Below are 72,089 nucleotides of genomic sequence, written 5' to 3'. Positions count from 1 at the left end.
ACAGCAGTGATCCGGCGGCGGAGGTTCTGATGGTCGATGGACCGCCCAGTCCTCCAGGTTTTCCCCGCACCGACGGAGGTGCAGGTGGAGGCGACCCGTCGCATCCCCATGAGGAATATCTCCCCGAGCCTCTCACATCGCTGCAGAGAGAAGAACTTCGTCGCCGGAACATGGATGCACTGCACACTCCTATCGTTGGAGAAACCCCCGAGGCTCGTGCCTTGGAGGACGCGCGCCTGGCAAACTTGGCTGAGCGCACTCGACTGGAGAACCTCCAGCGAGCACTCGACGAGCGTGCGCGACAACGGGTTCCAGAATCCAGTCGACGTCAGCTCTTTCCGCCCCCGCAGATATATCGAACTCCGATTCAGAATTTAGCAGTTGCAACCCGTATAGCAGAGTCGATTCAGCCTTCCCAGTCAGAAGCTGGCAGAGGCTTGCTGCAGATCAGGGCGTTACTCCGGGCAGTAGGAGACCAGGATTCCACTGTTTCTCAGTCGCGGAACAGGATTCATAGCAGATCCATTGCTGCAGACACAGTCCAGTCGGCGCATAGCCCAAGATCGCCCCCGAGGCGTGAGGGACGTGGGGACCGGCGTGATCAGTACGGAAACCGTGAGCAGTATGATCACCGATTCGATCGCGGCGATCGACGTCGAGTGCCCCCCCAGGAGTGGATCATATGTGCCTCGACAGCAGGATGACAGGCGCCCTCGTAGTGTTGGGCGAAGGATTCCAGTCGACCACAGGGAACCAGGCTTTGATGCGAGATCCGTTCTCGTTCAAGGTTTGGTCGACAGGAACAGAGCTCACCGAGAAGGTCACGACAGAGATGCACCTACCAGTAGCAGAGTACATGTTTCGGGGCCAGAGTGCTTTAGTAGAGCCATCAGGGCCGCTGTGATTCCTCCGAACTTCAGGTTGGCGACTTGAGTCAGTAAGTTCACTGGTGAGTCCAAGCCCGATACTTGGCTTGAAGACTACCGAGTGGCTGTCCAGATTGGCGGTGGCAATGATGAAGTGGCCATGAAGCACCTGCCTCTCATGTTGGAGGGCTCGGCCAGGGCATGGCTGAATCAGTTAGCACCCAGCAGCATTTACACTTGGGAAGATCTCGTCCGAGTGTTTGTCACCACATTTGAAGGAACATGCAAGCGGCCGGCAGGGCTGACAGAACTGCGGTCTTGCGTGTAGAAGCCGAATGAAACTTTGAGAGATTACATCCAGAGATGGATCACGTTACATCACACGGTAGAGAATGTGCCTGATCACCAAGCAGTCTGTGCCTTCAAAGAAGGCGTCAAGTACAGAGAACTGAATCTGAAATTCGGTCGAACCGGAGACATGTCTCTGAATCGGATGATGAAGATTGTGAAGGAAATATGCCCTAGAGGCAATAATAAAGTTATTATTTATTTCCTTATTTCATGATAAATGTTTATTATTCATGCTAGAATTGTATTAACCGGAAACATAATACATGTGTGAATACATAGACAAACAGAGTGTCACTAGTATGCCTCTACTTGACTAGCTCGTTGATCAAAGATGGTTATGTTTCCTAACCATAGACATGAGTTGTCATTTGATTAACGGGATCACATCATTAGGAGAATGATGTGATTGACTTGACCCATTCCGTTAGCATAGCACTTGATCGTTTAGTTTGTTGCTATTGCTTTCTTCATGACTTATACATGTTCCTATGACTATGAGATTATGCAACTCCCGTTTGCCAGAGGAACACTTTGTGTGCTACCAAACGTCACAACGTAACTGGGTGATTATAAAGGTGCTCTACAGGTGTCTCCGAAGGTACTTGTTGGGTTGGCGTATTTCGAGATTAGGATTTGTCACTCCGATTTTCGGAGAGGTATCTCTGGGCCCTCTCGGTAATGCACATCACATAAGCCTTGCAAGCATTGCAACTAATGAGTTAGTTGCGAGATGATGTATTACGAAACGAGTAAAGAGACTTGCCGGTAACGAGATTGAACTAGGTATTGAGATACCAACGATCGAATCTCGGGCAAGTAACATACCGATGACAAAGGGAACAACGTATGTTGTTATGCGGTCTGACCGATAAAGATCTTCGTAGAATATGTGGGAGCCAATATGAGCATCCAGGTTTCGCTATTGGTTATTGACCGGAGACGTGTCTCGGTCATGTCTACATTGTTCTCGAACCCATAGGGTCCGCACGCTTAAGGTTTTGATGACAGTTATATTATGAGCTTATGCATTTTGATGTACCGAAGTTTGTTTGGAGTCCCGGATGTGATCACGGACATGACGAGGAGTCTCGAAATGGTCGAGACATAAAGATTGATATATTGGAAGCCTATATTTGGATATCGGAAGTGTTCCGGGTGAAATCAGGATTTTACCGGAGTACCGGGAGGTTACCGGAACCCCCCGGGAGGTATATGGGCCTTAGTGGGCTTTAGTGGAAGAGAGGAGAGGTGGCCAGGGCTGGGCCGCGTGCCCCTCCCCCCTAGTCCGAATAGGACAAGGAGAGGGGGCGGCGCCCCCCTTCCTTCTCTCTCTCCTTTTCCCCCCTCCCGAATCCTATTCCAACTAGGAAAGGGGGGAATCCTACTCCCGGTGGGAGTAGGACTCCTCCTGGCGCGCCCTCCTCCTGGCCGGCCGCACCTTCCCCTGCTCCTTTATATACAAGGGCAGGGGGCACCCCTAGACACAAGTTGATCCACGTGATCATATTCCTAACCGTGTGCGGTGCCCCCTTCCACCATAATCCTCGATAATATTGTAGCGGTGCTTAGGCGAAGCCCTGCGACGGTAGTACATCAAGATCGTCACCACACCATCGTGCTCACGAAACTCTTTCCTGACACTTTGCTGGATCGGAGTCCGGGGATCGTCATCGAGCTGAATGTGTGCTAGAACTCGGAGGTGTCGTAGTTTCGGTGCTTGATCGATCGGGCCGTGAAGACGTACGACTACATCAACCGCGTTGTGCTAACGCTTCCGTTGTCGATCTACGAGGGTACGTAGATCACACTCTCCCCTCTCGTTGCTATGCATCACCATGATCTTGCGTGTGCGTAGGAAATTTTTGAAATTACTCCGTTCCCCAACAGATTGCCACCAAGTACGCTAATGGTGAAGATGAGGATCGACTCCGGAGTGGCAAGCACAAGTCAGTCGCCCAAGAAACCGGAGGAGGAAATTCAATCGGAAACATAAGCGGAAAGCCGAGCCAGTTGCTCCTGGGGAAGCCTTGGCTGTAACTCAAGGAAAGTTTAAGGGGAAACCCAAAGGACCTTGGAACCCCAAGAAAGTTAAAGACCAAGACGGAAATGATGTGTTGGATTTGCCATGTCACATCCACACCAAGAATGTAACGCCCTCGATGCGGCTATATCTCCCACGTGTCGAAGCACGACTTAGAGGCATAACCGCATTGAAAGCAATGTCGCAAGTGAGGTAATCTTCACACAACCCATGTAATACATAAGGGAAAGAGATACATAGTTGGCTTACACTCACCACTTCACACAATTACATGAATAAATCATTACATCATCCAGATACAATCAAGGTCCGACTACGGAACCAAAATAAAAGAAGACTACCCCAAATGCTACACAGATCCCCGATCGTCCCGACTGGGCTCCACTACTGATCAACTAGAACGAAACAACACAAAGGACAAGATCTTCATCGAGCTCCTCCTTGAGCTTGTTTGCGTCACCTGCTTGGTAACATCGACACCTGCAAACTGGTTTTGGAAGTATCTGTGAGCCACAGGGACTCAGCAATCTCACACCCTCGCGACCAAGACTATTTAAGCTTATAGGTAGGGTAAAAGGTATGAGGTGGAGCTGCAGCAAGCGACTAGCATATATGGTGGCTAACATACGCAAAAGAGAGCGAGAAGAGAAGGCAAAGCACGGTCGAACAACTATGATCAAGAAGTGATCCTAGAACAACATAAGTCAAGCATTAGTCCAACACCGTGTTCACTTCCCGGACTCCGCCGAGAAGAGACCATCACGGTAACACACGCGGTTGATGTATTTTAAATTAAGATCGACTTCAGGTTTTCTACAACCGGACATTAATAAATTCCCATCTGCCCATAACCGCGGGCATGGCTTTCGAAAGTTCAAATCCCTGCAGGGGTGTCCCAACTTATCCCATCACAAGCTCTCACGGTCAACGAAGGATATTCCTTCTAGCGGGAAGACCCGATCAGACTCGGAATCCCGGTTACAAGACATTTCGACAATGGTAAAACAAGACCAGCAAAGCCACCCAGATGTGCCGACAAATCCCGATAGGAGCTGCACATATCTCGTTCTCAGGGCACACCGGATGAGCCAGACGTCGGGTAAGCCAGCCCAGAGTTGCCCCTGGTAGCCTCGGACATCGCTCAGTCGGACCAACACTTAGAGAAGCACTGGCCCGGAGGGGCTAAAATAAGATGACCCTTGAGCCGGCCGACTCAAGGGAAAGAAAAAGGCTAGGTGGCAAATGGTAAAACCAATGTTGGGCCTTGCTGGAGGAGTTTTATTCAAGGCGAACTGTCAAGGGGTTCCCATTATGACCCAACCGCGTAAGGAACGCAAAATCCGGGAACATAACACCGATATGACGGAAACTAGGGCGGCAATAGTGGAACAAAACACCAGGCATAAGGCCGAGCCTTCCACCCTTTACCAAGTATATAGATGCATTAGTTAAATAAGATATATTGTGATATCCCAACAAGTAAACATGTTCCAACAAGGAACAACATCTCCATGTTCCAACAAGGAACAAACTTCAATCTTCACCTGCAACTAACAATGCTATAAGAGGGGCTGGGCAAAGCGGTAACATAGCCAATCAACGGTTTGCTAGGACAAGGTGGGTTAGAGGCTTGGTTCAACAATATGGGAGACATTTTAAGCAAGTGGTAGGTATCGCAGCATAGGCATAGCAAAAGAGCGAGCAACTAGCAAGCAAATATAGAAGTGATTTCGAGGGTATGGTCATCTTGCCTAAAATCCCGCAAGGAAGAAGAACGAGTCCATGAAGAAGACAAACGGACGAAGTTGAACGGATCCTCACAAACGCGACGTTATCAGAACTAACCCGAAGAAGCAACACCGGAAAGAAGCAAACAGCATAGTAAACAACCACCACATGAACATGGCACGATGCACAAACAAGTATGATGCATGTCCGGTTTAATGAAGCATGGCATGGCAAAATGCACAAATAACCCTACGAATTAAGTGGAGCTCAACATGCAACTCCGTTGCATATTGACGAAACACCACATGACTTATTTAGTTCGTTCTCGTTTATGTACTCAATAATATTAAATGTTGATTAACATGGCAAGAGGTGAAACATAATGAAACTATCTAACTAGGCAAGTTTAAATGAGGCCGGAACCACAAAACAACAAGTCCGGAAACTCCTCATGTGCATTTAGTAATTTAAGCTAACAACACTTTTAATCATTTTAATTGTTGTTATTATGATGCGGATGACATGGGCAAGTTTTATGCAAGTTTTAAAGAAAATGTTGATAAGAGCATTATATGGAGCATATGTCATCGTGGCGGAAAGAAAGGATGCCATGGTGATGATAACGGAAACGGTACCACGACAACGTTCCGGTTCCATCAACTCATTGAGACGTCGGTGCAAAAGAAAGTGACGGGAGCGTGTCATGCGAAGAACGGTGGGGTGCTCCCAGTTACCGGGTTCCCACGTGTCGACGGCATGGCAACGAGGAGGAACAACTAAGGTTCACGAGCGAAAACAACAACCAACCATGCATCTCATACAACACAAGCATTCGGTCCACGAGCGTCGTCTCGGGGTTGTACCTTCGGAGCGTGCAAACGTGACGGATCAAGTTCGTAGAGGGAAGTAGGCGTTCTCGCGACGGCGGTAGTGGAAGTAGTCGTTCACATTCGTTCGGAGAGGTACTTGATGACTCCAACGTCTTTGTAGCGACGGTAGTTGTACACGGTCCACGAGACGTCGATCGTTCGGGGTCCGACTTGCGGTTCTTGCCGACATGAGTGGTACTTGGCATTTTCGTGTAGACGAACTTGGCGCATCCGAAGGGTCACACTCGTCATCGTGGGAACTCGGTGAATCCGAGGTCTTCGAGTGTCGTGGTACTTGGCGAATCCGCGTAGTCATGCACGTTCCAACATCACACTTGGAGGGACACCAACGGCGTGGTACTTGGCGAATCCTGGACTGTCTTGGCGGTCTCCGGTGGAGGCGTTCTTGGCAGGCAACGAGCGGCGACGCGGTGCACCGACGCAGCAACGCAGGCAGGTGCTCAAGCAGGACTTGGCGCTGGTCGTCTTCCTCACGTTCTCGCACGACAAAGGCATGGGCGAAAGGAAAGGCACGGGCAGGAGGAAGGAGGCTGGCGCTGGTCGGCGCTACGGTGGCGTCCTGTTGGTCTTGGATGGCGGCAACGCATAGGCGAAGGTGGAGGGCAGCAGCGGGCAACGACGGCCATGGGAGGCGCCCTTGGTGCGCCCGTGGTGACGCGGTGGGGCGGGCGAGCTCGACCCTCGTGCCCATGGCGGCAAGGAGGAAGAACATGGAGGAGGCGCACGGGTCGCGGGCTCCTGGAGGGCGGAGTAAACGCAGGGGAGGCGCCGGGACGACGACTTATCCCGCTGGATCGAGACGACGACTGCAGCGGGGGATGGCACTCGGCGAAGTAGGGGAGGCAGAGAAACGGGACTCTGGTGACGAGGTGCAGCGGCGGAGCTTCGAGCTCGGTTGGCAGCGGGCTTGCCGGCGTCGGGGATGGTGCAAGAGAGGAGAGGGCCCGCGAGCGAGACGGGGGCGCTGCGGAGGGAGGCGGAGATCGCGGCAGGAGGGAGTCGCCGCAGCGGCGCGGGAACGGGGTAGCAGAGGGGCGCGGCTGTACTGGAGAGGTCAGGGCGGCGGGTCCAGTGAGGATTGGGCGCGAGCTCCTCCCTGGCTCGAAGTGGAAGGGAGGAAAGGGAGACGAGGGGAGGAAGAGCGAGGGGAATCAATGGAGGTGGGGGTTTTCCCGTGGGTTCTCCTGGCGGCGGGGTGGAAACGAGAGAAGGCTGGGGGTTTCGGGAGAGGGTTAGGGTTAGGTGGGCAGATGGGCCTAAAGGGCCAGCCTAGCTAGGAGGCCCAAGTGGCCAGCTGGGCTCTGCTCTCCCTATAAAGAAAGAAACGAAAAAAATAGAGAAAAGAAAGAAAAGAAAGAGAGGTTAAGGGAAGAAGTTGGACACGCGAATAATTTTCCCGGACTCACAACAATGTGCTTGTTCCGAGAAAATAGGAATGACCATGATTGCAAGATTTAAATTCAAATGCATTTGAATTTAATTCAACTCGTTTGAAAGGAGTAGGAATCCGAAGTTTCCAAAAATGGTGAACATTTAGGAAGAGCCTCGATAAAACGATAAAAGAATATGAGGACAAGTCAGAGACCAAGAATTGAGATAACAAAGGCATTGGGATTAGTTTGCAAGTGTGTCAACAGTTAAATCCAAAAGAATGGAATATTTAATAATAGCTCCATAATTATTAGGAGGATATGTTATAAAGAGAAATCACCAGGTGAGTTCCCTCGGTTAAAATGGATCAAAGGTCCATGCCATTTATTTAGTTGAGTTAAGAAAAGAAATGACATGATGGCATGATGACATGGTGCAATGCACATGATCTAATGATGAATGCAAAGAACCAAACAAAACACACAACGAAACCCGGAAACCCTGGAAGGCATCTGAAGCTCCGGTCTTGGGGCGTCACAAAGAAAGATGAAGAGGGTAAGTTCATTTACCCGAAACATACCACTCGACAGTGTCAGCTCTTGATCCAGCAGTTCCAGGGCAAACAGCCCAAAGATAAGGAAAAGGAGTCGGACAAAGTTGAGGACAAAGAAGACAGTGATGATGGATACCCCCAGGTCAATTCCACCCTCATGATTTTTGCTGATGTTGAAAGCAAAAGTCGATTGAAAGTTATCAACCGTGAGGTGAATATGGTTGCTCCGGCGACACCCAGTTATCTGAAGTGGTCTCAGACTGCCATCACATTCGACCAGTCCGATCACCCAACGCACATTGCCACCCCTGGGAGGCAAGCTTTGGTGGTTGACCCAGTTGTTGAAGGCACTTGACTGACCAAAGTCTTGATGGATGGTGGAAGTGGTTTGAACATACTATATGCTGAGATGTTGAAGGGGATAGGCATTCCGATGTCCAGACTAAGTACCAGCAACATGAGTTTCCATGGAGTCAGTCCTGGGAAGAAGGCTGAGTCACTCGGCCAGATTGCTCTTGATGTGGTTTTCGGTGATTCCAAGAATTACCGCAAAGAAAAGTTGACGTTCGAAGTTGTGGATTTCCAGAGTGCTTACCACGCTATTTTGGGCAGGCCAGCTTATGCACGCTTCATGGCTCAACCATGTTATGTATATCTCAAATTGAAGATGCCTGGTCCCAAAGGTGTGATCACTGCTACGGGCAATCGGAAGAAAGGAGAAGAGTGTTTTCAGAAAGGCTAAAAAATCGCTGATGCTCAGATGGCAGCGGTGGAGCTGCAAGAGTACCAGAAGACTGCAGACCCGAGTGATTTGTTGCGAGCCAAGAAGCCCGCTACAGAATCAGCTTTTCAGTCGTCTGGTGAAACGAAGCCGGTTCACATTCACCCGACCGATCCCAGTGCTGCTCCGACTCATATCTCAACAACACTCGACTCCAAATAGGAAGAAGCGCTCATCCAGTTCCTCCGTGAGAACTGGGACATCTTCGCATGGAAGCCTTCTGACATGCCGGGTGTTCCCAAGGGGCTGGCTGAGCACCGCCTACAAGTCGACTCAAAAGTGAAACCTGTCAAAGAACATCTCCGACGGTCCGCCGTCCAGAAGAGAAAGGCTATTGGCGAGGAGGTGGCTTGGCTCTTAGCAGCGGAGTTTATCCGAGAGATTTTCCACTCCGAGTGGCTCGCCAACGTTGTCATGGTCCCCAAGAAGGACAAGTCACTTTGCATGTGCATTGACTTTAAACATATCAATCGGGCCTGCCCGAAAGATCATTTTACTCTCCCCCCTATCGACCAGATAGTCGACTCGACTGCGGGATGTGAGCGACTGTCTTTTTAGACGCCTATTCCGGGTACCATCAGATCTGTCTGTATGGACCTGACGAGAACAAAACAGCTTTCATCACTCCATTCGGGTGCTTCTGTTATGTTACCATGCCATTCGGCCTCAAGAATGCCGGAGCCACATTCATGAGGATGATTCAAAAGTGTTTGCTCACTCAAATCAGTCGGAATGTGGAAGCATACATGGATGATATTGTGGTCAAGTCACGGAAGGGTTCCGACCTGCTGACTGACCTTGCTAAAACCTTTGCCAACCTCAGTAGGTATGATATCAAGCTTAATCCATCAAAGTGCACATTCCGAGTTCCTGGCGGAAAGTTACTCGGTTTTCTCGTTTCCGAACGGGGAATCGACGCCAATCCAGAAAAAGTCGGTACTATACTCCGAATGAAAAGTCCTGTGTGAGTGCACGACGTCCAGAAGCTTACTGGTTGCTTGGCCGCTTTAAGTCGATTCATCTCTCATCTCGGTGAAAAGGCATTGTCTCTTTACCGATTGATGAAGAAGTCAGACAAGTTCGAGTGGACTCCTGAAGCTGATGCAGCGTTTGCAGAGCTCAAAGCTCTGCTCTCCATCCAGCCGGTGCTTGCTGCCCCAATCAGCAAAGAGCCTTTGCTGCTTTACATCGCAGCCACGGGACAAGTCGTCAGTACGGTACTTACGGTCGAGCGGGAAGAAGAAGGAAAAGCCTTCAAAGTTCAGCGCCCAGTATATTATATTTCTGAAGTTTTGACCCCGTTGAAGCAAAGATATCCTCATTATCAGAAGCTTGTATATGGGATTTATATGACCACAAAGAAGGTTGCTCACTACTTCTCTGATCATTCCATTACAGTCGTCAGCGATGCTCCATTGTCAGAGATCCTGCACAACAGAGATGCAACCGGTCGAGTGGCAAAATGGGCGATTGAACTCCTTCCTCTAGATATCAAGTTTGAGGCAAAGAAAGCTATCAAGTCCCAAGCAATACCAGATTTCGTCGCCGAGTGGATTGAGCAACAACTGCCGACTCAGGTTCACTCGGAGCATTGGACCATGTTCTTCGCCGGTTCCAAAATGCTGAATGGTTCCGGTGCCGGGGTAGTATTGGTCTCCCCCCGAGGAGATAAGCTCAGATATGTTCTTCAAATCCACTTTGATTCCTCCAATAACGAAGCAGAATATGAAGCACTTTTATATGGGTTGCGCATGGCCATTTCACTCGGCGTCCGTCGCCTCATGGTCTATGGCGACTCAGATTTGGTGGTTAATCAAGTGATGAAGGAGTGGGACGTCAGAAGTCCGGCCATGACTGGTTATTGCAATGCAGTGAGAAAGCTGGAGAAGAAATTCGAGGGGTTAGAACTTCATCACATACCCCGACTGAAAAATCAAGCAGCTGATGATTTGGCGAAAATAGGCTCCAAAAGAGAAGCCATTCCCAGCAATGTGTTTTTGGAACACATCCACACACCATCACTTCAGGAGGATCCCTTCACTGAAGAAGCCCCGCAGCCAAAAAGTGCCATGGATCTGATTGAAGTTGAAGTCCCAGCTGTGGTCGACCTGATCATGGAAGTTTTGGTCATCACTCCCGACTGGACAGTACCGTACATCGCGTACATCCTAAGGAAAGAACTCCCAGAGGACGAAGAAGAGGCTCGACAGATCGTTCGTCGATCCAAGGCCTTTACAGTCATAAAGGGACAGTTGTATAGAGAAAGCGCGACTGGAGTCAGTCAGAAGTGATAACACCAGAAGAAGGTCAGATAATCCTTGATGATATCCACTCGGGGACCTGTGGTCATCATGCGTCCTCTCGGACCATTGTGGCTAAAGCATACCGAGCAGGTTTCTACTGGCCAAGGGCGAATGAAATGGCGAAAAAGATAGTCGACAAATGTGAGGGATGTCAGTTTTACTCCAATATGTCGCACAAACCCGCGTCAGCCCTGAAAACCATTCCACTCGTCTGGCCCTTCGCTGTTTGGGGACTGGACATGGTTGGACCACTGAGAACGGGCAGGAGCGGCTTCACTCATGTGTTAGTAGCAGTCGACAAGTTCACCAAATGGATTGAAGCTAAGCCTATCAAGAATCTTGATGCTTGCACTGCTATCAGTTTCATCAGAGAGTTGATATTCAGATATGGAGTTCCGCACAGCATCATCACTGACAATGGGTCAAACTTCGATTCAGACAAATTCAGAGCCTTTTGCGCCTCTCAAGGCACACGAGTCGACTACGCTTCAGTCGCTCACCCCCAGTCGAATGGACAAGCGAAAAGAGCAAACGGCTTAATTCTCATAGGACTGAAACCCCGACTGATGCGTGATCTCAAGCACGCAGCAGGTGCATGGGTCGACGAGCTTCCATCAGTTCTTTGGGGATTGAGGACAACCCCGAACCGATCGACTGGAAGAACCCCATTCTTTCTGGTCTACAGAGCCGAAGCAGTTTTGCCGAGTGACCTGCTTCACAACGCACCCTGAGTCGAGCTCTACTCTGAAGATGAAGCAGAACAAGCCCGGCAGGACGCAGTCGACCTCCTGGAAGAAGAAAGAGAAATGGCCATGATCCGATCGACCATCTATCAGCAAGACTTGCGTCGATTCCACGCCAGAAATGTGAAGAGTCGAGCCTTCCAAGAAGGAGACTTGGTCCTCCGAGTGGATCAATAGAAACCACACAAACTCGCTCCTACTTGGGAAGGTCCCTTCATAGTCACCAGAGTCCTCCTCAATGGAGCGTACCACCTTTATAATGTCGATCGCCAGATTGATGAGCCACGAGCCTGGAATGCGGAGCTGCTCCGCCCCTTTTATACTTGAAATCTCACTTGGATGAGATGTAATAAGAAAAACTTCTGTAGTTTATTTATCAAAGACAAGACCGTTATAATTTTCCGAGTGATCGTTATTGTTTTTGAGAAATCCCCCAGTGGGTGGCTTAGCTGCGAATCCGTTTCGCCTAAGTTTGTAAAAATAATTTCCTACCGAGTGATGAGCCAACCTCCCACTCGGGGGCTTAGCTGCGAACCCGTTTCGCCTAAGTGTTTGAAAACCCTACCGAGTGGAGAGTCAGCCTCCCACTCGGGGGCTTAGCTGCAGTCCAGTACTCGCCTAAGTATTTGAAAATCCTACCGAGTGGTGAGCCAGCCTCCCACTCGGGGGCTTAGCTGCGTACTCGCCTAAGTTTGAAAAATCCTACCGAGTGGAGAGCGACCCTGCCACTCGGGGGCTTAGCTGCAGTCCAGTACTCGCCTAAGTTTTGAAAAATCCTACCGAGTGGAGAGCGACCCTGCCACTCGGGGGCTTAGCTGCAGTCCAGTACTCGCCTAAGTATTTGAAAATCCTACCGAGTGGTGAGCCAACATCCCACTCGGGGGCTTAGCTGTGGTCCAGTACTCGCCTAAGTTTGAAAAATCCTACCGAGTGGAGAGCGACCCTCCCACTTGGGGGCTTAGCTGCAGTCCAGTACTCGCCTAAGTACGAAACACATCCCAATCCGTAAGGACGGCGAGGTGCAGGTCGACTGCCACCTTCTCCTTCGAAGCTTCGCCACAAATACAACGTGCGCTCCATCCCAATCCGCAAGGACGACGAGGTGCAAGTCGTCCCCTATGCTTTTGTCATAGGCTCTATACGGTATGCCATGCTGAAGTACCGCACCTGATACATGCCTTGCCACATGTCTGGCAGGAGGGTACAAAGGTGATCTAGGAGTAGATCACCAGATAGCGGTCAAAATTATCCTTAGAGGAATAAGGAAATGTTTCTCGGTTATGGAGGTGATAAAGAGTTCGACGTAAAGAGTTACGTCGATGCAAGATTAACACCTATCCGGATAGCTCTGAGTAGAGATACCGGATACGTATAATGGAGCAACAATTTGGAATAGCTCCAAGTGGAATGTGGCAGTAGCATCTACGATATAAAGTTTTGCGAAATACATAGGGATCTGAATATGGCAAGACCCGTTGACTACAACCTCTCTCACAAGCATAACATGATCAAACCCATAACTCTTTGAGTGTTTATCACATAGTGATGTGAACTAGATCATTGAGTCTAGTAGACTCTTGGATGTTGGTCACATGGTGATGTGATCTGTGAGTGTTAATCACATGGTGATGTGAACTAAATTATTTACTCTAGTGCAAGTGGGAGACTGTTGGAAATATGCCCTAGAGGCAATAATAAATTAGTTATTATTATATTATATTTCATTGTTCATGATAATCGTTTATTATCCATGCTAGAATTGTATTGATAGGAAACTCAGATACATGTGTGGATACATAGACAACACCATGTCCCTAGTAAGCCTCTAGTTGACTAGCTCGTTGATCAATAGATGGTTACGGTTTCCTGACCATGGACATTAGATGTCGTTGATAACGGGATCACATCATTAGGAGAATGATCTGATGGACAAGACCCAATCCTAAGCCTAGCACAAAGATCGTGTAGTTCGTATGCTAAAGCTTTTCTAATGTCAAGTATCATTTCCTTAGACCATGGGATTGTGCAACTCCCGGATACCGTAGGAATGCTTTGGGTGTACCAAACGTCACAAGGTGGCTATAAAGGTTCACTACAGGTATCTCCGAAAGTGTCTGTTGGGTTGGCACGAATCGAGACTCGGATTTGTCACTCCGTGTAAACGGAGAGGTATCTCTGGGCCCACTCGGTAGGACATCACCATAATGTGCACAATGTGATCAAGGAGTTGATCACGGGATGATGTGTTACGGAACGAGTAAAGAGACTTGTCGGTAACGAGATTGAACAAGGTATCGGGGTACCGACGATCGAATCTCGGGCAAGTATCGTACCGATGGACAAAGGGAATTGTATACGGGATTGATTGAATCCTTGACATCGTGGTTCATCCGATGAGATCATCGTGGAGCATGTGGGAGCCAACATGGGTATCCAGATCCCGCTGTTGGTTATTGACCGCGGCCATGTCTGCATGACTCCCGAGCCCGTAGGGTCTACACACTTAAGGTTCGATAACGCTAGGGTTATAGGGAAAGTATGTACGCGGTTACCGAATGTTGTTCGGAGTCCCGGATGAGATCCCGGACATAACGAGGAGTTCCGGAATGGTCCGGAGGTAAAGATTGATATATAGGAAGTATGGTTTTGGCCACACGAAGTGTTCCGGGCATCACCGGTAGTGTACCGGGACCACCGGAGGGGTCCGGGGGTCCACCGGGAGGGGCCACGGGCCCCGAAGGCATACATGGGCCAAGTGTGAGAAGGGACCAGCCCCTAGATGGGCTGGGGCGCCTCCCCACCAAGGCCCATGCGCCTAAGGGGAAGAGGGGGCAAACCCTAAGGGCAGATGGGCCCTAAGGCCCATGCCTGGTGCACCTCCCTCTCCCCCCACTTGGCCGCCACCCCAGATGGGGATTGGGGCTGCCGCCACCCCTAGGGTGGTAACCCTAGGTGGGGGCGCAGCCCTCCCTCTCCCCCTATATATAGTGGAGGCAAAGGGGCAGCCCAACATATGAAGTCCTTCCCCTGTTGGCGCAGCCCTACCCCTCTTCCTCCTCGTCTCTCGTAGTGCTTGGCGAAGCCCTGCTGGAGTCCCGCGCTCCTCCACCACCACCACGCCGTCGTGCTGCTGCCGGATGGAGTCTTCCCCAACCTCTCCTTCTCCCCTTGCTGGATCAAGGCGTAGGAGACGTCACCGGGCTGTACGTGTGTTGAACGCGGAGGTGCCGTCCGTTCGGCACTAGGATCATCGGTGATTTGGATCACGACGAGTACGACTCCATCAACCCCGTTCACTTGAACGCTTCCGCTTAGCAATCTACAAGGGTATGTAGATGCACTCTCATTCCCCTCGTTGCTAGATTACTCCATAGATTGATCTTGGTGATGCGTAGAAAATTTTGAATTTCTGCTACGATCCCCAACAATTTCATCTTGGCGTTCTCTTCTTCCAATTGGCCGACTGAAGCCAGTTTCTGTTCAGCCTGAGCGGTTCTGTCATCAGCTTTCTTTTGAGAAGCAGCCAAATCCTGATTCTTCTTCGCCAGAGCTTCGTTCAGTTTTTCTGTAAAGAAATGGTGCTTGATTCAGAAAGAGCAGAAGGGTACTCAAGCCTAAGACAAACCAGTCGACAAGCTCGTCTTACCATTGGCGTCGTCCTTGGCCTTTTGCAGCTCTGTCTTGGCCAATTCCAAGTCAAGGTTTAGTTGGATCTGCTGTTTCTCCAAGTCAGCAAAGCGAGCTCCAAGATCACAAGATTTCTGCAATTAGGGAGGAGAAGATTATTTTACAACGAAAAATGACAAAGACAATAAATGCTAAGACTACGGTCCACTGCCTGCAGTCCACCATAGTCTCGGGGACTACACCCAGTGGGTGCACTTTGCGTGCCCCCACCGGTTCTGATCCCACTCGACCGGCCCGCCAGAGTCGAGTGCTGGGAGTAAAAAAGAGAGGGAGAAAGAACAATTGCACCATCAAGAAAGAAGTGGACAACAAGCTGTTCAGACCCACTACAAGAAATATGCTCAATTGTGACCTTCTGGCAGTGACCGTGGAAGAAATCGTCATAAATCTATGATCATTTCGATCTAATTGGTCGTGGCTTGTTTCTTGCTGACAAAAGGTCGTAATTGCCTTACACAAAATGGTCATAAGCAGACAAAAGTAGTCAACAGCCTTATTTCTTGCTGATTACGACCAATCCAGATGGTCATGGTGTTGTAACATGGATGACTGGACGTCCACATCATCACCACATCATCAATTTTACCTATGTGTCGTATCATTTTGGCTTATGTGTCGGTTGTAGTGTCAGTCCGTCCATAGATTGACTTGTTGACTAAACTGGGTCTACATTTACAGACGGGGCCAACTAACACAGTACAAATGACATGTGGGACCCGTCCCACAAAGGTGAATAAAGCAGAAAAAGGCGAAAATTCACTTTGGCTCATAGGTGTATATGCACGCATTATCTAAATACATATTTTAAAAAGTTAAAAAAATTGAGAAAAAATCCCACGTGTAAATCCGGACACTATATGTGTGTGCACCAAGTTTCAATGAAAAATGACATTTTTTGTGGCTTGTGTAAAAAAGACAATTTTCGATGCTTGATTGCAGCTATCACAAGCCATTTTTAATCTTTTTTACACATGCAAAAAAAAGCCCTTGTTCACCGAAATTTTGTGTGCAAACATAGGATGTCCTGATGTACACGCGGGAATTTTTCTATACATAGTTCAGTCTCCTCGTGAGAATCTTATATTGTAATTTTCTTCCTAGAACCAACCTGGGGAGTAACCAACCCACTAGACATGCCTAGGCTGCCCAGAACACAAGGCAACGCCATGGTCACGCGGTGACCACGTGGCGGGCATGCGAGTTTACGCGCTCTGGAGTTGGGGCCCTCGACCACCGTCCAAACTTCGATGTATCGTCGCCAAACCATGTATTTATGATAGCTCATTTCTGAGAACATGTTTTTTAAATAATTGTTGTATTACAAGTTTATTATTTTTCCTGGTAACTCGGTCACATATAATAATACAATCCGAAGGTTTCCGAATTTTTTTGATTTTTTTCGAATTTTTTATCCCCGTTTCAAAATGCGGTCAAAACGGCAAACTATAAGGCAACTGTAGTTTAAATTTGACCCACTTAAAGCTGGATCGGCAAAAATTTGTCTTTTTCACCAGAGGTGGATAAAATCTTTTGACACCCAACCATTTGGTAAATTGTGCATTAAATATGGCCTAATATATTATAAAAATGATCCGGTCCCATTTTGCAACAAATATATGATAGGTCCTTCACAAAAAAACTCATTTTGGGCACTCAAAAAATGGAAAATGAATTTTTTTGTCCAAACAAAATAAAAACTTTCTTAGGAAACATTGTTTTCCAATCCAAGATACACCCTTGTGCACAATATGAGATCATTTAAATAAACTATGCCATGAATGTGGCGATAAGATTGATCATTTGGCTTGAAAGCCATGAATCTTCGCACATAATAGCTCATTTCTGATAACACTTTTCTAAAAGAATTGCCGTATTACAGGTTTATTTTTTTTTTGTAACCTGGTCACATTTAGTGACACAATGCGAAGGTTTTCTATTTTTTGATTTTTTTGAATTTTTTATGACCGTTTCAAAATGCGGTCAAAACAACGGGAATGACCGTTCCTAGCTAGTGGTTGAATCCTGGAATTTTTTTGGTGTTTCTCTGATTAAATAGATACTTATGTACCTAGAAATGAATTTTGGAAAAATTAAAGAGCAAACTATAAGGCAGCCGCAGTTCAAATTTGACCCACTTCCAACTGAATCGGTGGAAATTTCTCTTTTTTACGAGAGGTGGATCAAAGCTTTTGACACCCAACCATTTGATCAATTGTATATTAAATATGACCTAGTATTTTAGAAAATTGATTTGGTCCAACTTTGCAACAAATATTTGGTAGGTTCTTCAAAAAAAACCGTTTTTGCAACTAGAAAAATGATTAAAAAGAGCTAGAAAGATAAAAAATGCATGCAAATTGGTGATCATTCGTAAAATGTGGTATAACTTGAGTGAAAAATTTAGATGTGCCGTTTTGCAAAATATTTTTGATACCTGCTTCACAAAATGCCTCTAGTTTTAGTACTTAGAACTATTTTATGTCATAAATTTTCTGAACCAATCAGGGCTTTTCCCATGGATCATCCCACTGTAGCCGATCTGGACCGTCCACACCCAATGGATCCAACGTCTCTCACTCATTCTCAAGTCTCAGCCACCCAACCCAAACCCTAGCAACCCAATCCGGATCTGTCTCTCCCTCTCCTCCTCTACTCGCCCTGTCGCCGCCCCTCCTCCCCCTCCTCCCCCTCCCAGTCACTCCCCTTTGCCCTCCCACAGCAGATCGAGCGTGCCGGCGCTGGTGTTCGCCGCCTCCTTCCTTAGGCTGCCATCCCGCATGTCCAAGCAGCAGAAGCACAACAGGGTGGACGCCATCACCACCTCCCCGTCCCGGGCCTCCTTCCGCGACGCATCCCGTAGCGGCGCCCACCGCGGCCCCTGCCGACCGCCCTCGCGGCTGGCTGCTTGCCCGGCGACGACGGCGGCCTCGTCTTCCCCGGAGGCCGTGGTGCCTCAAGGCCGACCTGGAGCCCCCTCCTCGCCCTTCCTCCACCTCTGAGTTGGGGTTCGGTTTGCGTGCAATGGTGGTGGCGTACGAGGCAAACAAGCTGCTGGTGGTCGAGGACGTGTAGGTGGCGCAGCCGCTGGCCGGCGAGTCTGCATCAAGGTCCTCTCCACTGTGCTCTGCCACACTGACTACTACACCTAGAGCGGCAAGGTCCGTCACCCTCCATCCTCCTCGCCCTGCGCTTCCTTGAATCTAGGTTTCAATGGCCGCGGTTGCCTAGGGCCTGTAGCCAGCGCTGGCACTGCTGCTAGTCACCACCTCCCCCAACCCCAGCAACTTATCTTGGATTTTCCCTACCGTCAGTGTTATTCCATTGTGTCAATGGTTGCGATGAGACTGAGTAATTGGGGATTAATTGACTTCCATGTAGCATTGTACGAGTTGTTCCTTATAGTGTCGGGTTGGGTGTAGAGTGAATTGACATGATGTATAGTAGAAAATGTTTGTGCAAATCTGAAAGCCTACTGCATGCCGTAGAGATTTACTAGAATTTGTGTTCGTGTCATGAAAGGGTTTCTTTTGCTATGCAGGATCCCGAGGGCCTCTTTCCTTGCATTCTCGGTGACAAGGATGCTGGGTAAGCCCACAAATTTGTGTGATTTCAGGTATTATCATCCATAGCTAAAGATAACTGTGCACTGATAAGTTTGCTTCCATAGCTTCTGATAGAATTGTTGAGAGTGTCGGCGAAGGAGTGACCGACGTGCAGCCAGGGGGACTGCAAGATGTGCACTAAGTAAGGATCCGATCTGATTGGGCTCTACTCGTGCTCGTGGTAGATCGTGTGGTTTGCCACATGCCTGGCAAGATGCTCTTGTTGATTCATCTTTTATAGGTTAGTTTATTTCCATATTTCTATGAATGCCACCTTGTTGTGATTAAATAGGTTAGTTTATTTCCAGATTTCTAAAATATACTCTACTTACTATTCGGAGTTGATTGCAAATTAGTTCTGGTGCCTCCGCAGTGGAGTAGAGTGTGGGAGCCAAGTAGAAAATAAGATTTATCTCTTTCAATTCATTTAATTTGCTTACTAAAATTAGGTGGCTGCCTTGATACAGTATTGTACAGTTGGTCTGCCCCAGCTCTGTTGAACTGAACCTTATAGATTGGGAGTTAGTTTTTAGCTACCATCTAGCTCTTTAAATTGAGTTAATTTGCTTAAGGAAATTAGGTTGATGCCTTGATGTACTGTTTTTCTTGATATGTTTGATGTTCATCCATCGTCCAGATTTACTAGCACACCAGCTAGAAATCGTGACCAATGCCACTCAACAGAATTTCCTAGACATTTTATTGGATCGTCAGATCGTTAGGGTGGCAGGGTGTGTTTGGCTAACATATTGCATTGGAATTATATTCTTCATCGCCTAATGTTCTTGTTGCTGATAATAGGGCATGTAGATAGCAATTTATTTTCCTAGTGGTTACTTATGCTTATTGTGTCTCACGCTTAAAGAAAATGCGCAATGAGCTTGTTTGACTTTTTTTATGCTTGTAGTATACTTGATCAGGGTAGTGTTGTTTCCTGTGATCTTTCCTATCATTTGCTAGTGTTATGCTTCAAGATGAAACATTTTAAAACCCAAACTACTGTAAATAAGCGTTCTGCATCTTGAGGATTAAGTATTCATGATATGGCAATAGTGTAGTTGATCCTCACTATTGCTAAATGGCATTGCTTGATATGATATAAGTATGAACACTTAACCATTGTATAGCTGTTTGCATATTTTTTCTGTATTTTTTTATAAATGATGATAGTTTGCGTAAGATGTACACATGTTAATTTTTTTGACTTGAATCTGTTATGCCCTTGATTTTTTTACTTAGCTTGACCAAGAACAACAGCATCCTTGATGCTTACCAACCCCACCTCGCTCTTGCTCTCTCAGACCCGAAGGAGCCCGTATGGAAGGCACCTCCTCTCCGGGTGGTGAGAGCGTTGAGGGGTCGTGGGTGCTGCTAATGGCCATGTCCGTGGCCGTGCCTGCCATTACCCTCTCTACAAGGGCACAGCTAGGAAGACGCTCAACAACCAAATCGTTGTCCACTCCAAGTGGAGGGGACAACTCAAGCGATAGTAAGTTTCTAGTATTCTCTAATGTGTTGATGTGGCTTGTTTACCTCATCCTTGTTACACTTGATTTCCTTATATGATTTCTGCTCGACGGATCTGATAGAGATGATTCGTTCAAAGTAGTACAGTATGTGATTCTTGTTTTATTATAGTTTTTTGTTTGTCCCGGTCCTCTGTTGCATGGCTGCTATTTTCCCTTTCCTAATCGCATTGCACATTCATTTTTGGTACTGGAAATGTGATAGTATACAGGCAATTTCAGTTCCTATAGTAGTCCGGCAGGAATTGCTTTATCGTTGGACACTGGTAATTAAGAGAGGGCATTGTATGCTCTTCGATTAATTGTCTAGTGATTGCCTGAAGCATCTATCTTCCCAGCTTTCAGAATGGAGAAACTCGTGTCATTTCATATATGATCGAAATGAAATGTCTAGGACTTGCGGCAGTTTATCTGATATTGTATACTGTACTAATAAAGAAACAATATATGCGCTCCTGAAACATACTAAGTTCTTCTCTGCTCCATGTTCCCATTTAAGCTACGTGCCCGATTTAAATTTCAACAATGGTTTGTTTCACATTCTTACCTGTTTAGTAAACCTTGTGCCATGCTTATTTCATGTAGCTAACAGTAACTTGCAAAAAAATAATTAGCAAGATTTGTTCTGCTTGTTTGCTACAAAGTTTTCAAATAACTACTACTTAATTAGTAGCATGTAGTCTGGATATACAAAAGCATGTGTTGTCCAGCCCATGTAGCAATCACTGCTAGTCTGTATTGAGCAAACAGTGCACCATGCTGTAGCCAGCCGCGCGCGGTAGCCGCCGCACGAGACGTTGTTGTGCGTCGTGTGAAGTATAGATTTTCCCATCTTTTTTTAAATGTCAGGTGTTGTATTAGTATTATGATGTTATCTTCTTAAATTCCTGCTACTGTTGCTCAACTGCAATATATTATTGGACATAGTACTCTGCTCATAAAGTTTTCTTATAAAGTTTCCTAGTCATTCAGAACCAACTGCAATATATTGATGGACATAGTACTCTGCTCATGTGTACATCTTTCTTTAAATGTCAGGTTGACATGGAAAGTGCTATGGAACAAGAGGTACCAAAAGGTGGAGAACCAAAGAGTGATGCTGCTATTGTTGCTGACATTCTCACTAAAGAATGTCCCTCCAGCACATCCTTCACTGGTTGTGTTGTTTTGGTTGGTGCCATCTTATGTTACTGGTTACTAGTGCACAATATGGACATGGCCATATTATGAACATTGGTTTTGTTATTTTGTTTGGTGCATCTTATGAACCTGTGGTGTAAAGATAATGCTGGGCCTAAGTTATTGAAATCCTGGAGAATTATGTTATTATTGTCATTATATTCTCCTGTGTTGGTTGATTGCCAAATTGTGCAATGTATTTTTATTTTTGAGATACTGAAAATACTAAATTGTGTTAGTGGGCTGTTGTTGGTGACCCTTCAATAAGGGTTGGACTGAAAATACTAAATTGTGTTAGTGGGCTGGACCGTTTCAAGGCCCTTTGAGAGAAAAAAAACAAAATGTTTTTGTTGGGTAGATAAAAGGGATGGCCCAATTAATGATGGATTAAATAAATGGGTTGCACAACTCAGCCCAAGAACTGATTTGTTGGGCTTGGCCCATGCTTGTGGCCCAAAGTAAATTTAAAAGTGGGCTGAATTATTGGGCTCAGCCCATTAAAACAACTGATTTGGACTGATCCTACATGGCATCCATGTCATCGCATGTGCCACGTTGGCTCGGCCACATCAGATCCTACGTGGTCTAGGCTCATTAGTAATGACCATAATTTTGGTCAAAGATTTAACGACCTAAATTTTGGTCAAGGGTGGCCATGACGAAAATTCCGGAAAAGGTCACGTTTGTTCGTTCTTGACGGCCAACTGTTGACCTTCCGAATTTGGTCAAAAAAAAGGTCAATAAACGAAAGCAATGACGAATTAATGACAAAAATGGGGAGTCATAATTGGCTATATTTCTTGTAGTGACCCCAGTCGACTACCAGCAGTCGACCGCGGTCTTGAGGACTACACCCAGTGGGTGCACTTGGCGTGCCCCCGCCGGTTCTGATCCCACTCGCCCAGACCGAATGGAAGAGCGAAACTACCACTCATTCGGTTTACTCTCGACACGGCCAGACCAGATCGAGCGAAAGGATCAAAATACAAAGACTATAGTCGACTGCCAGCAGTCCACCGTAGTCTCGGGGACTACACCTAGTGGGTGCACTCAGCATGCCCCCACTAGTCCAAAAATTCAATCGACGCACCCAGTGGGTGTACAGACGCAAAGGTTTTCGGAAAGAGAGTCTTCAGGTAGCATATCCTAACAGAACAAGCGGTGACCAACTAACCTGAACATTGCTTTGGAGAGCCGAGCTGGCGTCATAGGCGGCGTGACTGGCGTCCCGCACCGCCTTCATCTTTTCCATCATAATGCCCGCCTGGCGTATGGCTTCCTTGGCAGCATTCACTTCGTCCTCTGGGACATGATGGATGCAAAAACTGAAGGCGGGTCGGCAGGAGCTTGAACAGTCGACAAAGAGGGCATGGCACTCGACAATGGCACAGCGAAGGTAACGGAACCCCGATTGGCATCACCAGCGTCCTGACCGACTGGTTCCGCCATCGGCGTCGGCTGTGGCACCTTGCTTGCGGGAGCTTTCCTATTTTTCCTTGTCAAAGGCCTCTCAGGCTCTTCATCATCATCATCGGGGAGGTCAATAATGTTAGGAGCTGTCCAAAGATCAATCGCCAAAATCACATCACCCAATGGTACACATTGCAGTTGAATCGACCAAATAAAGACAGAATGACAGAAATCATACCCAGATTGGAAGTGACCGCATCCTCCATTACCTCATCCTCGTCCCTGTAAGCTGAGGTCCCGGAAGTAGCAGCGCTGCCAGTTCCAAAGTTCGTCTGGTTAAATCAAGAAAAAAATAAACAGCACGGAGCGTTGAGTGAATACAAAGGGAGACACTCACGCAGAAGCGACGGTGATGTCAATCTTAATCTTCGGCAACGCCTTCCGAGGCTTCTGCTCTGCAACTTTGGGATGCTTGGACGCTTTTTCAGTTGGGGTTGGTGAAGATGTCCGAGGACGCTTTGAAGACTGACCAGTCTGAGCAATCGCCTTTTCAGGGGCGCTCGGTCGTTCTTGGTCAAGCTTGGATCGCCTCTTCCTGCGAGGAGGCGACTCGACTTCTTCTTTGTCACTTGGGTCGTCGCTTTCTTCGTCCCCTTCTCCGTCAGAATGCCATTCGCCACTGTCGCCGCCGCTCGCCTCTCCTTCCAGATCTTGCTCTTGCTCTCCGTTGGGCACTGAGTACATTTCGATAAGGGCCTGAAAGAAAGCAGGAAGAATAAAGTCAGTCGACGCAGTATAGACAGCTGCGCGAGTGAATTCAGATTATAGTCAAAAGCTCAGAATCGGACCTTTTCTGGTTTGTGGGACTGGTCGAATGGAGGAACTCTCCTGGCTCCCCTGGGGTTGTCCTTGTTTCCGGTGATGCCCGACAGCCACCCCTCCAGTGTGTCGTCATTGACCTCCTCCGGGTGAATCCGAGTGGTATCGTCAAGACCCGAATACATCCACATCGGATGGTCTCGAGCTTGAAGAGGCTGGATGCGTCGCTGAAGGAAAACCTCCAAGAGATCCATACCAGTGACCCCGTCACGGATAAGCTGGACCACTCGTTCGACCAGCACCCTAACTTGCGCCTTCTCCTCTAGGAGCACCTTCAAAGAGGAGGGTTTCCTCACTCGGTCCATGGTAAAAGGAGGGAGGCCAGTCGACTGCCCTGGCGTCGGCTGGTCTTTGCAGTAAAACCAGGTCGACTGCCATCCGCGGACCGAGTCGGGAAGAATCATGGCCGGAAAGGAACTTTTCCCTCTCATCTGAACACCAAGACCCCCACACATCTGAATCACTTGTGTTCTCTCGTCACTCGGATTGGCCTTTTTCACCGTCTGAGAACGACAGGTGAAAATGTGCTTGAAAAGACCCCAGTGAGGCCGACAAGCCAAGAAATTCTCGCACAAAGACACGAAAGCAGCGAGATACACGATTGTGTTGGGAGTGAAGTGGTGGAGTTGTGCCCCAAAGAAATTCAAAAATCCCCGAAAGAAAGGTTGAGGAGGCAAGGAAAATCCACGGTCGACGGGGGTGGCAAGGAGAACGCGCTCACCCTCCTGAGGTTGCGGCTCGGATTCCTTCCCCGGAAGCCGCACCGACCCATGGGGGATCAGCCCTCCGTCGGCTAGGTCGTCGAGGTCTTCTTGGCGGATCGCCGAGCGGATCCAGTCGCCCTGGATCCTGTTGGGTTTCGTAGTAATTTCAAAAATTTCCTACGCTCACGCAAGATCATGTGATGCATAGCAACGAGGGGGAGAGTGTTGTCTACGTACCCAACGCAGACCGACTGCGGAAGCGATGACACGACGTAGAGGAAGTAGTCGTACGTCTTCACGATCCAACCGATCAAGCACCGAAACTACGGCACCTCCGAGTTCGAGCACACGTTCAGCTCGATGACGATCCCCGGACTCCGATCCAGCAAAGTGTCGGGGAAGAGTTCCGTCAGCACGACGGCGTGGTGACGATCTTGATGAACTACAGCAGCAGGGCTTCGCCTAAACTCCGCTACAGTATTATCGAGGTATATGGTGGCAGGGGGCACCGCACACGGCTAAGGAATAGATCACGTGGATCAACTTGTGTGTCTAGAGGTGTCCCCTGCCTCCGTATATAAAGGAGGAGAGGAGGGGAGGCTGGCCGGCCATAGAGGGAGGCGCAGGAGAGTCCTACTCCCTCTGGGAGTAGGATTCCTCCCCCCAATCCTAGTCCAACTAGGATTCCTCGGAGGGGAAGGGAGAGAGGGGGGCCGGCCACCTTCTCCTAGTCCTAATAGGACTAGGGGAGGGGGAAGAGGCGCAGCCACCTTGGGCTGCCCCTTTCTCCTTTCCACTAAGGCCCATGAAGGCCCATATGGCTCCCGGGGGGTTCCGGTAACCCTCCCGGTAACCCGGTAAAATCCCGATTTCACCCGGAACACTTCCGATGTCCAAACATAGGCTTCCAATATATCAATCTTTACGTCTCGACCATTTCGAGACTCCTCGTCATGTCCGTGATCACATCCGGGACTCCGAACAACCTTCGGTACATCAAAATGCATAAACTCATAATGTAACTGTCATCGTAACCTTAAGCGTGCGGACCCTACGGGTTCGAGAACAATGTAGACATGACCGAGACATGTCCCCGGTCAATAACCAATAGCGGGACCTGGATGCCCATATTGGCTCCTACATATTCTACGAAGATCTTTATCGGTCAGACCGCATAACAACATACGTTGTTCCCTTTGTCATCGGTATGTTACTTGCCCGAGATTCGATCGTCGGTATCCAATACCTAGTTCAATCTCGTTACCGGCAAGTCTCTTTTACTCGTTCCGTAATACATCATCTCACAACTACCATATTAGTTGTAATGCTTGCAAGGCTTTATGTGATGTGTATTACCGAGAGGGCCCAGAGATACCTCTCCGACAATCGGAGTGACAAATCCTAATCTCGAAATACGCCAACCCAACATCTACCTTTGGAGACACCTGTAATGCTCCTTTATAATCACTCAGTTACGTTGTGATGTTTGGTAGCACCCAAAGTGTTCCTCAGGCAAACGGGAGTTGCATAATCTCATAGTCATAGGAACATGTATAAGTCATGAAGAAAGCAATAGCAACATACTAAACGATCGTGTGCTAAGCTAATGGAATGGGTCATGTCAATCAGATCATTCAACTAATGATGTGACCTCGTTAATCAAATAACAACTCATTGTTCATGGTTAGGAAACATAACCATCTTTGATTAACGAGCTAGTCAAGTAGAGGCATACTAGTGACACTTTGTTTGTCTATGTATTCACACATGTATTATGTTTCCGGTTAATACAATTCTAGCATGAATAATAAACATTTATCATGATTATAAGGAAATAAATAATAACTTTATTATTGCCTCTAGGGCATATTTCCTTCAGATCCAGCCCTTCGGCAGGCCGGCTCGTGAGGAAGATCCACCCCGACTGGTCGCCTTCCCCTTCGCCTTTGTCGTTGCCTTCTTCGCCCGCTCCAGAGCCGCCGTCTTCTCCTTCCCCATCATCGCCGACGAGACGCGTACGGAGCGGCGGCGCTGGGGGAGAGCTAGCGCGACGAAGAAACCTGAAGAGGAGAAGAGGAAATGAGAACGCACTGTTCAAGAAACCCTGGTCCGACGCCTTATATGAGGTCGCTTCCGAGTGGCTGACTGGTAGGCCCGGACGATCCTGTCAAATCCCGTAACAATCACGCGCGATACATGGCGAAAAAGGTGGTGCGGAGATCGAGGCGGCTCCGCCCTATCCCATCCGATTACTGCGGCCTCCCCCGTCCCGCGCGCTTCCCAAAATTCGAATCCCGCGAAATCTGCGGACAACAGAACAACTTGTCAGACGGAATATCTCCTCCACACCATCACTCGGAGCCTTTCAAGTAAAGAAACTCACTCGACAAAAAAAACTAAGAATGGATCAAGGCGACTGAAGAGGAAGTTGCTGTCATCACTCAGGTTCATTGATCCGAAATAAGATATGCTCATGGCATGAAAAATGAGTCGGAGAAGTTCTCAGCTCCTTCCCCACTCAAACCTCGATCCATTCGGGGGCTAATGATGAAGCTATGTACCTAGGGTAGGGTCATGGACCTGTCCTAACTGCCCTACCCAAGGACATCTCTAGAAGAAATCACCTTTCAATCGACTTGGAGGTGTTCCACTCGACAGACTTGAAGACACTCGACCAAGAAGCAATCACTCGACCAAGATTCAACCACTCGACGGCCAGGAGACCTAAAGTCACTCCGCACGCTAACGGTCGGTCATTAAGTAGCTTTTATGGTCATCATAACACTTTATTAGGGGCGTTACCAGTAACGCCCGACCTTAGTGTATTTAAAACCCTGCATAACTGAGGGCCGGAGGGGTCTGGCGAACTCTATATAAGCCACCCCCCTCCTCAGTGTAAAGGGTTCGCACCCCTATAATTCATACACACATAATCCAGTCGACTGCTTCCGGGCTCCGAGACGTAGGGCTATTACTTCCTCCGAGAAGGGCCTGAACTCGTAAACCTCGTGTGCTTACAACTACTCCATAGCTAAGATCTTGCCTCTCCATACCTACCCCCCTACATTACTGTCAGACTTAGAACCACGACAACCGCGGCGGAGTGGGGCACCAGTTCACGCCCACGCCGGCGGCCATCTCCGGAGCAGTGCAGGACCAACCCCACCCCTGGCCCAGCAGCTATTGGAATGCGGCCACCGGCTCCTCCTCCTCGGGGATGGCTACCTCACCGGCAGCGGAGCGGGCCGTCATCTCCTCCAGGCCCTCCCATTGCCGCTCATCGTGCGTGTACATGGAGTCCTCCATGACACGCGCCATGAGACGGGCATCCTCCTCCTCCGTCATGTGAGGAGGTGGTGGTGGCGATGGAGACGGCAAAGGCGACGGCGTGGGCGTGACGCCGCGCATCCGTCTACACCCGCGCTCCTGGGGAGCAGGCGCTGCGCGCTCCTGTCATGGCCGCCGCGGCCCCGTCGAGGTGCCAGCGAAGAACGACGCGCGCCTGGTGTCGTGCTCGTCACGAAACCAGGTGTCCCAGAGCCCGGAATCGGGGGCGTACCTAGGGTCGTAGATGAGGTCGTCGGGGAGGAGGCGGCGGCGGCGCTCGATCTCCTTGTCGCGCGCACGGCCGCTCGTTGGGACCGGCGGGATCGGGACCTGGTCGGCGGAGAGATGCCAGTTATTGGGGAGATGGACGTCGCTCCAGGGGAGTGGCGTCCTCGTCTCCCAATAACGGCGGCACACCGACGAGCGGACGTAATGCCGGTCGCGCTCGCCGGCGGACGTGGGCGCGATGGAGAAGGCGGGCGGCGCGGGGGCCCGGCATGGTGGCGATGGCGAGCTGCGGCGGCGTCCCGGCGAGGAACCAGCCTCGCGGTCGTGCTTGCCTTTGTGGCCCATGGCTGCGGGCGGCCGGCCGACGAGGTGTTGGCTAGGGTTTGGGACTGGGGCTGTTGGGTTTCGAGGAGGCCGCAGGATGGCGTGGGGCAGTGTGGACGACGACCCGTCCACGCTTCCCACTTAAAGAAGGACGACGACTGTTCGACGTGCGGATGACAGGTGGGGCCGCCCGCTCGTGTGCATTGATGTGGGCGGTTGGGAGGTAGGTGGCTGCCTGCCACGCGGCCCCGACGCGGACGAGGCGCGCGTCCGTTTGGTGTCCGTCGTGATCCAAACCCGGCGCAAGTTTGCACTCAAAATGGATCGGTCCGGATACAAAACGGACAAGATGGGTCCGAACAGCAACACCAACGGGCGCGTATCTATCTGTGCGGTGGCCCGTGGGTGTTGCTGTCCAGTGTCCACTGAATTCATCGTCACATGCTCGGGCAGAGGAAACTTGATGCAGGTGAGCCGTCCGTGCCTCGATAGCTATGGAAATGGAATTCGCCGCCGTGGGCAATGGCAGCGAGAACGCTGACGCCTGTTGAGTGGCTCCCGTCCGTCTTGCAGGCGGATCTGGCCGGTGGCGCCGGCATGTGTGATGTGCCCTGGCCGTGCCGGCGTGGCCCAATGGCAAAGCCACGTAGTACTCGTCAAGTCTCGTACTCCCACTGAGCAAAATGGAGTGCCATGTCGCAGGGGAACCGTCGGCGTCGAGGCTCAGCAAAGGACGCGCGACGGCAGCGCTACGTGAGGTGAGGCTACACACGCGTCCGGCGCCCGGCGCCCGGCGCGGCGCCGCTCTCAATTATCCATCCATCTCCACATGCGCGGCCGCGCAATCATGCATGGCCTACTCGTCTCGTCTACTCCGGCGCCTGCTTCCTCTTGTACCGTCAGCCCACGCCATGTGCTCGCTTTCTTGGACCGAACTCCCCGGCGATCGATCATGGCACTTGAACCACTACCCCAGAGCTCCGCCATATGCTTCCTCGACATAAGTATTATTTATACCGTCTGCTGCAGACTCCAAGAGATCCCTGCGACTTTCCGTAAGGATCGGCGACAAGAATTCGGGGGCAATTGACGTGCAGCAAACGGGAAGGAGTATGTACGTGCCTCGTGGTCATGACCCAAGCTGTATTTATACTAGATTGGTCCACGAATGAATGCATAAGTAAATAAATTCAGCTGTCCATGTCCTCATAAACTTCGACCCCAGGGGGCAGGGAGCACCACATGCTGCAAGAAAATGCACGGCGGACCACCGAAACTTTGGGAGCATTCATCGGCGGGGCGGCCACGATCCTGTATTCCTTTAGAACCTGTGAGGCAGAGACGATTAATTATTGCTTGTAAAATTAGTCGAAAGTAATGGTCTTGTTCAGAGCTGCTGGTCGCCAAAAGAGAAGAAGCAGAGAAAAAGATCTAAAAAAAATCGAGACGATGATTGTGCGTGAATCATTGATGCAGGGAGCTGTCAGGAGCCCTAACGACGGTTGCCAGGCGACACACTTAGGAGCAAAGCAACGGTGTGTCGGTTCAGACGTTAGTTTACCCTGCTGCCTTTTATCACCACGGTCCACGCAGAGCTTCGGCATGGCGTGCAGGGTTCAATGGGATAGCCCCCAAAGAGCGTGATGATGAGTCGAGGCGTGCGTAAACCAAGCGGTCCTGACGCGTCGTGGTCATGACAGTGTCGTCTCGGGCCAGGTCCATGGAGGCCTGAACAGGGTTCTTGGTTCATGCCAGTGACCGGCCACTGGTCATTAGGTGCTGGTAGAACGACGCAGCACCCTGGCGTTGTTCTAGCTGCGATCAGCTGGGGTTTGGTTTTCACCGGATGTAGTATGTAATGTAAGCACTTTGCCACTTAAGATTAAGTGACACTTGAGTGCTACTTAGCATTGCTGGTGCGTGCTCCCCACCTAATATATGTACGTACGGGGTGATTAATAATTAGGGTTTGAAGCAAAGGCAACTGATTAATCAGTAGACCTCTTTTGCTAATGGGCTAGATGAGCGGTTCCCACCACCACCACCAGAAAGGCTCCGCAAAAGTCTCTGTTTCTCGCGGAGCTTTACGAGATCTGTGGAGGACAAGTTAACTGTGCGCGTGTGTGTCTTGTTGATGAGTAAGCGTGCAGGCTTTGCTTGCCCTGCACTCAATGCGGTACAAACAAGGAAAAATAGTTTGACACCCGAAGGTTTGCCTGTGAGTGAAAGGCTAGTGACAAATACTCTCTCTGGCACGCAGTGGTGTGCTAGCTTGTGCTAATCAGCTGGCTCGCTGTGTGTGTGTGTGTGTGTGTGTGTGTGTGTGTGTGTGTGTGTGTGTGTGTGTGTGTGTGTGTGGCTCCGGTGCCATGTCTGCGTCGCGTGCAGTGCCTCCTAGCATGTAAACGTCTCATCTCATCATACGAACATCAGCTACATTAGCAAGCCCTGCTGGGCTGCGAGTCGCTGCAGCCTCTCACCAATCCGCGCAAGCAATCGCTTAGTAGCATCGTTATCTGAAGAGAGAACTAAGAGGGCACATGGCCGGGTTCAGAGAATCAGATTGCTAAGTGGCGCATCTCCATTTGAGGGTGGTGAACTTGTGCACATGCATCGACAGTTATGTCTCGTTGGTACACAAGTACGTATGCCCAAGCATCATCTTATGATGTCTCGTTTACGTTACATACATTCAATACGTTCAGCACAGCATATACCGTGCCAGGACACATGGCAGCACGAGTACGTACGCTAGGATTGATCACGCCTTGACAAAGGCATGAGGAATTCCTGCCGCGATGATCATACGTACGTACGTAATGCCTCGCGACTAGCTGCTCCTCCTGACGGGTGGAGTTAATGCTGCAGAATATATGCTGGTAGCTAGCAAGCCGGGCCGGCGGGAACACGCCTAGTCGCCTACAGTAGTGTTTGGTCTGCAGGCGAAGCGGGACAGACGGGGTACGGGTACGAGCCATGAGCGTTGGCACTTGGCAGTTAGAGCGCTGTCTGGCAGCGGCAGCGGCAGGTGGTGGCACCGCGCCGCCCGCCAGTCCGGTCGTCGTACGGGCACCACCGGCACCGGGTCGCCGGGCCGGGTCGGTCGTGCAGCGACGTGAGAGGATGGGCGGTGGAGGGAGGGGCCCCGCCGCGCTTGCGTCCGTGGCGCCGCCGACGCCGACCGATCGATCGGGACGTGTCCGCTAACTCGAACCCGGCCTGCCCACGCACGTGGCGCCCGCGTCCCCGGCGCGCGCACGGTGCACGCCGGGCGCCCATGCTGCGCGCGCGCGGGCGCTTCCGTTCCGAAGGCTTACCCGGCCCGGCCGTGTGGACTTGGCGCGCGCGCGCGCGTCGGCGTCGCTCTGTATGTATGTATGTAGAGCACGCACGCACGCACGCCCGGTCCTGCCGCGCGGGTCGCTGTCCGTGTCCGGTGGGCATACGCCATGCCATACGTAGCGACTGAGCGACGGATTCCGCCATGATTGCGCGGATTCGCATCCCCGTCCCGTGTACGTGTACGTGTACGCGTGCCCTACACCTGCACGGCGTAGGCTCGTGTCGCGTGCTCTGGACCGGGGGGGCTAGCTAGGTTCCTGCGGACGGAGACCGCTCACTGTCGCTGGTTACGATGGGAAGGAGACGGCTCGATCGGGTTCGTCCATCTCCGCGTGAGTTTCGGAGAATGCCGCGCGCCTTCGCCGTCGTCCATGAACAGGTGGCGAACCGTCAAGCGGTGGGCGGCGCCGCACGGGCGCCCCGCCGTGGAGTGGCGAGCTAGACGTGGCTGCAAAACGTCGGGAAGTATGGAGGCCGCCTGAACGCATGCGCAGGCGCGGATGCAAACGCGACGGGTAACCGGTCGTTCATTCCGATCGCGGTGCATGTCGGTTACCTAATGGCTAATGCGATGGTCACTCCGGGCGGTGCTTAGGTGGGCGATAGCTTTCCGGTGAAGTGACGGCCAACGTGGGATGCCGCCGCGTTCGTCTTCTCTCCGGGGGTCGATCGGAACATCGACCGTGCTCACGTACGGAATATATTTCGTTTCTGTCTCATGCACGATGAATAAAACAACAACCATATCTACGTGCACTGGATTCCAGAGCCGTGGTCCGGGCCCTTGCCACACTCGGTTCCAGAAATCAAATAGCCACTGAAATGGACGTGTTCTGTCGGTAGTTAGAATTTAGAGGACCTGCACATTTTTTCTTTTCAATTTCACTTAAAACCATCAACTGGAAATGCAACCTGCCGTGTGTAACGGACAATCATGGACCCAAAATAACACCAGGAAGGAAACATGAAGCATGTAGCAAGGCTTGCCTCTATTTTTTTTTTTGAGCATAAGTACAGATATAAGCGCTCATATACACGCACACACGCACACCCTACCCCTATGAGCACCTCCGAGAGATTGGGCCGGCATATCATCTTGAGATTTTACGAAGTCACCGTAGGCGCCTCGTAGTCGACGGGAACGTCTCCTCCCACTGAAAGCGTATCACCAAAATTCCTGAAATAAATTCAGGATAAATGCGAGCACCAGGATTTAAACCCTAGTGGGTTGGGGATACCACTGTCCACCTAACTATCTCAACCAGAGATTGGTTCGCGGCTTGTCTCTATTTGCTATTGCTAGTGCCGCATAGGTGTCTCAGTAGCTTTCAGTTGTAATGTTGGACCAAGATTTCATGTTCAAAGATGAATTCTAACAAGTCCGAGAATAGTTCAAAGATGAATTCTATTTGCTAGTTTAGGATATTTTTTTTGAAGCAAAGCAAACTAATTGATACTACGAACTCGTATTTCCCTTTCTTACTGCTGCCGTAGCGTCTCCATATTTTTTTCACTCATTTACATCACTTAACACTAATACAAACTGTACAAGAAGCAAAATCGGTCTGGGGATGGTCGCTCGACTGGATTTTGTCCGTCGATAAAAAGGGTCCAGACCAAACCAAACCAATCCAGTAATCATTAAATCCCACACCAAACCAAATTATAGCAGGAGCTCAGTCCGTTTCAACCAAACCAGAGCAGCCCAAAATGAAAACCGGACTGAAACTATGGTTTTCAGCCCAGACTATTACCAGGTTTAATTCCAACAGTCGAGAAAAGTCAAACATTGTTACAGAAAAGAAACTGAGAACGCCTTTATAGACTACCATATCCCTCTCCGCGTCTAAAGAAAGCCGGTCTCCAACGCCCCATGTTTTCTCATCTCAAAATTCAGGTAACTACAGAACCACGTATGAAACTAGCTAACTGTATACACATCCTCGTTGGAATTACATTTTTTATGTAGTAGCCATATCGTATATAAGAGATAGTTTCTTCAAGCTAATTTCAGAGGTGGGCCGAATCTGGATGCTGCTGGTCTTGTTCTATCCGGTAAAGACTTTCTCCGTTGTTCGGCACATGCAACATACTCATCGATTGGAGGAAGAGGGGGCTCCCCCTTCTCGTCTTTTGGAATTTGTCCCCTGATAAACTGTGGAAGGCAAACACATTGACCAAGTGAGAAGCTGACGATGCCCCAAAAGAGGAGGGGAAATAACTTGTGGGCTGGTTTACCATACCTTCGATGCCCAATGCCTTTCTGCCTGCATGCAGATATCCCTGATATCTCTTCCTGCCATCCTGCACTCAGTGTTTAGAACAAGTAAGATAATGGACTGCTAAGCACAGTACAGTTTGTCTTGAATGATCTTTTAGCAGTATGCGTAGCTGTCCAGACTGTCCAGATGAAAAACAAAAAACATTGGTACACGATCTAATTTCCTACTCCCTCCGTTCCGAATTACTCGTCGCGGAATTGGATGTGTCTAGATGCATTTTAGTTCTAGATACATTCATTTCTGCGACGAGTAATTTGGAACGGAGGGAGTAGATACTAGTACCAGGATGGGACAGCACACCAACCCTTGCTAACCAAGTCAAGAGTCACAAATAGACAAATAAGAACCGATGCAGCTTTCCCTGATCTACAGTAATGCATTTAAGAATCTAAATTCAATACACAAGCCGTTAAAAAGAAACGATAAGCCGGACATTTGCTACTGCAAACACGACAGGCTTGTGGCTCAATCAGGACTTGCATATTTTTTTGTGTTACAAAATGTACCACACTAAGTGCTCCCTCTGTAAACAAATGCAAGACGTTTTAGGACACAGCTCAAACATATTTTCGGAGCATCTCTTTGCCGCTTCCAGGTACACAAGGATCATATATACATGTGATCCCCGTCTCTGATGGACTATGCACCATTACGGCACTGAGTTTAGAAACATTTCTTTCCTTCAAATATTTTTCAGAGGAACGTAAAACAAATATATCAATATGCATATATCTTGTTTTATTCGTTTAGATTTATCCTTATGAATCTGTATAGTCTTTAGGAGATGATATGGAGCTACTCCTGCCATATAAATATCAGAGCATGCAGAAGTTATTTACCATATGTTAATGGAGCTGTGAAGGACTTAGTGTTGAATATCAAAGCATGCAGAAGTTATTTACCATATGTCAATTTTACACATTTTATTTGTTATATTGAGCAGTTGACCTACAAAACATATGCTACTAAATGTGACAGCCTCTTCTTCCAATGAACTGTCAATGTGGTTTCGCAAACATTCGTTTTGTTCTGAAAAGGAAAATTTAGGTATATAACTGGTATTTTTGTTTTTTCATTAGCGGCTCTGTAGCAACACAGGGACATCCTGATTGAAGATTCAGAATGAAGTACTTACTCCTCAGTGGCAAGGGAAAACTGAACCAACTCGGATTTTGTTAGGTGCTTTGCATATTGGGCTGCTATTTCTGCACGGCTCTGCTGGTCCGGTAGGCCGAAACAAATCATTGAATCAAAACGGCTGCAAATTAACAAAGGAAACAGGAGAAGTTAAGAGTACAGTTTTCATAATCCAAATAAAAGATAAGATCAAATTGATCATGATATCTAAGTTTTATATAAATGTTACAAGGTTTAACGTCAATTTTTTTTCACAAGGTTAAGTAGTTTAGTCCAGTATTGCAGCACTGTTTATTTGTATAGCTTATATGTTGTTATGTACGGCTCTTAGAAAAATGCAGGAAGCCAAAAAGAATCTCGCATAAGAACTTCAGTACTCACTAGACAGTGTGAACATTAGTTAGGACTGTTTACAGGAACACAGAAGGGGGGTGGCGAAATAGAACTAAACCTGATGAGAGCAGGATCAAGGTCTTCCTTTCTATTTGTTGCAGCAATAACCACCACACGTCTATCCTGCTCGAACCCGTCGATCTTCACAAAAGAAATTTAATTAATGGCAATAATACACACGGCAGGTGCAGTGATTGTATAAGCATGATAGAAGCACCTAACAGACCGCATGCAGGTCTTTTGTCAGGTAACTGAGAGGTATCAAGCTATCAAAATTGGATACCAAAAACATGGAGAATAGCAACAGGGGCTTACATGCTAATGCTTGCACAAAGCGTAAGTAAATAACCACAGCAAAAACCAGGCATGAAATAAGAAGTCCTGCCAGTTAGAAGTATGCGCTTTCATACATGTTACAATGTACAGTTTCTGCAACACAGTAAGGGTTTTAAGAGTATTGTATCTCTTATTCAATCTCCGGGGTTTACACAAGGTCTCAAAAGTGCTGTACCAATGTGTGTGCCGAAGTGCAGACTGGGCTAGCTAAAGTAGATTGCTCTAGTGGAAGTCGTGTCGTGTGGCGTGACGACTTTGGGTAATTCCTACTGGGTTCTGCAAATTCTGAGGAGCGAGTGGCCTACGCTGAACTGGTTGCTGTTCCAAGCACGAAAGGCCATGGCACTAACCGCTGACAATGGTATGAGGTGAAAGTGGATGTGGACCGTGCAGGGATTGCGACAAAGCTGGCAACTACCGCGTCATATTGTTTGGCATTTGGTTAGGTGTGACAGAAATAATGTCTACATCCAAAGATTATGTAACTTCGTTTAATGTTCCCCTGGCTTCTCTTGAGCCGTGGCTATGCACTCTCATGGTTTTGAATAAATAAAGCCCATAGTCTCACCTTCCCTCCCTAACAGGCAGGATGAGTGATTGAAAGAAGTATGTATAAACTCAGTGGTTACTTACACCAACAGAGGTAACAGGCACTCAATATTACTTACACCCACAGAGGTCAGAGGCACTCTACCTGTCGCAGAATTACTGATAATATCCTTCGAGTAGCTTCATGCATTTCACTATCTCGAGAAATAGCAAAAGAGTCTACCTATACAAGGATATAAATTAGAAGGATGCAAAATTCACATCTTAGTATAAACAGGAAAATCAAATCACTATGAAGCGAAGTATACTAAAATAGAGAACAAAAACAGGCTAAAGGGTCATGCAGAGCTCCTAGTTAAGTTGTTTTGGAGGCATAGAAGTATAAGTAGTTCTACTTCACCAGCCATCATCATTTGGAAAGAAGGCAAAATTCAGCTTAAAGCCTAAAGAAGCAACACATTTTTTATGAAATTTGGAACAACAACAAAAATATTCCACCAACATCAGTATGTTAAGCACCACCATACATTTCGTAACTGATGTATTATCCATAACACATGTATGCTATAAAGATGACGGTGCGTACCTCATCTAGGAAAATAATACCTCCATCAGGAAGATTGTTGGCAAGTGAGAAAACAGATCCCAACAGGCGCTCACTTTCACCATAATATTTTGACATGATGATCTCCAGTGGCACATATAATAGTGGAACTCCCTAGAATAAGTAAAGTGATCAGCAGAAAAGCTTCAGAAAACATATTTCAGTTTCTTTTGCACAAAATTACTTTCGAGAATTTCCAAAAGTATAGGAGTATGAGTTACCGCTTGCTTGGCAATAACACGAGCAGAAGATGTCTTACCAGTCCCTGAAATGATGAGACAGTGGTAACTGGTAAAGTAAGCAAACAAACCAGCAAAAAACAGACGCAGTCATACTATTAGCGCACAAAGAGGGGCTCAAAATCAGGAAGTGCAAGCACTGATCTGTTGCAATTTCTCGCTTATAGTAAATAGTCTAACCAACAAATACTATAACTTTAATTATGAAATGACATAACCTACTTACCTACTATTTTTTTACCATGGTTGTTAACATTAATTAAGAAACAAAATAGCACAAAATGTAATATTTTTATTTTTGGTATTGAAATTTGCATTGAAGTAAAAGGCCATTCAGATCACGCACCAGGTGGACCTTCAAACAGAACCGCCCGAGGTCGATTTGTTTCAAATTTGCAACGTGTACCTCGAGCAATGTCATCATATATTTGAGGATTCTGTAAAGCCAAGAGTACAGTATCCTCTATCTCCCTATAAAGAACAAAAGACATATATTAAACCTTAGAACTATGCCTTTATGATAGAATACACAAAAGCAGTTGACTATTAAGACTGATAGTAAGCTCTGCAGTCAAGCACCAACCAGAATGTGTCAACTATCAAGGAAAGAAGTCAAATAAGCAGAAAAGCAGAAAGGAATGGCACAATGCATGGGGGATGCTTGTAATTATCATTGAACAAACACATCTACATACTAACAATATAATACCTTTACTTTGCATATATAAAATATCTGCTGTTTCGAGATTAAAAGTAACAGATGTTGTACCTTTTCTGATGTTCATATCCAGCAATGTTCTCCCACATGACAGTGCCATCCATTGGAACACTAGAGGTTTCATCAAACCCATAGACCCTAACACCCATATCCTCTAAATCAGATACAGTTTTTTCTATAGAGGGTAGATGCTTAGATCTCTGACCACTTCCTTTGGTTGATGCTTTCCCTGATGATGTCTTAACATCTTTCTGGCCAGCTATTTTTAAAGCACTGACCAAACCTTCAAGTTCTTTCGAACTAAAACTGTCAGGCTTGATGAATTCAATTTCCTGAGAGTACACACAACAATCAGAAATTGCATGAAATCTTTATATAATGACAAAGTGTAGGTTAAATTTCTTAAACAATCTTAATTAAGTATACATACATAAGGACTAACAGCATATTCAGATCCGACAAGTGGCTCAAATATCAAAACACAAAGAGAATCTTCATTGTTCTCTCCAGTGCTTGCTGTCGTTTTTGGAGGATTCAGTGTTATTTGACGCGCAGCTGCACTGGAACAGAATTAATTGATTAAAACACAATATAATTGGTTACTTGGCAACACCTATTTCTATGACATGGAAAAGAAAAACACAAGGCAATTTGCAGGTAAGAAGACTACATGAGAAATCCTGACAATAATGCTTGCACCTCCCACAACCATCAACAAAGATTTAAAAATGCAATGTATCATTTGTATCTATGATTCCCCTTCAGCTGATCAACCAAGATAATACAATTGCGCCAATCCAAGCAGAGAGAAATAGTGGCACAGGACTCTGATTAAGGAGAAAAATAAATATGGAAAGAGGATGTGAGGACACAAGAGAATGCATGTGGGTGAAATCTGAAACTGTATTATCTGCGATCTATATATGATTGCCCTTAGCACAAGTGCAAAACCAAATAACCAGGCAATGACAACACATATCTTTGCACCAAACTGAATATCATCCTGTTTCTTTTGCTAACCTGTCCCAAGCACGCAATAGTATCTCTGAGCCACCAACACACTGTTCTGCCTCAAGTCCGATATGCGTTACGAGATCAACAATGAGGCGCGATATATTACAGGTAGATGGTACATTGAATTTAACAACCACCTGTAAAAAAAACTAAATCAGAGAAATTAAATGCAATTATGAAGTGAATCTTGCACAAGGTTACTATCTGTTACTGATTATGGGGTGAAAATGTGCAGTTCTAAGTAAACACAGTAGCCCGCCCCGAATGTCATGCCAGATCAACAAAATGCACTTACAACTGCGCTCTAATAGCAACCGTGCAACAATCAACCTAACCTGCATCTCACGGTATCCTTGTGCCGACTACGGAGACTCACAATTCTTTCTTGAACTGACTGATTCTCGTACTTAGGTTCACTCGAATTTGTTACCAGTTACCACTGTGACATGCTAAATCTATACTTTCTACATTAACCAGTGCACCAAAGCATTCCGACCAAAGTGGCTGACACAATGTACACCGAAGTGCTCACTAATTCCTCTAGCCCTTAGACTGACATGTTATGCACAACTAATATTGTTCAGCAGACATCTCGAATGTCTGTACTGTGCTGTGTGTGTGGACAGTGGTGGTGGGGGGACGACCTTCTGGCCCTTGATTGCAACTTCAAACTTCGGGTACGACCCTGGCTGCATTCCTCGGCTCTCAATCAGCTCCATTATCCTCTTCCTCTCCTTGCGGGCCAAGTCCTCCACCGGTGCCGCGTCAGTGCTCACCGCACCGTCAGCCACGCCCTGTAAACACAGATCAAGCTAAGTCCAGCTCCCTTAACGAAAACCGAAAGCTCGGACAGAAGCAAAACATAACACGCCACCTCCTCATTGGCATCGGCGTAGGCCACCACCGGCAGCGACGCGAGCGCGGCGGCCGCGGCGGCAGCGAGAAAGGCGGCACTCCTCGAGGACGAAGCGCGCGATTTCGCATTGGGGAACCCTAGGCGTGACCCTAGTGCCGTAGAAGGCGAGGCGGAGGCGGAGGCGGCGATGGGCTTTTGGAGAGGAGGCGGCGGGGGAGAGGAGGAGGTGGTGGTGGAGGCCGCCGCCCCGGCTTGCAGTTGGCGGAGGAGGCGGGTCGCTGGGAGGCGTCGGCGGAGAAGCATGGCCGTGCCGAGGTTTCGCCGCCAGGAAGACTGGTGTGGGGGAGGCCACCGGAGAGTTCGCGGCGCCGGGGAGTTTCGCAGTTGTGCTTTGCCTTTTGCCCCCTGCTCACGAAAGAACAAGGCGTATTTCCGATGGACGCCTCTATGACGTTTTTCTACTTCACTTGGAATGCGCCTTCATGGCGTTTACTGTTTTTTTTGAGACAATCATGGCATCCTATATATATATAAGAAGTTTATCCCCACTACATGATTTATCTTAACATACAAGCTGTCCACATCAGCAGATCAGTCATATCATCATTCCATAACCGGCTTACAGATGGGACCGATGAAAAGATCAGCAGGCCATCTCAGCGATCAGTTACCAGTGTTACCGGAGGACCGAAGGGACGCTCACAGCGGTACAGAGAGTACAGAAGGACCTCCCTCCCGAGTCTGACCCACCACGTGCCGTGGTGCGTGAACCCACCAAGACAAAAAAAACCCGATCTCCTCCTTGACGCCATCAATACCTGCAAGATCCGAAGGAGCTCCCTCAAGTCGCTGTTGTGCTCCTGGCCCTCATCGCGTCGGCGGCCTCGGACGCGGCTGATGTGGCCATCGTCGCCGCAGCCCCGGTTCTAGCGGGATGAGCTGGGCAAGGAGAGGCTCGCTTCGCCACTGCCATTAAATCCTGCAACAGCCATCCCAGCACAGTCGATTCAGCCTATGCGCATGTTGCTGGTCTGCTTGGCGCCCTTGCACAGCCGGACTAGGACGCACCGAACGCGGCCGTCCCCGCCCCAGCGGTGGCCTCTGTTCTAGCGGGATGTCCTCGGGAATGAGAACCTTGCAGGCATCCCTTTGGCTCCTCGGCGTCGCCATCAATGCCCAAGGTACGTGAATCTTACTCTGTTCTTCAGACTTTTTAGACTGCAGTTTTTTATCCCTGACATTTCTTCAGTTTCATCAGACTTCTACTACTCCCTCCGTCACAGTTTATAAGTCCTACACGTATACCTAGGTTGCCAATTTTATCACCCTAATATAAACTATATAACACAAAAATTATATCTTTTGAAAATAGAACATCTGAAGTTTATATTGGTATATTTTTTATAATATATGACTTGTATTAGGTTGGTCAAATTGACAACCTAGGGGTACGCGCACGCCCTGTAAACTGAGAGAGAGGGAGTACCTACCGTCAACCATCGTGTGTCACACTTGCAGAGTCCTCAAGTGTAATAATTTCTTTGCGCTTACTGGTAGCTCTGAGGTGCTTTCTAGCTTCAATAGGGCGAGGACGGTGACCTACAGCAACAACGCTTCTGCAATTGAAGCCCTGTTGTCCTTCTGTAGATTTTACTTTCCTCACACCAACCGTACATAGTCCACTGCTTCAAGCCCTCTACGGCCCAATTCTAGAATCATCCTACACTGTTTATCTTCTCCATTGCCATTTGGGACCAGGGAATACCTTTCTGCTGCAGGTAATTAATGCATGACGCTCCACTTCCACTCCCCACTATATATCTCAACAAGAAACTGATAGATCCCCATATAAAGTGCTTACCCCGCTTTGGTACATCCTCCAGTATAGTTGGATGTTTACCATGGGCACTCATACTTGCCGCTGGTGAACAACTCCCTCCCCTGTCCTCTATATTCGGACATTCCCGATAACATATTGCCGGTTGAATCACAAATCTGAATTTATTCAGGTACTAGATGACTTGAACGCCCGAGCCATAATCTTAGTTGTTCTTCCCTCGCTGCATACCCAAGCGTGTCAGGTACACATTGTTCCCATCCATTGCTACTTCTTCATCTTTGTGTACTTGATTAATATTTAAATCTAATTTAGCTTGATCGAACACATAGCCTTGCATACATTGCCTATTCTGGATTTTATTGCTTGATCCAGATCTGAATTTCATTTTGCTTGATTGAAGAATATATCCTGGAATTGTATCTTCTTACCCTATCATGTCCATGGTGCTACTAAGGCCACAAGCTGACTACTACTGCCTTCAGACCCGCATTTCTCCTTTTATCTCATATATGCATGTGCGTGTCATCAAATATTTGGTTCTCCTTTCTGTTTTGCGACTCATTCATATCAACGCTTATCAGTTTGATGTTGAACAATCTATTAATTTGTGATGCTCCTCCTGGCCTATAGGTATTCGACTAAATATTGTTGCGTAAATTTATCTTGAGGTAATTTGTGTGTCAATCAATTTGATACTTTGTATGCCTCTTGTATTTTTATCGAATCGAAGGTTAACATAGTTTCCTGACTTTTATTTGTTGTTTGTTGTCCCCTTACAGGAATCCTCTCTGTTTTATTGTAGGTTATTTGGCTGCTACCTTCTGACCGACCAACGTTGTTATTGACTAGCCTACAGGTAATAATATCAATGTTGGCAGACAAAGTTTTTTCCTACTAACGTGTCTCTAGACCCCCTGCAGTTCAAATACTCTATTTTTTAGACATTTGTGTTGTATTGTTGAAAGGCAAACTACTTTAGATCATCCCTTGCCTTTCTAAGAGAATTACCGAATGTACAACATGGTTGCTGTACTGTATTAGAAATGCAGATTGTATGTACCAGTTGTTCTTCTGATGTGCATGTGATCTCACTTTTAGAATCGTAAATGCAATCATCCTTACATCATTTATGCTATTCGGCAATATACTGGAGGCACTTGCTAATTCGCATGGCAGGCTATTATATGTACCAATGTATTTGCTACACCATCAACTACCTTTTTCCAGTGACTATATATCTATTTTTAAAGGGTTCCCGCAGCAACGCGCGGGGAATCATCTAGTTTACGTGGTTCATCGAACTCGCTTTGCAACCTCCGAGAGGGGAAAAGGTCCGAAATAAACTTCGAGTTTGTAGACAAAAGCTAAATCAAGCGTTGAACTTTAAATTTTTAAATCAGCACATCAAATTATTTGATTCTGGTCTATTTTAAACCTTGAGCGTGTTCTCAACGGGATTACCGATGACGGCCACCAGAGGCAAAGCATGTTTTCCTTTGTTGTAACGCGCAATTAAAAATACCCAAAAAACCTACTCACGATCATTCAAACTTCGGACCTGATGCTTTTGATCTCGTGCCGCTAGCCACTCTAACAGCTGACTTTTGGTGCTTAAGGATAAGCGCAAAACTATTTAACAACATACTGCAATGTTGAGATTTGAATTTTATTTTGAAATTTTGTGAAACATTTTCCTGAAAATTGTCAACAATTTTGAAGTACACATATTCTTAAAAAGCCAAAAAAAAGTCCAAACATTTTTTTGCAAAAAAGCGAACAATTTTTTGAATTACGAACATTTTTTAAAAAGCACAAAGAAATTTTGAAAACATAAATCCCAAAGCATCTTTAAAGTGCGAACACTTTAAAAAAACGAACATAATTTTAGTAACACTAATTTTTTTAAACCTGAACAAAATTTTAAAATGTGAACACTTTCTAACTTTTTACAAAATGGGAAAGTATTTTCAAAATTTGTTTGCACTTTAAAATTTTGTTCAGGTTTCCAAATTGTTCGTTTTTTCAAGCATGAAATTATTTAGTGACGCCAGGTCGCAAGTACGATTCCACCTGTCTTTGTTTTCGTCGTATTTTCATTAAGTGGCGCGTTACCTGTCTGGTGGTGTTTGGGAGCACGCTTAAGATTTAAAATAGACCGGGATCAGAGAATTCGGTGTGCTGATTTGAGAGATTCGAAGTTCAGGATTTAATTTGGCTTTCGTCTACAAGTTTAAGGTTTATTTTATTTTATTTTGAGGAGGCCTGCGTATATTGGCCCAGTGCAGTACTTCAGTGCAAGGATGGGCTCAAAAGGGCCCACGAACAGCCACAGAAGAAACCTACCTGCAAAATTGACCGCAGCAAAACCGATCATATACTTGCACGCTAACGCACCAAAAATTTGCAACTTAACAAAAGTAATATATGAAGACAAAAGTCGAAAATGCCAAATGGAGACCGAGCTCCATGGAAGTCAAATTTGAAAACTTCAAAATTCAAACTTTTCAATTTCAAAAATTCTGAAAAATACACATATACCTAGAGATATAATGTGCATGTATGCAAATTTTCTGGTAGAAATAGTGAAATACGTTAATACGAGAGCTACACACAAAAAACATGTGACTTTTTAGCAGCTGTACTGTTCATCCTCGAAGTCTATGATTTTTTGTGCAACACGCAATTCACGGTATATCAGAACTTTTTAAAACTGAAAAGTTTGAATTTTGAAAATTTCAAAATAAAGGCCCCCATGGAGCTTGGTCTCCAAAATGCCTTGCTCAAAAAAAGTTAATCACTAGTTAAGGGGATACCCCTTATACCCATCAAAGAGAAAATACAATTTGTAAATGTTACTTCTAACTTCCAAGCTCCTAGATACGCAGGCACACGCAACCGCTGCCTCCTCCAAAAAAGGTAGGGTTCATTTGTCTCTTGCTAGCGCCACCGCCAGTACGCCTCGTCTCCGGTGGCCTTAGAGTCATGGAGGCGCGGTGGATGCTGGCCATTGCCAGCAGGAGGGCTCTGTTTTAGATGTTTCTTTTGGTTTTGTTAGGGTTTGTGTCCTCCTTAGTAAGACGAGACGACGGCGACTCCTGAAGATGGAATAAGCTTCTTCCCACCTAGCCCCCATTCCGACGGTGTGTGTAGCATCGTCGGAGGACGTGTGGAGGTGTATCTTTGACAGATCTCGTAGGATTCAATCGATGGTTGTCCTTGGTAGATCTAATTGGATCCAGTCTTTATTCATCTACGTCCGTGTGTCTTTAGGTTGGATTCTTCCGATTTATGCGTATATTCATCGGTGGCAGTTGTTGTTTTGGTGCGCTGGTCCTATGGGGCCTAAACACGATGACTTCCCGGCTGCCTACCACGACAAGTTTTTCCGAGCTCCGACGAGGGAGGGGCGATCTTGGCGGCGCGCCTTCGGCTCGCTTCAGTAATATTTACTACTTATGGTGTTCGTTGTACTACCATGAGTGAACATGAATAGATAAGAAGTTTCCTTAAAACCTTCCGAGCTCCTATAGTGGTGACAAACGGCACAACCAGAGTTTTGGTTAGGTTATTTTTTCACCAGAGGAGATGCGAAGATTGACTGTAGGTATTTTTTCGCATCCAATTTTTAAAATGAAATACCTCTTAAATTGAAAGAAAAATACAAAGTTTTCGTGTTACGCTTCTCGCGTCGGTATCTTCGGAACTAGATCACATGTTGATCGAAAAACATTTTTGTGACCCAAGTTCTGCTCCCAAATATAACAAATTTGTGCTCCCTAAAATAACATATGTACTTCCAAAGATAACCTACTTGTACTCCCTCCTGGACAATCTATTTAACACACAACACATATTCCTCGGTGTAACATGTACTCCCAACGCAGTGCAACATGTGCTCCCAGTGCAACCATGATATGTCTATAATATTTAATTATTTCATGTTATCATATTATCAATCTTATATGCTTTATATTATTTTTATAGACTAACATATTAACTTAGTGCCTAGTGTCAGTTTCTATTTTTTTTGCCTATTTCTTTGTTTCGTAGAAAAACCATACCAAATGAAGTTCAAACACGATGAAATTTTATGGTGATTTTTTTGGACCAGAAGAGACCCTAGAAACTTCGGGAAGAGATCGAAAGATGCACGAGGGTTAGACAACTCACTAGGCGCGCCCCAGGGGTGGTGGGGCGCGGGGGGGGGGGGGGGGGGGGGGGGGGGGGGGGGGGGGGGGGGGGGGGGGGGGGGCATCAACACTTGTGGGGCCCACGTGGCTCCGTTTGACCTAATATCTGGCATATAAACTCCCTAAAATCCAAAACCCCTGAAGCAAGACCCGAAACGATTATTTCATCGCCACATGCCTCTGTTCTTCCGTGATCCCATCCGAAGGCCTTCGTCGGTACACTGTCGGAGGGGGAAATTGGGGAGGCAATCTTCATCGACTTTGCTGCCTCCATGATGATATGTGAGTAGTTCTCACAGGATGTACGAGTCTACAACAGTAGCTAGGCGACTTTCTCTCTCTGTTTTTTATCTTCAATACAACAATCTCTTCGGAGATCTATTTGATGTAAAAAAATTGCGGTGCGTTTGTTGGGATCCATGAATTATTGGTTTATGATCAGATTATTCATTGAAAGTATTTGATTCTATTATGAGATTTATATATGTGTGAATTTATAGTCTTGTATTTCTCTTTGATCTATCTATCTTCTTTGGCCAATTATATTGATTTATCTTCAGTGGGAGAGGTGCTCAAATTTGCGGTGTCCTTACTCTATGACAGGAGGAGTTGCAAGGCACGTATTGTATTTTTGGTACTAAGGGTAAAACGACGGGGTTCGAACATATTAATTGATCTTACTTTGTCTACATTATATCGTCATGCTTCAAGCATTGCTCTGTTTGTTATGAACTTAATACATTGAGATGCATGTTGGATAGCGGTCTTGGGATGGAGTAATAATAGTAGATGCAGATGGATTATTCGGTCTACTTGTCATGGACGTAATGCCTATATATTGATCATGCCATGAAAAATCATAATCATAACTATGCGTTATTTTGTCAATTGCCCAACGGTAATTTGTTTACCCACCGTTGTTGTGCTTATGAGAGAGATGCCTCTAGTGAATCTATGGCCTCCGAGTCCATTTTCCATATTTACTATAACCCTAAAAATAGCTTGTTGTTTTTACTTTATTTTTATTTTTTTTCATATAGATATCACTATCAGATTTAATCCTTACAGTTAGCAAGAACAAGGGGATTGACTGAAGGAAATATGCCCTAGAGGCAATAATAAAGTTATTATTTATTTCCTTGTATCATGATAAATTTTTATTATTCATGCTAGAATTGTATTAACCGGAAACATAATACATGTGTGAATACATAGACAAACAGAGTGTCACTAGTATGCCTCTACTTGACTAGCTCGTTGATCAAAGATGGTTATGTTTCCTAACCATAGACATGAGTTGTTATTTGGTTAACGGGATCACATCATTAGGAGAATGATGTGATTGACTTGACCCATTCCATTAGCTTAGCACTTGATCATTTAGTTTGTTGCTATTGCTTTCTTCATAACTTATATATGTTCCTATGACTATGAGATTATGCAACTCCCGTTTACCGGAGGAACACTTTGTGTGCTACCAAACGTCACAACGTAACTGGGTGATTATAAAGGTGCTCTACAGGTGTCTCCGAAGGTATTTGTTGGGTTGGCGTATTTCGAGATTAGGATTTGTCACTCTGATTGTTGGAGAGTTATCTCTGGGCCCTCTCGGTAATGCACATCACTCAAGCCTTGCAAGCATTGCAACTAATAAGTTAGTTGCGGGATGATGTATTACGGAACGAGTAAAGAGACTTGCCGGTAACGAGATTGAACTAGGTATTGAGATACCGACGATCAAATCTCGGGCAAGTAACATACCGATGACAAAGGGAACAACGTATATTGTTATGCGGTCTGACTGATAAAGATCTTCGTAGAATATGTAGGAGCCAATATGAGCATCCATGTTCCGCTATTGGTTATTGACTGGAGACGTGTCTCGGTCATGTCTACATAGTTCTCGAACCCGTAGGGTCCGCACGCTTAATGTTCGGTGACGATCGTAATTAGGGTTTTTGTGTTTTGATGTACCGAAGGTTGTTCGGTGTCCCGGATGTGATCACGGACATGACGAGGAGTCTCCAAATGGTCGAGACATAAAGATTGATATATTGGAAGCCTATATTTGGATATCGGAAACATTCCGGGTGAAATCGGGATTTTACCGGAGTACCGGGGGGTTACCGGAACCCCCCCGGGGGTTATTGGGCCTACATGGGCCCTAAGGGAGAAGAGGAGGGCCGGCCAGGGCAGGCCGCGCGCCCCCTCCCCCTAGCCCGAATAGGACAAGGAAGGGGGGGGGCGGCGCCCCCCTTTCCTCTTTCTCCCTTCCCCCTTCCTTTTCCAACAAGGCAAGAGGGGGGAGTCCTACTCCCGGTGGGAGTAGGACTCCTCCAGGCGCACCCCTTGGGCCGGCCGCACCTCCCCCTCTCCCTCCTTTATATACGGGGGCAAGGGGACACCCCATGACACACAAGTTGATCTTCGTGATCGTTCCTTAGCCGTGTGCGGTGCCCCCTTCCACCATATTCCACCTCGGTCATATCGTAGCGGTGCTTAGGCGAAGCCCTGCGTCGGTAGAACATCATCACCGTCATCACGCCGTCGTGCTGACGAAACTCTCCCTCAACGCTTTGCTGGATCGGAGCTCGAGGGACGTCACCGAGTTGAACGTGTGCAGAACTCGGAGGTGCCGTACGTTCGGTACTTGGATCGGTCGGATCGGGAAGATGTACGACTACTTCCTCTACATTGTGTCAACGCTTCCGTTTCCGGTCTATGAGGGTACGTAGACAAATACTCTCCTCTCTCGTTGCTATGCATCACCATGATCTTGCGTGTGCGTAGGAATTTTTTTGAAATTACTACGTTCCCCAACAGTGGCATCCGAGCCTAGGTTTTATGCGTTGATGTTGTGCACGAGTAGAACACAAGTGAGTTGTGGGCGATATAAGTCATACTGCTTACCAGCATGTCATACTTTGGTAAGGCGGTATTGTTGGATGAAGCGGCCCGGACCGACATTACGCGTACGCTTACGCGAGACTGGTTCTACCGACGTGCTTTGCACACAGGTGGCTGGCGAGTGTCAGTTTCTCCAACTTCAGTTGAAGCAAGTGTGGCTACGCCCGGTCCTTGCGAAGGTTAAAATAGCACCAACTTGACAAACTATCGTTGTGGTTTTGATGAGTAGGTAAGAACGGTTCTTGCTAAGCCCGTAGCAGCCACGTAAAACTTGCAACAACAAAGTAGAGGACGTCTAACTTGTTTTTGCAGGGCATGTTGTGATGTGATATGGTCAAGACATGATGCTAAATTTTATTGTATGAGATGATCATGTTTTGTAACCGAGTTATCGGCAACTGGCAGGAGCCATATGGTTGTCGCTTTATTGTATGCAATACGATCGCGCTGTAATGCTTTACTTTATCACTAAGCGGTAGCGATAGTCGTGGAAGCATAAGATTAGCGAGACGACAATGATGCTACGATGGAGATCAAGGTGTCGCGCCGGTGACGATGGTGATCATGACGGTACTTCGGAGATGGAGATCACAAGTACAAGATGATGGTGGCCATATCATATCACTTATATTGATTGCATGTGATGTTTATCTTTTATGCATCTTATCTTGCTTTGATTGACGATAGCATTATAAGATGATCCCTCACTAAATTATCAAAGTATAAGTGTTCTCCCTGAGTATGCATCGTTGCGAAAGTTCTTCATGCTGAGACACCACGTGATGATCGGGTGTGATAGGCTCTATGTTCAAATACAACGGGTGCAAAACAGTTGCACACATGGAATACTCAGGTTAAACTTGACAAGCCTAGCATATAATAGATATGGCCTCGGAACACGGAGACTGAAAGGTCGAGCGTGAATCATATAGTAGATATGATCAACATATTGATGTTCACCATTAATACTACTCCATCTCACGTGATGATCGGACATGGTTTAGTTGATTTGGATCACGTGATCACTTAGAGGATTAGAGGGATATCTTTCTAAGTGGGAGTTCTTAAGTATTATGATTAATTGAACTTAAATTTATCATGAACTTAGACCTGATAGTATCTTGCTTGTCTATGTTTGATTGTAGATAGATGGCTCGTGTTGTTGTTCCGTTGAATTTTAATGCGTTCCTTGAAAAAGCAAAGTTGGAAGATGATGGTAGCAATTACACGGACTGGGTCCGTAACTTGAGGATTATCCTCATTGCTGCACAGAAGAATTACGTCCTAGAAGCACCGCTAAGTGCCAAGCCTGCTGCAGGAGCAACACCAGATGTTATGAACGTCTGGCAGAGCAAAGCTGATGACTACTCGATAGTTCAGTGTGCCATGCTTTACGGCTTAGAACCGGGTCTTCAACGACGTTTTGAACGTCATGGAGCATATGAGATGTTCCAGGAGTTAAAGTTAGTATTCCAAGCAAATGCCCGGATTGAGAGATATGAAGTCTCCAATAAGTTTTATAGCTGCAAGATGGAGGAGAATAGTTCTCTCAGTGAACATATACTAAAAATGTCTGGGTATCATAATCACTTGACTCAATTGGGGGTTAATCTTCCTGTTGATAGTGTCATTGACAGAGTTCTTCAATCACTGCCACCAAGCTACAAAAGCTTCGTGATGAACTATAATATGCAAGGGAATAATAAGACTATTCCTGAGCTCTTCGCGATGCTAAAAGCCGCGGAGGTAGAAATAAAGAAGGAGCATCAAGTGTTGATGGTCAATAAGACCACCAGTTTCAAGAAAAAGGGCAAAGGGAAGAAGAAAGGGAACTTCAAGAAGAACAGCAAACAAGTTGCTGCTCAGGAGAAGAAACCCAAGTCTGGACCTAAGCCTGAGACTGAGCGCTTCTACTGCAAGCAGACTGGTCACTGGAAGTGGAACTACCCCAAGTATTTGGCAGATAAGAAGGATGGCAAAGTGAACAAAGGTATATGTGATATACTTGTTATTGATGTGTACCTTACTAATGCTCGTAGTAGCACCTGGGTATTTGATACTGGTCCTGTTGCTAACATTTGCAACTCGAAACAGGGGCTACGGATTAAGTGAAGATTGGCTAAGGATGAGGTGACGATGCACGTGGGAAATGGTTCCAAAGTCGATGTGATCGCGGTCGGCACGCTACCTCTACATTTACCTTCGGGATTAGTATTAGACCTAAATAATTGTTATTTGGTGCCAGCATTGAGCATGAACATTATATCTAGATCTTGTTTGATGCGAGACGGTTATTCATTTAAATCAGAGAATAATGGTTGTTCTATTTATATGAGTAATATCTTTTATGGTCATGCACCCTTGAAGAGTGGTCTATTTTTGATGAATCTCGATAGTAGTGATACACATATTCATAATGTTGAAATCAAAAGATGCAGAGTTGATAATGATAGTGCAACTTATTTGTGGCACTGCCGTTTAGGTCATATCGGTGTAAAGCGCATGAAGAAACTCCATACTGATGGACTTTTGGAACCACTTGATTATGAATCACTTGGTACTTGCGAACCGTGCCTCATGGGTAAGATGACTAAAACGCCGTTCTCCGGTACTATGGAGAGAGCAACGGATTTGTTGGAAATCATACATACAGATGTATGTGGTCCAATGAATGTTGAGGCTCGTGGCGGATATCGTTATTTTCTCACCTTCACATATGATTTAAGCAGATATGGGTACATCTACTTAATGAAACATAAGTCTGAAACATTTGAAAAGTTCAAAGAATTTTAGAGTGAAGTTGAAAATCATCGTAACAAGAAAATAAAGTTTCTACGATCTGATCGTGGAGGAGAATATTTGAGTTACGAGTTTGGTCTACATTTGAAACAATGCGAAATAGTTTCGCAACTCACGCCACCGGGAACACCACATCGTAATGGTGTGTCCGAACGTCGTAATCGTACTTTATTAGATATGGTGCGATCTATGATGTCTCTTACTGATTTACCGCTATCGTTTTGGGGTTATGCTTTAGAGACGTCTGCATTCACGTTAAATAGGACACCATCGAAATCCGTTGAGACGACGCCTTATGAACTGTGGTTTGGCAAGAAACCAAAGTTGTCATTTCTGAAAGTTTGGGGCTGCGATGCTTATGTGAAAAAGCTTCAACCTGATAAGCTCGAACCCAAATCGGAGAAATGTGTCTTCATAGGATACCCAAAGGAGACTGTTGGGTACACCTTCTATCACAGATCCGAAGGCAAGACTTTTGTTGCTAAATTCGGAGTTTTTCTAGAGAAGGAGTTTCTCTCGAAAGAAGTGAGTGGGAGAAAAGTAGAACTTGATGAGGTAACTGTACCTGCTCCCTTATTGGAAAGTAGTACATCATAGAAACCGGTTTCTGTGACACCTACACTAATTAGTGAGGAAGTTAATGATAATGATCATGAAACTTCAGATCAAGTTACTACCGAACCTCGTAGATCAACTAGAGTAAGATCCGCACCAGAGTGGTACGGTAATCCTGTTCTGGAAGTCATGCTACTAGATCATGATGAACCTATGAACTATGAAGAAGCAATGGTGAGCCCAGATTCCGCAAAATGGCTAGAAGCCATGAAATCCGAGATGGGATCCATGTATGAGAACAAAATGTGGACTTTGGTTGACTTGCCCATTGATCGACAAGCAATTGAGAATAAATGGATCTTCAAGAAGAAGACTGACGCTGACGGTAATGTTACTGTCTACAAAGCTCGACTTGTTGCGAAAGGTTTTCGACAAGTTCAAGGGATTGACTACGATGAGACCTTCTCACCCGTAGCGATGTGTTGGTGATATTACTACTAGAGGTAAACCGGCCTTATGTAGTCGGGTTGACTCTTTGAAGATTAGAAGCCCATGAAGATGCAAGGATGATGGCGCTTTACGGAAGGCCCAAAGGCGGGTTACAGCCTGTAAATGTAAACCGACCTAGTCATGTAACTTGTATTGTAATATAGGAAGAGTAGAGACCGAACCAGACACGTTTATGAGCCGGCTTCGGGACTCTGTAGCCTGGCGGGCGTCAACCTATGAATATAAAGGGACGACCCGGCCGCAGTTGGGGGACAGGCAACAACTCGAGAGCCAGACAAAGCGGATTCGCTCCGTGGCCTTCGAAACCCTAGAAATACCAATCACAACTAGACGTAGGCTTTTACCTTCCTCGAAGGGGCCGAAGTAGTATAAAACTCCCCGTGTCCCCTTGTCCGGTTTAACCCCTTTAAGCTAACCCGCGGCGATGGCTCCATGACTAAGTCCCTTCACAAGGACATCTGCCGTGACAAACCCACGACAGTTGGCGCCCACCGTGGGGCTATCACACGATGGTTTTGAGTTCTTGAAGGGCAGCATCGATGGAATTAAGGGATACACTATGGGCCGGATGATGAAGAGTCGTCGAGGCAAGCTCTACATCGACAACACAGGATGGGGTCCCGAGGCCGATTCAATCGAATATGGGTACCGGGTCCCCTTTGGTGGGATTCATGTCTTCATCGGCAAGATCGGCGAACCGGCCCCTGAGCCGGACATCTGCACCGACATCATCGAAACAGCTCGGCGTGCAAGTTCTTCGCCGGTTCAGCCCAAGGCAAGGCATGTTTTCGTGGGTGTCATCCATGGATCGAGGTACGAGGACGGGACGGTGTCCGATGGAGAGACCGTGGTCTGTTCTGATGACGAGTCTTCTGGAGAGACCGAATCACTTTACCAGTTGCAGGACGGCCGGATTGATGGAGGATCCGAGGGCAACAGTATTCCGGATTCCCCTGATCTGTCAAACCGGGCCGCCATCTTCATGGCCGGCACACAATCAACGCCTCATTCATCTACCGCCGCAGCAATGCTCTCCGATTCAAGAAAAGCCACACCAGCAGGGGCAGGAAGCTCAGCGCCGCCTCCAGCCCAAGTCCTGTCTGATTTGTTCGACGCTTTGGCAACGTTGATGGCCGTAGAGGTTGATGCAGCAGCCAGGGATCAGCACAATGCGGAGATTGCAAAAGTGAAAGATCAGATAGCCCAGGCTAATGCGGACCTGGCGACAGAGAATGCTAGGATGGCTACAGAGCGGGTTGAATTGGAAGCACGGGCCTACCGGATTAGGCTGGATCAGAATGCTTCAGAGGAAGTCATGAGAAGAAGGTACCGATCGCGTATCCCGTTGGTTTATGAGCCGCATAATCTATTCAACACACCAGGAGCAGGAGCTGGTAACCAACCCATACTAAACCGGGCGGAGGCGCCAGGAACAGGGGCGCCGGTTCAACCGCGCACGATGGACCCGCCTCGCTAGAACAACGTTGTGCCACAGTATGTACCAACACCTCCTGGGCATTATTCCAACCCGTTGGACAACATTGTGGCTGCCGCTTCACGCCTAGCAGCCCTCCCAACCGACGGCGAGTCACCAGTTGCAGTGGAAGCACGTCGGGCCAAGGATCTCCTTCAAACAACACTAAATCAACAGCAGGCATATTCACACAGTCGTGAGAGGATTCATTCCACTCCCCGTCCAAGCCGGAGCTATAGCAGACACATGGAGGACGAACCGGCCATATCCAGTAGTGCACGTCACCGAAATTCACCACGAGGAAACAACCCAGCAGGGGGAGGCAATAATGCATAGGATGTTGTGGACCATGGCCGCGCACGTCGGGAGGCCGAGTTGGCAGCTCGACACGGAGCACGACAACATACTCCGGTTCACCCTACGGCCTCAATGGAGCCAGGTGTGGTGTTCAATTCCTTAGGGGTGCCGTGTCTTACCCCCGCTTTGCGTAATGTGAGACTGCCCGAGGATTTCATGGGACCTCGTAAGGTACCAAATTACACCGCCGATTTGCAGCCAGAGGCGTGGGTGGAGAGCTATGAGATGGCAATGGAGATGTTAGATGTGGATGAGGCAGTGTGTGCTAAATATTTCACCATGATGTTGGAAGGAACAACTCGCACTTGGTTGAAGAGCTTACCAACCAATTCTGTCGGATCATGGGCTGAGTTAAAGCACTGGTTTATCCAGAACTTCAAAGATACTTGTAAGCAGCCGATGTCAATCGTGGATCTGGCCGCTTGTGTCCAAGAGGATGGGGAGTCCATGACCCATTGGGTCAAACGGGTCTCAGCGATTTTGCATTCATCAGATCGTATCAATGCAGACACTGCAGTGTTAACATTGGAAGGCAACTGCCGTTTCTTACCACTCAAACATAAGTTGGGAAGACTCAAACGTCACTGCAATGATATGTCAACGCTCATGGCCGCTTTGGTTAAATACGCCGATTCAGATAATACCAAGGACCCGGACTCAGAGGAGGATAAACCGGGGAAAGGTAAGAAGAATGGCAATGCCAAGGGTCAGCAGCATAATCCGCAGGCCATGGAAACGGCGGTAAGCGCAAGGCCGTTAGCAGCTTGGACTTTGTTGCTAACACCAATGCACAGGAGAATGGCCAGTGCCGTAAGGGCAAGCAGCCCCAGAGGGGCGGAGGTTCAGGCCCCAATTTGGAGCCCATGTTAAATCAGCCCTGTCCAAAGCATGGATCAAAGGAGAAGCCAACATCACATCTTTGGAAGGACTGTTATATCATGCGGGATTTTAAGAATTCCAATATGTTCCAGTATGATAACAACCCGCCCGGCGGTTCAGGAGGAGGTTTCCATGGGCCGGGCTACGGAGGTGGTGGTTCTGGTTTAGGGTTTCAAGGCAACCAAACCGGACACCTCGATCAAGGGCACCAAGGCAACCAGGGAGGTTACAACCATCAGGGGAATCATCAGCAGCAGCAGCAGTCGGGTTATCAGAGCAATCCCAAACAGCTAAACAGCGGGCAATATCATGTCTTCACTACTAGTTTGTGTAAACGTGATCAGAAGCTTCACAAAAGGGCAGTAAACTCTGTTGAACCGGCAGTACCTCAGTATTTACGCTGGTCTGAGCAACCTATTCTGTGGAGTAGAGAGGATCACCCACCCTGGCTTGATAATCCAGGTCACTTGGCCCTGGTGGTAGCCCCTCAAGTTGGGGGATACAAGTTTACCAAAGTACTCATGGATGGGGGAAGTAGTATCAACATTTTATATTATGATACGTTCCGCCATATGGGGTTGACAGATAAGAATCTTAAACCGTCGAATACGGTCTTTCATGGTGTGGTGCCTGGTAAGTCTGCATATCCTGTTGGCAAGATAACTTTGGAGGTAGCTTTTGGAGATGACTATGATTCAAGGTCAGAAACATTGACATTTGAGGTGGTAAAGATCAAAAGTCCGTACCACGCCTTGTTTGGGCGGCCGGCCTATTCTAAATTCATGGCGAGGCCGTGTTATGTTTATCTACAGCTTAAAATACCAGGTCATAAGGTGTAACGCCCTCGATGCGGCTATATCTCCCACGTGTCTAAGCACGACTTAGAGGCATAACCGCATTGAAAGCAATGTCGCAAGTGAGGTAATCTTCACACAACCCATGTAATACATAAGGGAAAGAGATACATAGTTGTCTTACAATCGCCACTTCACACAAATACATGAATAAAGCATTACAACATCCAAATACAATCAAGGTCCGACTACGGAACCAAAATAAAAGAAGAACCCTAAATGCGACAAGGTCCCCGATCGACCCCAACTGGGCTCCACTACTGATCGACTAGAACGAAACAACACAAAGGACAAGATCTTCATCGAGCTCCTCCTGAGCTTGGTTACGTCATCTGCACGGTCTCATCGGCACCGGCAAGCTGGTTTCGGAAGTATCTGTGAGTCACGGGGACTCAGCAATCTAGCACCCTCGCGATCAAGACTATTTAAGCTTATGGGTAAGGTAAAGGTATGAGGTAGAGCTGCAGCAAGCGACTAGCATATATGGTGACTAACATACGCAAATGAGAGCGAGAAGAGAAGGCAAAGCACGATCGAGAAACTATGATCAAGAAGTGATCCTAAAACAACCTACGTAAAACATAACTCCAACACCGTGTTCACTTCCCGGACTCCGCCGGAAAGAGACCATCACGGTTACACACGTGGTTGATGTAATGATATGATGCAATGCACACGATGCAAAGATGAATGCAACAGACGAAACAAATCACACAATGAATCTCGGAAACCCTGGAAGGACTCTGAAGCTCCGGTCTTGGGGTGTCACAACACTCCACCACTACGAGAGGATCTCGTCCCGAGATCTAGGATGACACCGGAGGGAAAAGGAAGAGGAAGATAAGAGGTAAAACTAAGTTGCTTCTTTGACAAACGAGTGAAACCACGAACCTTGAGAGGTTGAACAAATTGAAAGAAATGAAACAACAGAGAAGAACAAAGTTGAAAACACTCCATTAAGAAAGAGGAAAAGAAAGAACCGATTCGGGTAGCACTCCGGTTGAGAAGGGATGCAAGACTTGATAAGATGAAAAGAACATGAGCAGCGGGCACACACTCCGGTTAAAAGGATAAGCAAGAAAAGATCATGATCTTCACAATTCGAGATGATGATTGAAAAGAGCAACATCACAAGGCCTCCGGGAGAAAGAAATAGAAGATAGATAATTGAAAGAAAAGAATGGAGAAGAAAATGCCAACTTCTACCACAAAAGAGCTTGAGAAGGCATCCTTAGGAGAAGGGTCGAATGGAGTTGTTGGAAAACCAACAACAAAACGAATAAGCTTGTAGTGGGCTTATGGAAAACATCCCAAAATTATGAGGTGAAATTCTGCCACTAACTGAAACAATAGATTGGATAGATATGAACAAGGAGACGAGAAACTAATTTCTCTGGGAGGATAAATGAAGACTAGGGTCGTTTATAAGCACCATAATTAGCAAAATCCTTAGGGAAAGCTTTAGGTGAAATATAACCCAAGATAAATCCAATGAAGAGGTTAATTGGTTGAAAAGATGTCTTGAGGGAAGAGAAAATGATGGATTTAGATATGTCACTCTTGAAAACCTGTGAATCATGAAACACGAAGGGAAATTATCAACAATGACATAACACCACCTCAAAAGATAAGGTAAAAAGAATTGCACTCCAGATTGCAAGATGAAGAATACATGAGCTCCTTAGAAAAGAATGTTGATGAGCACTTAGAGAAAGAAATAAATCCTTGATCAACCATCATGTAAAGCCTCCTTGAAGAAATCCGGTAAGAAAAGAATGAACAACCAAAATGAAGGATAAAAGAATAAGGTTGAAGCCTTGAAATGATTTAGATGGATCTTCGTGATGATATAATGCGGAAACCATGGAACTCCGGAAAAGAAAACATAAGCATCTCGAGCTGAGAATGTGATACGATGAACCACTCCGGAAAAGAAATTGAATAAACTTGATGAAACAAGAATAAGAATTACATTATGCTTATACTTCACCAATTAAATTGATGACAATCAACGGATTTGACATACTACTTATTCTCGTAGAAAAGATTAAGATAGATATAGCGCAAACTAGGGAAGGTCTTCAACGAATCCACCGGTAGGATTGAAAACAGCAAATGAATTGATATGATAACAAGGTAAGAAGAATCTTGAACGAACCACCGTAAGAATTGAAAATGAACAAAGAGAAGATAAAGAAACACCAGGAAGAATTAGCAAATGAACGAAGGTACTTGAGAGAATTTAGATACAAGAGGACGAATAGTTCATGAACTGATTAGAGAATACTTGACTGATGCACCGGTAAGATTTGGAGAACAATAGCTGAAAGCTGAGAATGAATAAGTCTTCTGAAATGATGGGCTCCGGAGGAAGGAAAAGAATTTTCGCGATCAAAACAATTATGAGAGGATGGCCTTGAACTAGAACCACGAATCTCTGAGAGAACGGATAAGATATGGAGGTAAAACTCTTCTTCGGTCTTCAAATGATGAGAAAGACGACGAGAAACACCATCGTGAATTATTGAGACACTCCGGAATAAAGAAGAATACAAAAGTTGAACCAATGATGAAAAGAAATGAAAGATCTTGGAGAAAGACATTTGACTGATGTTGATTCATTCTTACGTCAAACTTTAGAAGATTTGAGAATAACTCCGGGAGAATAAGAAGAGTCAGGTAAGATCCTGGGAAAAGACCTGTGGGTTAGGGCCCACTCAAGAGAAAACACTGTTAGAATGATTAAAAAGAGAGATTTCACCGGTTGAATTAAAAGTCTTGAATGAGAGAACATCCTCGAGAGATCTTGAATGAATGCAGAGTGGAAACACGAATCTTCGAGATATCTCGAGCACTCCGGAACAATTGAATAGCGAGAAATGACTGAATATGAGGTGCACCGGCATGAGAAGGTATTTGCAACGAGGAAAGGATATAATTGGCAAAGCTTGAATTGAATTCATCGGATAAAAGAGAACGAAGAATGATGAACTAGAAGCTCCGTTAGCATCTTCCTGACAATCACCGGATAAGAACACTGACGAAAAAGAATGGAGAGACTTCATATGAATAAAAGGATACTTGAATAAGAAAGCTTAATCCTTGAAGAAAAAGGGTGGGTGGGCGGGAAAAACAAAGGCAACTTGGGGACGGATGAAACAAACACCATTGAGAAGAACTGATAATTGATCTTGTGAATGTTGAAGTGATCGGATCCACTTGAAGAGAGACACACCGGTAGAACAAGATTGGCATAACAATCTCGATTATCGAGAAGGATTAGTATTCACATCGGAGTATGAGAACACCATTTGGGGAAGGTATGGAATCAACACTTGACATTGAAGCAACTCGAATACCACAACTCCAAACAAAAACAAAGAATTGGCTTGCAGAATAAGCCGGAACAAACATATGATAGAGATTTCATCCGAAGTTTTCGTGGTGGGGCCTACACGGGCTCGATCGTACAGCACCATCATGTACAAGGCAGTGCACATGACATATGAAGCGTCCCTAAGTCGGCATAGCCAAGGACTCTTTAAGACACAACGAGACCACTGTAAAACCAACCGTGAATAGGCGGACCACTAGACGTCGAACCCCAATTTCATATCATACATCTGTCGGAAAGATATCCTAAGAGCTACTTGAATTCCCACTTATAAACTCCCGAAATTTTCCGGTTATGCAATCAGGTGTTGGGGATATAGGGGAAGCATAATATCTCACCCAAATCTAGCAAATCCTACATCCAGCTGTATCCATCCTTCAACACATAACCAAGAAACTTTCGGAAATCGTCTACCTCAACCTTCGAAAAGCATCCGTTATACGAGTTATGGCAATACTCCCGAACTCCCGCCCCAGTACTGGGTGGCGTCGAGGTTATCTCACCAACAACTGCATAAAAGATATTTTTGATGTCGGCGAAACTAAACTCAGGTATTCCAGAACTGCAACGATAAAATTGTGACGACAACACCTCGGAGCTCAACTCCCCGGGACACTGCCACAACCCCTAAATGTCAGGAGGCACCAAGAACAATGTTCTCGTCACAAAACCATCGGAACGATTCCAAGATACCCATGTGATCCTAAATTTTTTTTGTGAAAATTTGAGAAGAGAAGAGTCAAAACTCTACGTCGGGATGCCTCACCAGAGCGATGAAGGGACTGAGGAGTAAAAAGAATTCCTAAACTCTCCGATATATAATTCCTAAATGACTCAAAACATTTTTTCTAGACTCAACAACGGCTGCTAAAAACGATCAAGCAGTGGGGCTCCTAAGGTCGGGGAAGGCTCTGATTACCAACTTGTAACACCCTCGATGCGGCTATATCTCCCACGTGTCAAAGCACGACTTAGAGGCATAACCGCATTGAAAGCAATGTCGCAAGTGAGGTAATCTTCACACAACCCATGTAATACATAAGGGAAAGAGATACATAGTTGGCTTACAATCGCCACTTCAAACAAATACATGAATAAAGCATTACAACATCCAAATACAATCAAGGTCCGACTAAGGAACCAAAATAAAATAAGAACCCCAAATGCGACAAGGTCCCCAATCGACCCCAACTGGGCTCCACTACTGATCAACTAGAACGAAACAACACAAAGGACAAGATCTTCATCGAGCTCCTCCCGAGCTTGGTTGCGTCATCTGCATGGTCTCATTGGCACCTCAAGTTGGTTTTGGAAGTATCTGTGAGTCACGGGGACTCAGCAATCTCGCACCCTCGCGATCAAGACTATTTAAGCTTATGGGTAAGGTAAAGGTATGAGGTAGAGCTGCAGCAAGCGACTAGCATATATGGTGACTAACATACGCAAATGAGAGCGAGAAGAGAAGGCAAAGCACGATCAAGAAACTATGATCAAGAAGTGATCCTAAAACAACCTACGTCAAACATAACTCCAACACCGTGTTCACTTCCCGGACTCCACCAGAAAGAGACCATCATGGTTACACACGCGGTTGATGTATTTTAATTAAGGTCAACTTCAGGTTTTCTACAACCGGATGTTAACAAATTCCCATTTGCCCATAACCGCGGGCACGGCTTTCGAAAGTTCAAATCCCTGCAGGGGAGTCCCAACTTAGCCCATCACAAGCTCTCATGGTCAACGAAGGATATTCCTTCTAGCGGGAAGGCCCGATCAGACTCGGAATCTCGGTTACAAGACATTTCGACAATGGTAAAACAAATCCAGCAACACCGCCCGAATGTGCCGACAAATCCCGATAGGACCTGCACATATCTCGTTCTCAGGGCACACCGGATGAGCCAGACGTCGGGTAAGCCAGCCCAGAGTTGCCCCTGGTAGCCTCGGACATCGCTCAGTCGGACCAACACTTAGAGAAGCACTGGCCCGGAGGGGCTAAAATAAGATGACCCTTGAGCCGGCCGACTCAAGGGAAAGAAAAAGGCTAGGTGGCAAATGGTAAAACCAATGTTGGGCCTTGCTGGAGGAGTTTTATTCAAGGCGAACTGTCAAGGGGTTCCCATTATTACCCAACCGCGTAAGGAACGCAAAATCCGGGAACATAACACCGATATGACGGAAACTAGGGCGGCAAGAGTGGAACAAAACACCAGGCATAAGGTCGAGCCTTCCACCCTTTACCAAGTATATAGATGCATTAATTAAATAAGATATATTGTGATATCCCAACAAGTAAACAATGTTCCAACAAGGAACGATCTCCATGTTCCAACAAGGAACAAACTTCAATCTTCACCTGCAACTAACAACGCTATAAGAGGGACTGAGCAAAGCGGTAACATAGCCAAACAATGGTTTGCTAGAACAAGGTGGGTTAGAGGCTTGGCTTAACAATATGGGAGGCATGATAAGCAAGTGGTAGGTATCGCAGCATAGGCATAGCAGAAGAGCGAGCAACTAAGCAAGCAAAGATAGAAGTGATTTCGAGGGTATGATCATCTTGCCTGAAATCCCGCAAGGAAGAAGGACGAGTCCATGAAGAAGACAAACGGACGAAGTCGAACGGATCCTCACAAACGCGACGTTATCGGAACTAACCCGAAGAAGCAACACCGGAAAGAAGCAAACAACATAGTAAACAACCACCACATAAACATGGCATGATGCACAATCAAGTATGATGCATGTCCGGTTAAATGAAGCATGGCATGGCAAAGTGCACAAACAATACTACAAATTAAGTGGAGCTCAATATGCAGCTCCGTTGCATATTGACGGAACACCACATTAATTATTTAGTTCTCTCCCGGTTAGGTACTCAACAAATTTAAATGTTGGTTAACCTAACAAGAGGTGAAGCATAAGAAAACTATACCATTTAAATGGGGCCGGATATAACAAACAACAAATCTAGTAAATCCCCACATGCATTAGTAATTTGGTGCAACAACAATCTAAACATTTTAATTGTTGTTATCATGATGCGGATAACATGAACAAGATTATGCAATTTTTATTAAAAGTTGACAAGAGCATTATGAAACATTTGTCACCGTGGTAGAAGGGAAAGGGGTGCCATGGCAACGATAACGAAAACGGTGCCACGGCAGCATTCCGGTTCCGGTAAGTCGATTGAGATGTCGGTGCAAAAGAAAGTGTGGCGGGAGCGTGCAAAAGATGGAAGGTGGGGTGCTCCCGGTTACCGGGTTCCCACATGACGGTGACAAGGTAAAAGAGGGCAACGTGCACCGACAAATCAAGCACAGTGCAAGTACGAGCATCTCATACATCGCAAGCATTCGTTCAAGGACGTCGTCTCGGGGTTATACCTTCGAAGCATGCATTATCGGAACGGATCGAGTTCGGCGGTAGGGGTACACGTGTCGAAGGGGAAGTAGTTGTTCATGGGGTCGTCGTGGGAAGTAGCGGTTCACGCGACGGTAGTTGAACTTGACGTTTGCGTTACACGGGTCTTCGGCGACGGTCGTCGTACATGGTTCGGAGTGGTACTTGCTTCTTCGGACTTGTCGGTCTCGATTCTTGCAACGATAGCGGTATATGTCTCGTTTTCAGAGAGGTACTTGGGGTCATTTGAACTTGTCGGTCTCATCATCTCGAAGGGGTGCTTGGCGTTTCCGAGATCTTCGGCCGTAGTGGTACTTGATGATACGGGTAGTCGAACTTGATGAAAAACGGGTCTCGTCGGGGACTTGATGCATCCGAAATCTCCGGGTTTGTAGTAGTACTTGACGAGGGTGGTGCTTGGCGAAAAACCTAGACAGTCTTGACGTTAATAGCCACAAGCGGGGGTGCACGGAGGATGCATCTTGCATTCCTCACGGAGGTGGTCTTGACCATGGCGTTTGACTGAATTCGAGCCCACGGGGACAAGCTGGCGAGCTACTGCTGTTGTTCGAGATGAATCAGGGGCCCGGGTCAGGCGAAGCGGAGGCATCGGCTGACGAAGAGGATTCTGGCGAGGACGACGTTCTCCAGCGAGGTAGCGACGGACTTGGGGTGCAGGGGTGCCGAGGTGCTGAGCTGCAGCTGTTCGCTGCAGAGAGAGGCAGCCAGGGGACGCGAGGAGGCCGGGAACACGGGGAGGTCGAGGACGGTGGCGCTACAGCATGGAGGCACGGCGGACGAAGCAGAGAGGCAGGGGAATGGGATGGCGCTTGGCGGCGGTCGACAATGACACCGGTGGCGGGCGGACTTGCGAGTGGAAGGCGAAGTAGTGGTCTCGCGGCACCGGGAATGGGTGCGGAAGGAGGCGTAGGGGTCGCGGGCTCCTGGTGGAGGTTGGCGGCGGCATGACAGGCCGGCGGGGCACTTGAGGGCGTGGGGCGGTGCAGAGCTCCTGCGGCAGGAGATGAACAGCTCGGCTCGAGCTTGAAGGGGAACGAGGCAGTGGCTGACGAAGACTCTGCTCCAGCGGGCGTGCGGCTTCCGGCGGAGCTCGGGCTCTCGGTGAGGAAGACGAACGGGGAGGAGGAGAGATGGGGATCGAGGAGATGGGGTTCGGGCGAGAGGACTCTGGCGGCGCGAGGGTAGATGCGAGGGAGTGGGAGATGGGGATCGAGGGAGAGGGCTAAGGCTGCTAGGGTTAGGTCCGGTGCGGGTTGGGCCTGACCGGCTAGAGTGGGGAGGCCCAAGTGGGCTGGCTGATGGGCTTAGAGGTAAATGGCCGGCCTGGCTCCCTCTTCTCACTCCTCTTCTCACCCTTTTCAAAACAGAAAAAATAAAGAGAAAGAAAAAGGGAAGAAAAGAAAGGTTAGAGAAAGAGTTTGGGCACGGGGATAATTTTCACGGGCTCGTAAAAATGTGCACGGTCCACAAAAAATAGGGGAGACATGATTGAAAGATGTCATTCAAACACATTTTAATTAATTCAAATGGGTTTGAACTAGGGCTTGGTTATAGAAGTGTCCAAAAATGTTGAGGTTTTAGGAGGAGCCTCGATAAAAGAGATGAGAGATATTGGCAAGGTTTGAAGGTCAAACTCGAAGAGGAATAGACATGAGGAATTATTTGCACGTGTGTTACGATGATTCCAAAATAATGGAATATTTATAATAGCTCCCTAAATATTAGGAGGATAAAGTTATAAAGAGAAGTCACTCTTCCCTCGATTTAAATGGATCGGAGATCCATATGATTTATTTAGTTGAGCTAAGAAAAAGAAATGACATGATGGCATGATGACATGATGCAATGCACACGATGCAAAGATGAATGCAACAGACGAAACAAATCACACAACGAATCTCGGAAACCCTGGAAGGAGTCTGAAGCTCCGGTCTTGGGGCGTCACATAAGGGCACTATCACAGTACATAGAAGTAGAAAGATTGCTTTGGAGTGTGAGGAAGGTGATGCGGCTTATGCTGAGTCGGTTTGTGCCACGGAAGAGTTGAAATTCTATAAGTAGCAAGTTGATCCGGCAGACATGACCTCTTTGAAAAAGCCAACTATAGAACATGATCCGGCGTTGAAGTTCAAATCGGCTACAGATACTAAGATGGTTGACTTTGTTCCTGGCGATTCATCCAAACAGTTCAGCATCAGCGCTAACCTGGATCCCAAATAGGAAAGCGTGCTCATCGAGTTCATCCGTGAGAATCGGGACATCTTTGCATGGAAACCTTCTGACATGCCAGGTGTGCCGAGGGAACTCGCTGAGCACACACTCAATATTGATCCTAAGTTTAAACCGGTCCGGCAGTTCCTCCGCCGCTTCAATGAAGAGAGACGGAAGGCTATCGGTGAAGAGATAGCCCGTCTGTTGGCCGCAGGGTTTATTGTTGAGGTTTTTCATCCAGAATGGTTAGCTAATCCGGTGCTGGTTCTTAAGAAAAACGGCACTTGGCGCATGTGTGTGGATTACACAGATTTAAACAAGGCTTGCCCTGCAGACCCCTTTGCTCTCCCTCGCATTGATCAGATAATTGATGCTATAGCAGGTTGTGACCGTTTGTGTTTTCTGGATGCTTACTCTGGTTATCATCAGATCAAAATGGCGGTTAAGGACCAGGAGAAAATAGCTTTCATAACTCCCTTTGGAGCCTTCTTCTATGTCTCCATGCCTTTTGGACTCAAGAGTGCCCAGGCAACTTACCAGCGATGTGTTCAGAATTGCCTTCATAAACAAATTGGGGGCAATGTTCATGCATATGTGGATGATCTTGTGGTAAAATCCAGAAAGGAGGAGACGTTGATAGATGATTTAAGAGAAACCTTTGACAATCTCCGGATTTATAAGATGATGCTCAATCCGGAGAAGTGTGTCTTTGGTGTCCCGGCAGGCAAGCTCTTAGGTTTTCTGGTGTCAAACAGAGGCATTGAGGCTAATCCGGAAAAAAATTGCAGCAATTACGTCCTTGGCTAAGCCAGCGTGTATCAACGATGTTCGACGTCTGGCCGGCCGGATTACAGCCTTGAGCCGGTTTATCAGTCGCCTTGGAGAGAAGGCCATCCCCTTATATCAGATGCTCAAAAAACAAATAATTTTGTTTGGAGTGAGGCAGCTGATAAAGCGTTTGAGGATCTGAAGAGGCAGCTAGCTGAACCGCCCGTGCTCGCAGCACCAATCGATAAAGAGCCGTTATTATTATATGTGGCTGCTAATGCTCGGGCTGTTAGCGTAGCCATTGTAGTAGAGTGCAAGGAGCTTGGCAAAGAATATCCGGTTCAACGGCCGGTTTATTATATCAGCGAGGTGCTCATTGAGTCAAAGCAGAGGTATCCGCATTGGCAAAAGCTGGTGTATGGAGTATTTATGGCAAGCCGGAAGCTTAAACATTATTTTCAGGGCCATCCCATCACAGTGGTCAGCTCAGCTCCTCTGGGCGATATCATTCAAAACAGAGAAGCAACTGGCCGGATTGCCAAGTGGGCTATTGAGCTTGGACCTCATGGGCTCAAATATATACCCCGCACAACGATCAAATCCCAGGCACTCGTGGACTTCATCAATGATTGGACGGAGTTACAGGCACCTAAAGAGAAACCAGATAATACATATTAGACTATTCATTTTGATGGATCCAGACAGTTAGAGGGCTGGGGGCTGGAGTCATACTAACTTCCCCACGAGGTGACAAGTTTTGTTATGTCCTCCATTTAATGTCCCCTTGTACTAACAATGCAGCTGAATATAAGGCTTTGCTCCATGGTCTTCGGATGGCTAAGGAGATGAATTTGAGCCGGGTTAAGTGCTTCGGCGATTCAGATCTAGTGACTCAGCAGGTGTCTGGCACTTGGGACTCTAAGGACCCACTCATGGCTGCATATCGGCGAGAGGTGGATGCAGTGGCTGATCATTTTAAGGGTTATCAGGTGGACCATATAGACCAGCGGAAGAATGAAGCGGCAGACGCTTTAAGTCGTCTTGGTTCCCAGCGTAAACCGGTCCCGCCTAATGTCTTTCTTGATGTGTTGCATAATCCGTCAGTCAAGGTGCCAACCGAAGAAGATTTGGCTATTCCTGATCCAGAGGCTCAGTTGGTGGCAGCACTGCATGCCATACTGGATTGGACGATCCCATATCTGGCTTACATGAACTGGGGCGAGTTACCAGACGATGAAACATTGGCTCAACAGATAATCCGGCGTTCAAAGTCCATGACCATACTCAACGGGGAGTTACATCCTTACAGTGTTTCAGAAGCAATTCAGCGTTGTGTTTCTCCTCAAGAAGGTTGTGATATTTTGCGAGAAATCCATGAAGGGGATTGCGATCACCACACCGGTTCAAAGTCTTTGGTTGCCAAGGCTTTTCGCCACGGTTTTTACTGGTTGATGGTGCATGCTGATGCAGAGGATTTAGTCAAGAGATGTGATGGATGTCAAAAATTTGCCCGCCGTGCGGACGTTCCGACTCAAGAGTTGAGGATGATTCCAATTACGTGGCCGTTTGCAACTTGGGGGCTTGATATGGTTGGACCCTTCAAGCGCTCTAAGGACAAAAAGACCCACCTATTAGTAGCAGTTGATAAATTCACTAAATGGGTGGAGGCAGAGCCAGTCAGCAAGTGTGATGCAGCCATGGCGGTTCAATTCATCAAGAAGGTGATATTCTGGTTTGGCTTTCCACACAGCATTATAAAAGATAATGGTACTAACTTGTCAAAAGGGGGGATGGAAGAATTTTGTCAACGTGAGCACATCCGGCTCGATCTAGCGTCGGTGGCTTACCCCCAATCTAATGGTCAAGCAGAGAGGGCAAATCAAGAAATTCTACGGGGTATCAAACCCAGGCTTATGGTTCCCTTAAAGCGGACGCCGGGTTGTTGGGTTGAGGAGCTACCTACTATGTTATGGAGCATCAACACCACACCCAATAGGTCTAAGGGATATACACCTTTCTTGATGGTCTATGGAGCGGAGGCCGTTCTTCCTAGTGACATCCGTCACGATTCGCCCCGTGTGACAGCTTATGTTGAAGCTGATAATGAGAAGGCACGTCAGGATTATCTAGACCTGTTGGATGAAGAGCGTGATCTTGCAGCAGCACGATCGGCGATTTATCAACAAGATCCCCGACGTTATCACAGCCGGCGGGTTAAAACCAGAACCTTTCAAGAAGGTGATTTGGTGCTCCGACTCATCCAGGATCAGACTGATATGCACAAGTTATCCCCACCTTGGGAAGGACCCTTTGTGGTCAGCAAAAACCTCCACAACAGATCTTACTACCTCATTGATGTTCGAGAGCATAAAGACTCACGTCAATCGGAGGAGGAGAAAAAGCGGCCATGGAACATAGCTCTCCTTCGGCCTTACTATACTTGAGCCACAGGCTCTTCTTATGTACATATTTATGATAATGTATATATTATATAATAAACCGGAGCCTCCATTAAAGCGGGGTCTCTGTTCTTTTTACATCATGTGTGTGCTCACAAGAGTTTCTACTGACAAAGCGGAGTTTTTGTTAAACCGGTATCTACAGCCGCACGAATATAAAGAATATCACTAGGGGGCTTGGTCATATCTGAACCATAGCTACACCTCTTGATCGGTTTGAAATGACAAAGGGATATCACTAGGGGGCTTGGTTGTTATCACACCACGGCTACACCTCTTGATAGGCGTTTAGCCAGAAAGGAAATTATGTGGGGCCAAAGAGAGTGTTGCACAAAGCACAAACTCAAACATGGGCACCCACGGAGCACAGCTCACGAAGTTACTTGGGGGCTCTTTGTGCAAGCAACAAAGAGTTTGAAAGGACCCTCGTAATTGGCTATCAAGCCACGGCTTGGAAGCCTGGTGTATTCACCTAAAAACCCGGGTTAACCTGCCTTCATCAAGTAAGCCACTCCTGTCCAGGTAATCCTGGTATGACCCATCGAACGTTTGACATGTCAATCTTTTATAGACCCTGAACTTGTTAAAGTTAAAATGATGATTGGTTAATTGGAGGCCCATCTTAAAAGGCTTTGTTAAATGGTTTAACTCAGAGGCCTGGCAGCCCATGAAAAGCCTCGATTTGGAGCCTGGCAGCTCGTAAAAAGCCTTGCATATTTTCCTGTTTGAGTTTTGTTTATTGAAATTCATAAGTATTTTTTGATAAACCGGTGTCCTTGACCCGGCTTGCTTCTCAACTACAAGTTGTTGACACATGATCAGTTATAAACCAGTGTTTATTGACCCGGTCTGGTTTGACTAAATCACCAGTGTTATAAAGAAAACCCGGTAGTTATCCCAGTCCGGTTTAATATATAAACCAGCAGTATAGAGATGAGGTTATCAACGCTCCGGATTGGTATTAACACCTTTGCCGTATACACCATTGGTCAACCAATAAAGTATGTTATGTGTACTGTTTTTTGTACAAACACTTTGATTATTTCATCTATGTCCTGTACACTTCCTGGATATATTGACCAGTCTAGCGGTAAACCGCTAGACACTTTTAAGTTGTTAAACCCAGGAACACAATTCATCATGGGTTATGCATAAATATACCCCAAAGGGTGGCACAAGTTGTCATGAGGCATTACAAAACATGCTCGATGGCATGGCAAATAAAGGAGTTTTTAGCTATCCTATTACAAGAAGCCTTCAAAACGGCTCCAATGGCATAATTGTTTTTCACAAGATCGGCACACGGTGGACAGTAAACCGGCAACCGGTTTAGGATGCTTCGTCTGGATGGTTTGATGGTTGGGGTCAGTTGGTGTGGGCACTTCTTCATCCCTCCCCAGACGCTGGAAATCAACCGTTGACCAATCGATTCCAGTTAAAGCTTGAAACACTGCTTCTTCATGGATAAGATTGGAGGGGTTAATAATATCAGGGGCATAAGTGTGCTTACGAATCGGAGGCACAAGTTCTTCAACTTCATGGATGTCGGCCGGCTGCCTCTTCCCCTCCGCATTGTAAAACGGTTGAAAATGGGACAAATCTATATCATCGGCCAACTTGCTGGCTGCTGGCCGCATCTGTTTGGTCAGCCGCCGGAGATCATCATTATCAAAGTTGGGACCATCTTCTTTAACACCTGGGTATCCTTTGATGATGTCTTCCGCTTCAAGATCTGGAATCCAGGCTTTTGCTCGAATAAGTGCAGTTAAAGCTCCGGCTCTGGCAGCTGCTTTCTTCAACTCGGCGATGCGGGCTGGTAACATGGCCAACTTCTCAAGAGTTTCTTTAATCAAAGTGGGAGCCGGTTTGTTATAAGCTGCCGTGCAAATAGCCCGCTGAGACCCAGAGTACAACTGTTCAATCAATGTGTATGTCGCTTTGAGTTTCATCCGCATATCTGTGCCAAGATGAGTGATCCGGGTACCTGTCAAAGATTTTATCAACATTTTGGTCAGTTATAAGGTTCATCAACTTATGCAACACACGTAAAGCGGGTACTTACCAAAGATAGCAGAGGTCATAGCATTGATTTGGTGTTTCAAACTGGCTAGTTCATCTACCACTGGCTTCAGGGCTGCCTCGGCGTCTACAACTCTTTTGGTTAAACCGGATTTCTCGGTTTCCCAGTCAGCACGATCTTTGTTGAAAGACTCTTTCAACTTTTCCATCACGGCCAGGGCCTGGGTCAGCTCTTCTTTGGTTTTTTCAGCCTCGGCTTGTTGTGACTTCACATTCTCTTGCAAGTCAGAATTTCGGGCATCTTTGCTTCTCAGTTCAGCCTGCCACGTTGAAGGTATGTTAAACAAACAGTATATATATGTGCTAAGTACAAAGCGTATAACAAAGTTATGCACTTCATACTTGGGGGCTAATGCCTATTTGCTCTTAAGTACTACACTTTATACAAGTCTCCAGAACAATGCAAGCATTATCCTTGACACTTGGGGGCTAATGTGCGTCTGTTCTAAAACGGATTAACTTGCCAAGTTAAACCGGCCTTTGGGGGCTATGCTGCAGAAAGTTATCTAATTATTTCAAGATGAGTCTTATCTATTGTTAGAGACCTGCCATTGCAAGGATTAATGATGAGATGCTTAAAGTGTTACAAAGACCCGGTTTATGATTAACAATCATAAAACGGCCCTTGGGGGCTACTTGGGATAGTATTTCAGCTATAAATCAATAAACAACGGGAGAGGAATTTACCTCATATCGCTCTTTCATCAAGTTCACCAAACCGGCTTCATAATCCCGGTTTGAGTGCAGACGGTTCAAGAAGCCAGAATGGAGCTCATCAGCGTTAAGATGAGCATAGTTGGATAAATCGCTGCTCCATTTACCTTTCTCCCTGGCAGCTTGCTCTTCTTTGGCACTGTGTTGAGCCAAAATGACGGGATGGCCAGGAGATCCGTGGCCCATTCCAGTAATAATAACGTCATCACCTTGGCCTTTAGGGTTTTTGGTTGATGATATTGGAATTTCAGCATCTTTCACCGGACTAGCCCGGTTTGGTTCTACCGGTTCAGCATCAGGCGCGGCAGGATCAGCGTCTGCTGGTTCATCAGTATTTTGGCCTTCAAGGGGCGGGTTATCAGAAGCAGCTTCAGGATGAGGGCTTTCCGGTTCACGAGTTTGTTCCGGTTCACCTCTTGGTTCTTCTTCTTTGGCGACCGGATCTTTGAGCGGATTGGTGGTCCGAGCTTTCTTACTGGGTCTGGCTTTGGCCCTGCAAACAGAATAAAATAGGATTAACATCCTATTCAAAGGATTTGTGACGCATTGAAAGGAAAGGTTTTTACAACTCACCCGACCATAGTTTTCAAAGGGGGGAGTTGAGTTGTTGTCGATTCACCAGAAGATGAAGGAGGTGTCACCTGATAATTTGAATCGGATGGATTAAGAGGCTGTCTGAAATAACCTGCCTTGGGGTAAGAATGGTCAGA

The 72,089-nt window shown here is 46.9% G+C and overlaps 1 protein-coding gene and 1 long non-coding RNA gene across 2 annotated transcripts; one reads left to right on the top strand and one right to left on the bottom strand.

Annotated features, from left to right (window-relative positions):
* Window positions 1–18,001: 18,001 nt before the first annotated feature.
* Window positions 18,002–21,780, top strand: LOC125512558. The gene is made up of 3 exons (XR_007285420.1): window positions 18,002–19,157; window positions 20,218–20,405; window positions 21,481–21,780. It is a non-coding gene; the product is annotated as an uncharacterized LOC125512558 (long non-coding RNA).
* Window positions 21,781–33,543: 11,763 nt separating this feature from the next.
* LOC125514656 (katanin p60 ATPase-containing subunit A-like 1) lies at window positions 33,544–40,396 on the bottom strand. The gene is made up of 13 exons (XM_048679994.1): window positions 39,982–40,396; window positions 39,752–39,901; window positions 39,114–39,244; window positions 38,524–38,653; window positions 38,145–38,425; window positions 37,722–37,846; window positions 37,358–37,401; window positions 37,119–37,250; window positions 36,678–36,755; window positions 35,706–35,788; window positions 35,253–35,375; window positions 34,079–34,139; window positions 33,544–33,990 (listed from the first exon to the last, which is right to left on the bottom strand). Exons 1-13 carry the CDS (start codon window positions 40,264–40,266, stop codon window positions 33,835–33,837), a joined length of 1,779 nt encoding a protein of 592 aa, XP_048535951.1. The 5' UTR covers window positions 40,267–40,396; the 3' UTR covers window positions 33,544–33,834.
* Window positions 40,397–72,089: the final 31,693 nt, after the last annotated feature.

Source organism: Triticum urartu, chromosome 6, assembly GCF_003073215.2.
Source record: "Triticum urartu cultivar G1812 chromosome 6, Tu2.1, whole genome shotgun sequence".
Classification (NCBI taxonomy): Eukaryota; Viridiplantae; Streptophyta; class Magnoliopsida; order Poales; family Poaceae; genus Triticum; species Triticum urartu.
Note: the sequence above shows the minus strand (reverse complement) of the source record. Positions and strands in the feature narration are given on the sequence as shown.

Excerpts from the sequence above, each read along its gene's own strand:
- LOC125514656 (XM_048679994.1), bottom strand. The coding sequence starts at position 40,266 with ATGCTTCTCCGCCGACGCCTCCCAGCGACCCGCCTCCTCCGCCAACTG. Across the intron at positions 38,426-38,523 it reads AATATGCTGTTAGTCCTTAT|GAAATTGAATTCATCAAGCC; the intron begins GTATGTATACTT and ends GTGTACTCTCAG. Across the intron at positions 35,376-35,705 it reads CTTGATCCTGCTCTCATCAG|CCGTTTTGATTCAATGATTT; the intron begins GTTTAGTTCTAT and ends GTTAATTTGCAG.